Consider the following 67,279-nt stretch of genomic DNA (forward strand, 5'->3'; position numbering starts at 1 on the left):
TTTATGCCCCCCCTGGTAGTATTATGGATTTCTTTAAGAAGGTATTTAGCCTTGTGACCACAGAAGCAAGTGGCACATGTGCAGGTGATTTTAATTTCCTAAACCCAAAAATGGATACAACTAGCCGAGAGCAAAGAAGGACTCACTTGGAAAAGCAATTTAAAAAAATCTTGCAAGAATTGGGACTCACAGATATATGGAGATATTTCCATAAACATGATCATGAATTTACTTTTTACTCAACTAGGCATAACATACATACTAGAATGTATTATTTTTTATGGTCAATAAAGACCTTCACAGAGTGAAAGATTGTATAATAGGCATTTCTGATCTTAATACAAGCTTATTAAATAGTACTGCATTCAAAATGGAGATGGCAGAGGAGCGTAAAATATACTTAAAATCTGATGGTAATGGAACAGTTAGCCCTGCAATTCTACGGGATGCAGCTAAGGCATAAATTACAGGTAAAATAGTTGCAAAATGTGCTAATTTGAAGAAGATTAGAGCAAAAAAACAACAGACAAGCAGGAAAATTTAAAAAGATTGGAGCAGCTGCATTCGATTAACAAGAGCCCCTCCTTACTGGAACAAATGAGGCCTGTTAGGCAGGAGATTCACAAAATTTTAAGTGAGGAAATTAAAAAAAAAGGTATTATGAGGCAGGGCCTAAAGCTTCTAAGGTGCTTTCATGGAGGCTTAAGAAACAACTGGTGGAAAACAATCTATAAATTTCGGAACCCAAAGATAACTAATAAACTTGAAAATCAGAGATAATTTGAAGCATATTATGTAGCTTTGTACACACCTGGACAAATGGATAATTAAACAATTCAAAAATTTCTTAACTCCTTGGATCTTCCATCTATAAGAAAAAAAACAACAAAATGACAAGTTAATGGCAGAAATATCAGGTCAGGAAGTTGACGGTGGGATATCAAATCTTAAAACCAGCCAGTCACCGGGCTGTAATTGGTTCCCTCCTGAGTGGTATAAGGACACGAAGGAATCTGTTCTCCCACTATTAAAGGCCTCCTTCAACTACACCCTGTATATTTTAGGATTCATTTTAAAATTCTTATGTTTGTTTTTAAATCACTACATAATCTTGCCCTGGCTTACCTCTCTGAGCTTCTTCACCCATACATACCTTATCGGTCTCTCAGGTCCGCAGATCAGCTGCTTTTGGAGGTACCGAGATCAAGAAGGAAGCTCAGAGTGGACAGGGCTTTCTCTGTCATGGGCCCCAAATTATGGAACAACTTGCCTTTGCAGGTCAGAGAGGCCCCTTCACGGTCCACTTTTAAAGCTCGTTTTAAAACACATCTATTTTACTTGGCTTTCAACTCTAGCGGGATCTAGTTTTAAATTGTATGTTTTTGTTTTTAAACTGTAAGTTTTTATTTTATGTTTTTTTATTGTTATGTTGTGTTTTGATGTACAGCACTTTGTATCGGCTCTGGTTGTTTTAAAGTGCTTTATAAATAAAGTTGGTATGGTATGGTATGGTATGGTATGGTATGGTATGGTATGGGGGGTGCACTCCCCCACTATCATGGCGAGAGGCATTTATATCGTCATACTAATGGTGGGGAAGGACAAAACGGATCCTAAAGGGTATAGACCAGTTAGTGTATTAAATATAGACTATACAAACTATATCCTGCAATATCAGCTAAGAGATTAAGTACCCTTTTGCCTTCACTGATAGATGAGGACCAGACAAGTTTCATTGGTAATAGACAAACGCATAATAGTATAAGAAGGGCCGTTCATGTTATTGATCAAATAATTAAAGAAAAATCAAGTGCAGTCCTTCTCAGCTTAGATGCCGAGAAGGCCAATGATCCTGTAGGGTGAGAGTTTTTGTTTCAAGTAATGAAGAGATTTGGGTTCTGTGATAGATTTATTCAGTGTATAAAAACTATGTATTCCTCGCCAAAAGCAAGAATTAAAATCAATGGAAACCTCTCGAATGAAAAAACATTACAATGAGGATGTAGGCAGGGCTGCCCATTAAGCCCACTACTCTTTAATCTTTATATCAAAACACTGGCTCAGGTTATTAGAGAGGAGGCAATGGAAAACATTGTGGGAATGTTTTCCACATTCCCACAAGAGGGAATGTGGAAAACAAAATATGCTTGTATGCAGATGATATTTTAGTAGTAATAAAAACCCTGAATCAGGTATTCCATTGCTTATGAACATCCTAGAAATGTCTGGCAGACTCTCGGGTTATAAACTCAACATACAAACATCTCAAATTTTGACCTTCCATTTTGTCCTTCAAAAACAACCAATTAATAGTTATCGATTCAATTGGCATCAATTACAAATAGAGTATTTGGGTGTTATATTAAAAAATTTGGCTCAATTATATGAGGTTAATTACAAACCAATAAATAAGAAAATATATGAGGACCTGGACAAGTGGAGCCTTCTTCCCCTTGACCTCGGCAGCAGAATCTGAACAATAAAGATAAATGTTCTTGCAAGACTATTATACATACTTGCAGGACTCCCAGTAGAGGTTCTAGCAAAACAATTTAGGGAGTGGGATAAACATTTTTCAAGATTTACATGGAGCAATAAAAGGCCAAGAGTAAGATACTCGACCCTGCAGCTGCCTGGGGATCGGGGGAGTATGGGTCTGCCTTGCCTGGTGGATTATTACTTGTCTGCCCAGATTAGACCTCTGGTGTGCTGGTGTAACCCAACCTATGAGTCTAAATGGAAGGACATTGAGGTTTCTTTATTGGACGTCCCTATACAGTCTATTCTGGGATGCCTGGATGGGCTGCACCAGGTAAGGTAAGGTAAGGTAATTTTATTTATATAGCACATTTTCAGGAACAAAGCAATTCAAAGTGCTTTATATGAGTTAAAATGAAATACAAACAAAATAACAAACCACAGGAAAAAAGAAAAAAGATAAAAGAAAACTAATCTAATCTAAAGTATGTAAATTAAGTGCTCCTGTTCAGGGTTGCTAAGTATCTAATTCCATTTCTAAATAGTGAGTACTCTACAGTTTCTGATAAAATAAGCTAAAAAATGACTGATCTAATTCCTTTTCTCGGTTAAAAGTAATATAAACTAAGCAGTGACTGTTCCTGTTAAGTATTTCTGGATTCCAAGTTCGTAGTTATTCTAATTCTAATTCTGATTCCATTTCTGTACTGTATAACACTGATCTAAATAGTGCGTACTCCACAATTTCTGATATTACTAATAAACTAAAATAATCATTTTCTGGGTTAAATAGGGAGTACTCCACCTAAAACAAAAAAAGAGAAAAGGACACATTAGGGCAAATGGCAACATTCAGACAAAACAATGGGCAATACAAAGACGCAAGTGAAGGCGGTGACGTCAAAGGGCCATGAAGAAACGTTACTGAGCCTCCTGGCAGAGTCCAATAAAGGTGTTGTTTATCCGGGAAAGTCCTTAGGAGCATTCAGCTTTGCAAATCCATGGATACAGGAGGGGGTGAGGAGGGAAGAGTGTTGTGTTTACATATTTTGAAGGAGATTAGAAATATGCAGCCCTTCCAAGGCCACATGGGGAAAGCCAATTCAGAAACAGAATGTCTTAGAATGTCTTAGATCATTCTTCCCTAAAGTCTCGGAGAGACTTTAGGGAAGATTTAGGAAAGATTTAGGGAAGATGATTGGGAACATCTCAGTTCCCAATCATCCAAATTAGTTTGGTCATTCTACTGAACCGAAACTAGCAACTTCTCCAAGATCGATTCCATCCCTTTAGTGAGTTTTAGAGTCCTCGTCTCTGTTCACACCAACAGTCCGAGTGTTCGCTAGTTGGGCCAAATCCGTCACAAATTTGTCGATAATCCAGAAATCCACAAGCTCCAAACAGCAGAAATCCTGTTATCATGAATAAATCCAGGGTGAATCCCGCCGGGTGTGTCCTTGCAGGACAAGAGGGCTCTCCTGTGCCCAGTCTTCTCACTGAGAAAATTTGATCAATTGCATTGAGACACCGGTTGACCAGATCCATAATTTGTAGATTTGGATGATATGCAAAGAAAGGCTCCAAAATTATAGAAAAAGACGGGACAAAAACACAGCAAGCAGGGAGGGAGCAGAGGAAAAAAGTGTCTGCCTTCATCGAGAGCAAGAGAGAAAGTAGTATAACAATTACAAAATCTGTGTTTGAGTTTCTCTTTGAAAAGGTGGGCAGAGGTGGTTAAAAGTTTAATCTCCACAGTTTGTTTAATCATAAACAAATAAATCAGAGCACTCTGTGAACTACATCAATCTGGCTAAATATCCTGAAAGCTGAAGCAAAAAATAGAAAATAGGCTGAAAAAAGCATAGAGCACACAGGAAATGAGTAACTTCGACAGGATGGGAGAAAATAAAACGATTTGATCGGATACGTTTTTTTTGTTTCTTTTTTACTGACCCCACGAGGACAGCCAGTGCAGCAGTATTGCTTAGTTTAAGAATTTCATTTACAAGCTTACATTTTAATCACATAATCTGCATAAGGAAAACATAAGAAATATTTTTGTATGATTCAGACAATCTAAAGCCTTTAAGGTTGCTAGGACAAAACAACTGTCACAAAAGCGAATCACTGCTTTAGGCATTTACAATAATACCTGCAGGGTTTTTCACTCTGGGTTTTTCACTGGACTATTTCTTACTTTTCTGAAAGTCTTTAGCAGTTGGCTTCAAACACTTTTGCCATTTTCACCAGAAGCATTCAGCATTCACACTTGCATTTTCATAGGAAATGTTCCACTTTTCTGGTTGCTGCATAAATTTCACTGTGCTTCTTCTCCTGCATACTTTTATACTATTCAGCTTGCTCTCCTAATGCTATATCTCTTGGTATTCATAACCTTCATACTTTTTTATAATATTCATCTTTTTATGAATTTTTCACCCCATGGGGGATACCACTCTATCCTGTGGCAGAATTGAGAATTACAATGTAAAATGTCCGTTGTGTTTCACAGTGGATGGTTCAGATCCTGCCTATTAATGGCAATCAATCATCCAGGGCTGTCATGGAGGAAACAAGGCAGTGGCCATTTTGAAGTTGGGCAGTTTAACAGCTTTTATGCTGTTTAACACCTGAAAATAATTTGAGCTATTGACATTGCTTTTTTTGTACTGCATGTGGCATATTTTTTGTAGTCACAGTGCTAAACGATGCCTCCACAAATGTCGATATCTCAGGAACCATAAAAGGCATGGATTTCATTCACCCACTGTTTTTATCAGAAGGAACAGAGGAACAGGTTTTACATGATTTTAGCTAGTTTTGGCTTTTGCCTGGATTTTTCACACTGCATGAACTATTTCTTACCTTTCTGCAAGTCTTCAGCAGTTGGCTTCAAACGCTTTTGCCATTTTCACCGAAAGCATTCAGCATTGAGCATCCAGCATTCACACTTGCATTTTCATAGGAAATGCACACTTTCTAGTTTGCTAATTATGTCGCTATGGTTACTTGAAATGCCAATAGAAGTAATAGCCTGGATGCCGAGCCGCATGTTTTGGTAAATATACATTGTGGGTGGGCACGCAGCGGTTCGAGTCGCAGGTGAAAGGAAGTCGCAGTTATTTTGAAGTGAAGAATAATAGGTGTCGTCCATATATTGCATGGAGGCAGTGAACTGCCTTGCCTTGCATTGCTATGGCAGGCCCCACAGACATAATATAAGGACAGACGCCTCATGGACCGCTCTCGCCTATTGTCGCTGACGAGATTTAGGGCGGCCATCTTGGAGCGGTCCACCACTCCACTCAGCATTATGTGTTTCGCAGCACAATGACGTATCAGCGCATTTAATTGATCATAACACACTTTTTGATACTGGAAACCATATTCATGGTTTCCAGTATCCATGGCATTCAATGATCCAAGTGTGTGGCATTGAGTCATAGGCTTTCTTGTAATCAATCCAAGCGGTGCACAGGTTGGTGTGTCGGGTTTTGCAGTCTCGGGCGACTGTGTGGTCTACAAGGAATTGGTGTTTGGCTCCTCTGCTATTTATGCCGATGCTCTTCTGTGCCGTGCTCATGTATTTATCCATGTGCCCGCTTATCTTAGCTGCTATGATGCCTGATATGAGCTTCCATGTTGTAGAGAGACAGGTTATCGGCCGATAGTTGGATGGGACTGAACCCTTTGAGGGATCCTTCTGGATCAGGATTGTGCGCCCTTCAGTTAACCATTCAGGGTGAGTCCCATTCTGTAGCAGCTGGTTCAGTTGAGCTGCCAGTCGCTCATGGAGGGCAGTGAGTTTCTTTAGCCAGTAGGCATGGATCATGTCAGGCCCTGGTGCTGTCCAGTTTTTCATACCTGAGACTCTTTCTTGGACATCTGCCACAGTGATGGTTACCGGGGCTTGCTCAGGGAGGTATATATATATATATATGCTTATGTTTTTCAGCCGACGAATCCAAAATCCGATGTGAGATTCATCCGTGCTGCAGTGAATCCGTCTCTCTTTATAGATTTCTCCCTCTTCTTCCTCACATCGTTTCTTTAGGAAACTTTCAAAACAAAAACGGAAGATTTAGGATGTATCTTACTTTTGACAGAGTGAAAGAATATAAATAGTCTTTACCACCTGTGTAAACTTTGCCGGTGAATGTTATAACACATAATATAAGTTTTATAATATGTGTTATATTGTTTCATTTCTAATATAGGCTCTTGTGTCAGATAATCTAAGTCAATGTTAGAGAATAATTAATTTTTTTAGATGTACGGAATCTCAGTTAGCCTTCATAGCGGGACTGAACCCGTATTACACCAAGCACTGTAGCTAATATTAGCTGGTATCTCACCGGTGGACATAAATACAGTAAAGTAATATTCTAATCACAATATATACACAATAATATGTCCATCTTACTTGTGAAATGTTGTCTGTGGAGCCCTCACATCAATAATCCATATATCCGAGCAACAATATCCTTCAGTGCTGAGGCATCTTCTGCTGTCTACTCTTATATTATGTCTATGACAGCATAGACATAATATAAGCATAGACGCCTCATGGACCGCTCCGGCGCCGGAAATACGGCGGCCATCTTGGAGCGGTATACCCTCCTACTTTGCTCAATCAAAACAGCAGAAGATGCCTCAGCACTGAGGGATATTGTTGTTCTGGTCGATTATTATTAATTATTATTATTAATCTTTATTTATTAGTGTTTGTATAGTTATATAAAATATATATTGATATTACTAAATAATGTATTAAATAAATTATAAGCGGCTGTGTGCTTTGTAATATGCTCTTCATACATCGATATCAGAATATCCCATTCCTATTCTATTGTTATAGCCACTAAGCATATTTAAATATGATGAACTATGTATTAAAAACATACTTAAAAAATACAGTTATTTATAAATGTTGCTTTGATAGATGTTTGAATATGGTTTACAGTAACAAAAAAGTGTGTTATGATCGATTAAATCCGCTGATACGTCATTGTGCCTTCTAAACACGTAAGGCTGAGTGGAGTGGAGTACCGCTCCAAGATGGCCGCCCTAAATCTCGTCAGCGACAATAGGCGAGAGCGGTCCATGAGGCGTCTATCCTTATATTATGTCTATGTATGGCAGGCCCAATAACAATACGTCAATGTTAACTGGATGATGATTGGTCTACCAATACGATGCGTTTGATTGGCTGAAAGAACTAAGGAAAACCCTCCCTTTTGAGTGCGATGTAAATAAACACTCACTGAGCATGCGTCACGGGAATAATGGAGGACTGTCTGTGGTAACCGAAATAATCTGATCTGTTTGCACAACGTCTCTCGCGCTTTGAGGATAAATCTTCTTCTCTCCACCTCAGCGTGTGTAAGGTAAAGCCTGTCACCGGAAAACACACTTACTGATTGAAAGACAGAGTTTACTTCGAGTTTTGCGAAGAAGAAAGTGAGCGTCAGCAAACGAGCCATGTTTGCTACTTGTTTAGCTGAAAGTGGAGGAAGCTGTCAGATTCCCGAGAGACCGCTGCACACTGAGCTCCTTCACTACATCATTGACAGCGCAGATGTTTGCAGCTGGAATCATGTGGAAAATTGACGCAGTTAAAGCTACTTCTTGGTTAGCGTGTCAGTGGGCAGCAGTAAGGAACAGATGGCCATCCATCCACTTAGCTGAGACATTCCCTAGTTCTGCGGTTCGAGAGCATATCCTTTCCACATTGTTCACGCTTCATAGACTTTATGTCAGTGTGATCACTTCAGAATGTCTAGTAGCTATTACTTGTCTGGCTGCAAATGTTATTACTATTATTATTAGATAACCTTTGTTTGTAATGGCACAATAGCATTGGAAAATCTGAAAATGTGTCTTTATTGTGTATCAAACTGTCAACAGTTATTTACTTCTGAGCCTCTCAGACGACTCAGGATTTGTCACTGTCCTGTTGTGACTATAGTGATACACTAAAACGATATACTGTCCAAGAAACTGTGGAATATAAAATGATCAGAGATGGAATCCTCTCTTTTTTTTTTAAATGATAGGTGCGCTCACATTGCTTGGAAGTTTCCACTGATCAGGATTGGAAGTTGTGAGTGTTTTCCCTCCTGAGAGCAATCTTAGAGTGGTGGAATCCATATGACTGTGTGACTTTTCTCTGGCTGAGCTTAAGCTATTGCATCAGTCTGTGCTCTTGATACATACTTGAAGGTTTCAGAGCAACAAACTTTATGCCTTTAGGTGCTCACAGTTGCTGCTGATCAGGCAAAGAAAGCATTTGATTAACAGATCACTCTTCCTGTGTACATCTTACAGATGAATTTAGTTTTTTTCCTTACCCTGCTCTTGCACTTTCAGATCATTTTTTAGTTTTGTTTACACATATCCTGACAGGAATTAACATATTTTTTCCTATTCATTAATGCACCTGCACTGCTTGTTTTGTTTGATCACCAGAAAGTAGCAGAGCATTGACACAAATTGGAAATGGAAAGTGTTTTTGAGTAGATCTTTTAAAAAGAGTGGGTGGAGATCTATAATTTGTGCAACCAGTCAACAGCTCAGTGTGTCTGCATTTTCCATTAACAGTACATGTGTTACATGAAATGCCAAGATGACTACGGACACTCCAGACCAAACTCCTAATTTCAGGGTAATGACGTTCACCCCCTCCAAAGAAGAGTTCAAGGACTTTGTTCGGTATGTTGCCTTCATGGAGTCACAAGGAGCTCACAGAGCTGGAATTGCCAAAGTAAGAAGATAATTTTATTAATATGGATCTTTTTGTTTTTATGGTTCAGTATGAGATGGAATTTCAACCTTTGTTGTGTGTCATGGTGCTAAATGTATCATTTTGCTAATGTAACATTTTATGAGGAAATAATCTGTGTACTTTTTATGAGAAGAGCAACGTAGGAAGAATAAGAACTTGATTGAGTCACCTCTGAACAGATCAACTTTGTGCAGCTCAAGACTGAGACCTTTGAACTTGATGATGTCGTTAAGAACTTAAAGTTGTTTTTGTACTCAGCGGAGGCAAAATACTTCTCAGTAGCTGTATCTACACCTGGCAAATGACTCGTTAGTCTGATTTACGTTGTTTTTCTTTTGGCCGAAAAAAATCTTCCATTAGATGTGAAAATTGATCAATACACATAGTTTTCATGTAATCTCATAATAAAGTATTAAAAACTTTTCAAGTAGAATCTGAAATGTATCTTGAAATGTTTGTTGATATAATTATACAAAGCAATGTAACACAATCTTGGATCTGTATCTTCCTAGCAGACTCTAGTAGATTGTAAAAAGTTGTATCTGTGTTACTCTTCTCTGAAGTGTATCATCTCTGATTGCTTTACTTGCAGATCATTCCACCTAAAGGCTGGAAACCAAGAAATACATATGATGACATCGATGATCTGCTGATTCCTGCTCCAATACAGCAAGTGGTCACTGGCCAGTCGGGATTGTTCACGCAGTACAACATCCAGAAGAAACCAATGACTGTCCTTGAGTTTCAGAAGACCTCCAATTTGGCTAAGTCTGTTTGCGTAGTAGTTTACCTTTATTTACTTTTAACACTGATTATTAGATTCATTTTGGTGTTACGGATGATCTCCAAATATGTGAACCTTAGGTTTTGCAGTCCCAGATATGTTGATTTTGATGAACTGGAAAGGAAGTTTTGGAAGAACCTGACCTTTAACCCCCCACTGTACGGAGCTGATGTCAGTGGAACACTGTTTGATCCAGTGAGTGGGGACTAGAAAAAACACGCTGAGCCTCCATTAGCCATATCCATGATTGTTTTTTTGTTTGCTTTTTATGAGTCACGTATTTTTGTTGCTCACTGTTTCCTATGAATCCTTCTGTTGCAGGATGTGTCTGAATGGAACGTGGCCCATCTTAACACAATCCTGGACACTGTGGAGAGTGAGAGTGCAGTGAAGATAAAAGGAGTTACCACCCCATGCCTTTATTTTGGGATGTGGAAGAGTGCCTTTCCTTGGCACACAGAGGACATGAATCTTTACAGCATTTGCTACCTGCACTATGGCGAGCCCAAGTCATGGTAAATAGGAAGGCTTACCTTACCACATTCAATTTGTTTTATGAATGCAGCACCAATTCATAACAACTGTCATCTCAAGGCACTTTACAAAACAAAGTCAAATCAATCATACATGCATTCCATTTGATCCTAATTATCAATTGGAATCCATGTAAGCTTCCAGTTGATCATACATTCATTCCCTGAATGTTTCAGGGAAGTTTATTATTGCGCTAAATTAAAACAACATTATCCGTTTGCACAATGTCTGTCATCCACTATGAAATAGACTTGATGCTACTGTCTCTTCCTCTTTAATTTGTTAAAGAATGTGACCGTAAAACTGACATTGACTACATCTGCACATCCACACTAGGTATATTTGCTCTTGAACAATGTATTGAATGTTTTAACTTCTCACTAACTAGTTTATGAAGTTTTATGGGACTTTTTATTCTTATTTGAAAGAATGTGTTTAACCAGTCATATTAGTCATTTGCTTTCCACAGATTTTTACTTTGCTCTCCAAAATCATACTAATCATACTTTGAATAACTGTCTCAGTTTTGTTAATTTGCAGGTATGTTGTCCCACCAGAGCATGGCAGAAGACTGGAGCGGCTTGCTAAAGGTAAGAAGAAAGTCTGCATATTTGTTTTTATCCTTCAGGCTTTTTCATCGCATGACCTTCCACCATAGTGCAACTTCTCTCTGAATGAATGATTCTACTGTGACAGATCTGGTTGCTGCTGATCTAGTTTTAGTTTTTCTTATAAAAATACCAACAGGCATATTTTTCAAAATTTAAATTATGACGGGGAAAAATGTTCATCTGACCATTAGAGGCACCCTGCATGATTTTACCACTGATTGTTAGTTGTGAAAGTCTGCAAGTGCATAATGGAAACTGACCTGACCCGACCCGACCCGACCTGACCTCTGTATCAGTCAACAAAACATGGTTCAGTTTTTGGAGTCTGATCTGGAAGCATTCGGGTAGTGTGATGCTAACAGCCAATGAAAACGAGAGCTGAGACACAATGTCAGCCTGTTTTTTTTCCCACTTTATTTGTAAATATATTTACACATCATTCTGAATATAAACACAAAACAATAGACAATGCAAACTATTAACTAACTAATTACATTTATAAAGTGGACACACTTGAAAATGTGAGACTGAAATACAGAAACTAATGAAATAAACCACATATATCAGATTGAACGTAAAGGTAAAAATCATTTTACAGAACAAAAGTGTGTACTTTGGAAAATAAAATATTTTAGTTGGGGTTTAAGTGAAAGAACTGACATTACCATACAGGGGCGCAGCCAGGAATCTTGGGCCCCATGACAAAAAATTTAATTGCCTCCCCTGCCCTTCACAGCTGCTCTTACAATTTCTTGAGTTTATCTGATTCATCTAAAAGAGTCACAATTTTAAAGGCTTTTAAAATTGTGACACTTTCTTTGGTCCAACACTGATACAAGCACAATATTTACTGCTCTTGAATTTTACATGAAACAGTCCGCATACAGTATGCAAGTAGGTTGCTTAAATGTTTTTTATTAGTTTTAGCTTACTGAAATGTCTCTCCCCACTTGCTACAGTCACAATGTGCAAAATATACATAAAACAATCCAGACTTCTCAAAAAATGCTGTCGTTGCATTTTATTGAAGCTGCAGTATGTAACCTTAATAAAAAAATTGTTTTCTCCATATTTGTTAAAGCTGTCACCATGTCATGATAGTTTGTTATGAGACAGATAATCTGAAAAAAGATCAATCCCCTCCACCTCCTCCCTGAGCTGCTACTGCTGGCTAAAGTTATGCAACGTTCCGGCCAAAAACAACCAATCAGAACCAGGAGGAGGGTCTTGGTGTTGTCAGTCAACCTCATTCACTCACTGCTAAATGTGCTAACGGTGGAGAAACAACTTATCGTTACAGGAAAACTGTTTATCTGCCGTCATTGGTGGCTATGCTAACTAAACTGAGCATTCACCACAGGCTATGCTAGTTGCAGCTTAGCACAGAGCGAGCGGGGGGAGGCTGAGCAGCCACATGAGATTGTGACTGACAGCTCTAAAACCCTCCTCCTGCCTCTGATTGGTTGTTTCTAGTACTGGGAGAAAGCAGAGGAAATAATTTTTTCACAGATTACCTCTCATAACCATACTGTCAAAACATATATGACAGTTTTAATAAATATGTAAAAAAATACTTTTTATAAAAGTTACATACTGCAGGTTTAATTTCACTTAGGAGGGCACGGGTCAGGAAGGACGTGGGTTAGAACTGCTCCTGACTGACTCATCTGTTAAGTGGTAAAAGGTACAAAGGACAAGTTAAATATATGAATATGTTGGTAATTTTCTTGCTAGTGAAATGGAGGCAAACAGTATTCTGTAGCTAAGCTAACTATGCTAAATGGTTGATAATCTCACACAGTCTACTCACCTCTCTTGGAGAAAAACTGGGTTATAAATTGACACTCTTGTCTTTTTCTCTCTCTTATCTCTATTTTTTTTTTGAAAATCTGACTTTATTATTTTTTTTAGCAGCATGGTAACTGCCACAGTCGTTCTTGTCTTCTACTGACTGCTGCTGAATACTGATACAGTCAAATGCACCAAGCAGGAACGAACCATTTCATGCAGACCCAGGAAGGTTCAGGGCAAATATGGATGTGTGTTTTTTAGACTGGGAGTGGCAACATTTTATTTTTACTGCTAAAAACTATTTTAGAAAACACAATATGATTAATTTTGTAATTGACAGGGCCCCAATTTTTTTCTAATTTCTATGAAAGAAAAAAAAAATTGGTGGAGGGCCCCCTATCGGTCAGGGGCCCTTGGAATTGTCCTAACTATTCAGCGCCCCAGTTACCATATTAAATCATATTTTTAAATAGAATGTTTGCTTACTCATCAAATATCCTAAGATTTTATTTTAACAATTCAGTGTAAACTTTAACATAATTTCTGAACTGTGAGCCACTATTTTTTTCAGACGCTTTGAACACTGCAATGCGGCAAATATATTGGTTTTTACCAACGGGTTTGGAAAAGCTGGACTGCTGCTTGATGAAGAAGACGGCAGGAGCTGAAGCATGAATTTGCCTTGAGACGAAAGTGATGTTGAGATAGAGAGGAGGTTGTTCAATTCTGATACAGAAGTAGACGACTTTAAAACTAAATGAATCTATTTATCTGGTTATGTCAATTTTTGTAAATGGTACTGCTATCTTGCCAGGTCTCTCTTGAAAATAAATTGTAGATCTCAATGAGGTTATCACTCTCACCTCATGAGTTTAATCCATCCAGGTGTGTTTATTTGGCCTGATGGATCCAGGAGCTTGCTATCCCTCAACAAATCTAGCTGTTAATGATTTGACAATCTGTGATGACTGGGAAAGTCCCCAGGTTTTAGATGATGTTACAGTGCAAACAAGAGATAAATTTATTGTGGTGTTTTTTCTCTGGGTGTGATGATGTCAGCAGCAGCATTAATGAGATGACTGAACCAATGTCTAGTATGTAGCGGGTAAGGGTTGGATGTTCAGACATCTTGATAGCCGATGAAAACTGTCTGTGTGTGATGTTTAATTTAAGGAAATAGAATAGGATCACCCCGTATGAGCAGATGAATTGTAATGGGCACTGCTGTCAGTGTAGATGTAATATCACAGTATTTGAAAACTATAGGAGTCAATGAACTAACAAGCATGACTTTACGTATATAAAAAAAAAATCACTGCCTTAGCTTCAGCAGCACAGGATATTTCACCTGAGGAAGTTCCTCTTCAAACACAAGTATTCAAATGGATAGCTTTAGCTTTATTGAAATATCTAAGTTTTTTCTTTCTCTTCCAGGTTTCTTTCCTGGGAATGCTCAGAGCTGTGAAGCCTTCTTGCGGCACAAGATGACTTTAATTTCACCCTCAATCCTCAAAAAATATGGTATACCATATGAGAAGGTAATCCACATTATGAGAAGGTAATCCATGTTTTCATCTCCACTGAGATGATAACATGTTTGTTCACAAGTCATAAACTTTCAGCTTGCTGAATAAAAGGGGTGTGGCTTACATTAAGCGTGGCTTATATTATTTTAAATAAGATTTTACTGCTTTCGTTTTTAAACCACCATTTAAGTAAGCAGTATCTTCTCCTGCTTTTTAGCTTTTGCTTAACGTCTTTCAGCTCCATCTTGTCAGTTGTTGTAGCTGCAGGGTGAGTCAAGTACAAATCATGTGGGATTCAATTCAAAAATACTTTATTGATCCCAAAGGGAAATTAAATAGCCTTATAACTTGCTTAATTAAAGAGTTATTATCAATGCTGATGACTGTGGTCTCTGCGGTTTCTGTTACAACGAAGCCTCTGACTGAAGAGTAATAATCATGTTTTAGTTGACTATATAAGAAAAGTCAGGTGGAATATAAAAAGTATGCATCTTCTCTTTTTTCTGTTATGTTAGGTCACTCAGGAAGCTGGGCAGTTCATTGTGACTTTTCCATTTGCTTATCATGCTGGTTTCAACCACGGTTTCAATTGTGCTGAGTCCACCAACTTTGCTACACAGCGATGGATTGATTATGGAAAACAAGCTAAATTGGTATGTTATCTTCCACACAAGTAAAGCAGGTCAAAGTGAAATGTCTAATTTGCAAGTATTGAGGTCGTGGCACTGCCTAGAGATACAAAGGAGTAAATCAAAGGATCATACCAAAATGGCTAGGAAAAGACAAGTTAACCAGGTGTCATGAATATTGTTTATTAATCTTATATAGACCTGTCATGATAAACGATAAATCATTTAATCGCACAATAAATTAAACTTATCGACCTCATTTTAGTTATCGGCTTTATCGTCTCTTCCTGCCTTTTTTTCTTTCTGTTGATGACACTGAATGAAAAAAGGCTCAACTCCGGTGCTCTGCACTGACCCTCCCTTCCTCATTTCCTTAATGTAATGCCCAGCGCACACTACACACTACACGAGAGACCACACATTAGCCACACACAAGTTTCAAAACTTGAGAGACCACACATTAGCCGACAGAAATCCTAAGTATAACGGTTCGATCGGGTTCGTCGTGCCGTGTGGTGTCCAGCCACATATGCACAAAATAATGGGTACAAGTCCAGTTAACTAATTTTAAAATCAGGCATTAATCAATGCTTTACTAGAATCTACCTGTGATGCATGTGGCTAGAGTCAGCGTAAAGTCCTGACTGAATGAAAATCATTATAACCTATTTATGTCACGTTAACGAAGAACAGCTGAAAAGTTACCGGGTTTATGAACTGCGGTAGCAATTTGGCTCCAACTCCTCCTCTTGTCATTTCTATATTCTTTGCACGAAATGTTGAATAAATATTAATGTTGTTTCCACATATCATCTCCAATGTCCGCTGGATTTTGGGTTGCACCGTGTCAGCTGTTTGGGATTCCCCTCCGTAATTTCCCCTCAGAAAGCCTGGAGGAGAATCTGCTTTCTGATTGGCTACCTGTCATATTCAGCGTTAAGCTCCCAGTCAGGGAAAACCCCTGATTTAGATCAGAGCGGCCATGACGATTTTCCGTAACACAGCATACACTACATGATGATCGATTACGAAATCACCAGCGACAATCTTAGATCGGCCAACGTTCTAAGATTGTCGTAAGGGGAAAAAAGGGGCAAAAAATCGTGTAGTGTGAACTACTGCATTAGGGAGTCGGATGTGCCCATCTTCTCTATTTAAATCTAGTGATTACTGAAGGGCAATACAGTATACAGACTTCATAATCTGCACTCTTTTGGTTGAATCCAGTATTTATTTCCACTTTCGCTTTGTGTTGCTTAGTTTTTATTAAAGTACGTTTTTTGTTAATGGAGACTGAGAATCCATTTTATTTTTGTTTTGGGTTGTTTTGTTTATTTAGTTTATCAGTTCCAGTGTTGTGTGTTCTTTTGAAAATAAAGTGCATCTATCTATGGCAGGAAATCGCATGCATTATTAGTCATTTCCATTAAATCAGTGTCAAAAGGTCTTAAAACAATATTATAGTTTATTGCAATAATTTTTTAGACAATCGCTCAGCAAAATTTGTTATCGTAACAGGCCTAATCTTATATACAATAGGATTTAAATTAGACATTTATACATCTGAGCCTTTAAAGGACACAATAGCGTTGGGTATTCTGCTTTTAACATACTAGAAAACCTCAGTTAGAGGTGAATGTACCTTTGTTCACACAAGCCATCTTTTAACAAGCACCTTAGATCTGATAAAGCTCATTATTGTGTGTGTGTTTTTTTTATTTGCTGCTTAATAGTGTGTCGGGGCTATGAACAGTTCAGTCCACCAAACGTACAGTGTGTCTAAGAAGCCTATGCTAAGTAGTCATGCAAATGTCACATAACTAACTTAAAACTAACTTCAAAGCAGGCGTAAAACCACTATGGGAGTAAAATCAGACATTTGGAGCAAAAAAAAAAAAAGGATTATCCAATCAAAGCGGTTTGAGGATGGAGTCGGATGTCTGACTTGGCCTATCAGATCCCACTACAGCTAAGCCCATCTGTAATCTGAATGTTTTGTTACATTTGTCATTGACCAGTCAACTGAAAGAGACAAAACCCTGATCAAAATTTGTACTTGGAGGTTAAAACTCACACACAAGCGACGGAAATTGAGAATTTTATATGTAGATTTTTGCTTTGTGTTTGTGAAAAGACCTTAAAAATGTTTAACTTGTGTAATTTTTCAATATTTTTCACACACAAAGGTTCTTATCTATGATTGCACAAAGATAAAATTATCAGCCATTTCATGCTACAAGATTACAAAATTCCACTCACAACAAATTTGTGAGTGGAATTTGCGCCCATACCCCAAACCCACACCCTTGGCCACCAAGGTGGCAAGGCAAACACCCCTGCACCACTAAATTATATATGAGTGTGGAAACTTGGAAAAGATTTAATTTCAAGATCAAAATGACCAATTTCAGCAATACAGACTACTCTAAACCTCTTACTAAAGCACTAACCCTAACAAGAACCCGTCTTGTCTTCACAGTCTCACATTCGTGAGAACACACACTACATCTAACAATGGCAGAGACCTCAACTGGCTAGTTTTAGCTGTTGAAGCTACAAAATGTTTCATGTTGATTTCTGCAGTGTTCTTGCCGTCAAGATATGGTGAAGATATCTATGGATGCATTTGTGCACAAGTTTCAGCCTGACCGTTACAAACTGTGGAAAGCAGGGAAAGATGACACTCCCATTGACCACTTGAAACCAACTCCAGAGGCTGCTGAGTTTCTCAAAAGAGAAAAGACCAATCGATGTAAGAAGATTTCCAGTGAAGCGTCATCTGAGGAGCCAACGTCTCCTGCACAGAAGGACAAAAGGTCTTGATTTATTCTATTCTCTCTCTTCACTATTCTCTGACTATTTTATTACAGATGGGAATGTTAACAAGTCTTTTGTATTTGTTATGAAATATGAACAAGTTAATCTTTTTCAAAAGTTAAAAAATTGACACATCTGGTCATATCAGAAAACAATGAGCCACTTTTGAACAGTGGCCTCCACTTGTACGTCAAAAGGATGAACCTATGTTCAAATAATTCAAAATAGATGTTAATGTCATGTTTAAACAGGTTCTAAGTACCTGTCCACATGGGGACATATTTTTCTAAAATGGGAAAGTTTTTCATTGTTTGTGCCCTGCATCCACATGACAATGGTGTTTTAAGGGAGGCAAAATGTTAAAAAATAAACAAATAAATTGCTCTCAGGTATTCTTGTGGATAGCAAAAACACATATTTTGTGTAACTGCTGACCTACTAGCCAAACCTCTAGCTTATAAGTCCAAATGTATTAATGCCATGCACAACAAGAATGCTGGATTACATATTTATTGTGGCAATAGCACAAAGCCTCACATTATATTTCTCACTGTAGGCATCAACAGAAGACCTGAGGGGCCTATAGGGACTCTAAACTGAAGCCCATCTGATAAATAGAGATCATTAAGAATTCTGAATATCTGTTAAAGCTCCTTAAAATAAGAAAACAAAATGTGTAGGTAGCCAGTGCAGAAACTTTGAAATTGGTGTGATGTGTTCTTGCTGTCTGGTCCTCACCAGCAATGTTCCAGTTCAGTTCAGAAGAACCTGTAGTAGTAGCATAATCTCTTCTACAAGTTTATGAACTTGTTACCTTTATTGTGTGTCTTCCCCGTCTCTCACATCTGTCAATTCACTGTTGAATAAAGGCCATCAGGCCATCCCTCTGTCTGTCTTTAATTTAAAAAAAAAAATTTTCTCTATATTGTTGGCGCCTTCATACATATGACATGGACACTGGTGGAGCCATGCTGTATTACACAAAATAGATTTTTTCGCATGGATTTTTCTTTTTGACATCCCCTCTCTCTTTCTCTTACTCTTATCCGGGGTTGGGTCGTGGGGTAGCAGAGGCCCAGACTTCCCTCTCCCCAGCCACTTGTTCCAGCTCCTCTGGGCGAACCCCAAGGTGTTCCCAGGCCAGCAGAGAGACTAATGTCGTTTTCACACTGCAAGGAATGGGTTCAAAGTAGGGCCGACCGTGTTTCCATTAGAACTTCCGACCCGGTTCCACCCGGATCCTTGGTACCACAAGAGCTGTGGTTCCAATTGGGCCGGCCAAGCGGGGCTGCTTAGAATTCAGCAGCTGATTGGTTTCGAGTCAGCCGTTGGTTGTTTTGTTGATCGGGTCTAACTGGCTTTCACTAAACTGTTCTTACTGTATTTTGTAAAGAGTGCTCTTTTTAATATTTTTATTATCATTATTTTTAATTTACGACGAATTCCCCTCAATATTCTGCTGCTACCTGGTCCCATGATAAGGTAATGCTTTTCCTCCACTTACTCGCTGATGAACGAGTCCAGAACGAACTAGATAGGTCAACGAGGAAAGAGAAAGTTTTCTGCTGCATCTCTGAGGAAAAGGCTTCGGCCGCTACATCGAAACCATTGTTTAATTTCAAACATAATGGCGTCAGGTACAGCTTCGATGCCGCCCTCAGTTATATGCAAACACAACAGGGCTACAGTTCAGGTGGAACCGGACCGAAGCGTGCCATTCCGTTCCTTGCAGTGCGAAAACGGCTATAGTCCCTCCAGCGTGTCCTGGGTCTTCCCCGGGGCCTCCTCCAGGTGGGATGTGCCCGGCATCCTGACCAGGAGACATCTGGTCAGGAGGCATCCTGACCAGATGCCTGAGTCACTTGAATAAAGGCCACCAGAGCTAAATAAATGAATAAAAAGGTTTGTCAACCCCTAGACACTTTGTAAAAATCTCTGAGCATTTCTTTTGAATCTGTCTGTAATTCTTGATTTTGTTTTCTCAGCTGGCGTTGTCTTAAATCTTTTGTGAAATTAAAAACTGTCCTTAACATTTTTAAATGATTCAGCTCAGATCCTCAAAGTGGGAAAAAACATCCGCTTGAACCTGTCCAGACCTCTGAAGAAGACAGTTGTGACGTAAGAGTCAAGGAGGCGGTAGAGCCTGAGAGACCCAAGCTATCAATGAAGAGTTCTCCCAACAAAGTCCCAGCTGCCTCAGGTAAGGTGCCAAACTCTTGAATTTGCTCTTGCCTTTCTGCTACGTTTTTGCCTTAAGTCTAGCCTCTTTTCACCTGGTTGTCATAATCTTAGATAAAATCAAAAGAAAAATCTTCCACATTGTTTGGATCCTACATTCATTCTAATATGTATAATTAGAAATATTGACAGCACTGGGTGATATAAAAATATTTGCATGCTATCCTGCTATACTACTGCTTTATAGTAATACATTCTCTGAAGTTTAATTCATTCAAGTTTAGCATTCTTGTCCAAGACGCCTCAAAAGTAGTTCAGGATTTACTTCCCTGAACTTTCTTCCCGTTTTCCCCATAATAACCACAGGCTTCAGTGGCAGACCAACTCTAGCTGGTGCATCATCTACCACCATTAGTGTGTGAGTGTGTGTGAATGACTGAATGTAGTGTAAAGCACTTTGGGTTATACAAGTGCAAGTCATTTACTATTTACTATGTGCTGAGCTGCCACATAAAATCCCAGTGAAGGATGAGCATTTTTAAAATTTTTGTCCTTGATGTGAAGTTATTTCTAGAGACAATGAATCAAAATATGTAATGTATGTGTATTCTGAACTGCACCTTTATCATTAACTTATAATTTGGAAATCAGTTAACTAAATCAGTGTACAGAGTTGTAATAAAGTGTTTCCTTCTCAAAACAGCACAACCCAAGTCAGAACATCAGTTGGAGAAGCACATAATACCACCACCTAAATGGAGTTCTAAAGCCAACAAGAAAACTTCAAGCAGACAAAATTCTGCAAGAAAGGACAAGAACAGTGGACGGGCTGCAGACATGAGTCCTCTTCTGCCAGTAGAAGGAAATGCAGAGGCCAGTGTGGAGCCTCGGGTGGAAACCAGTAACATCCCTGTGCACAAGCTGTTTCAGAGAACACTCAGCCCTGCTGACGTCCTGCATGTTCATAGCTATGCCAAAGGAGACTATGGAGAAGAAATCCTGGTGCAGGAGGAAGAACAGGCTGTACGCAGTGATAAAAAAGAAGACACCAAACATGTGAGCAGAGAAGTGAGTAGTGTTGGCATCTGATTCTACCTCAATCCAGATAATTCAAGTATTTTAACCTGTTGTAGTGCCGTAGTTTCTGATAAATGTATTATCTTAATATACTTCTACATCAACAATATATAGCAACAATATTTGTTGTTAAAATACTCAGTTGGTATTGCCTGTATTGAGATGTGACCAAACACAAGTTAACATGGTTTTTAAGATGTGCAAAATTCATACCCTCTAAATCTGATGATTATCATTATGGACAGTTTTAATCATTTCTTTTCTGTGATCTTCTGGAACATACATGCTCATACTGTTTACCTTTTAGCAGAACATGTGACTTTTCATTCTAATTCTGCTGGTGTTCTCTGTACCTCCAGCAAGTGGCAGAAGTGTTGCCTCCTAATGCAGAGCTGGAAAGTAATCCAGACCAGCTGCCACGCCCCCCACACATTAAAGATAACAGCAGTGAAAAAGGTCTGTCCTGACATTAAGTTTTCCTTTAATCTTTCTTGTTCACATGTGTAGCTGATCCCCAAGACTTGAATTAGTCTTGGGGTCTAATTCAAGCAGTCTGGACGGGTGAGTTTGAAGGTTTTGTTTATTTTCTTTGATGCGGATCATCAGTCACCATGAAAACTAAAACATATACAAACATTAGAATACAAAACATAAACTTAAAACACAAACAACAAAATAAAACATACCTTGCTGCTTTCACTGGGGAACACTAAGCATTGATTTGTGCCAAACATCTTTTGACAGTCGTTCAAGTCATTCATTGGTACAATGATTTTGCCAGCTATTATAGGGCCTGCCCCCATTAGCTACGGCAGCCCGTGAGGTACATACAAAGAAACCCCAAACAAAGTGCAAAATAATACAAACAAAAATACAAACCACCCACAGAGCTAATCAAAACAGACAAACATCCATAAACAATCTGCATCATTCTTAATTTAGAAATTTCACTTTACATAGTTTACAATAAATAATCTACAAATTTAAATAATTTAGACAATTTATTTTAAATAGCTCACTATCCATAACAACATGTATATTGAAACTTAATGAATGCATTTGTTTTTCTGCCACAGATGCTTTGGAGGAGCTTCCCCCAGTGGAGGCAGGTACTGTCGAAGGGGACAGCTGGGCCAAACCTCTGACCCATTTGTGGCAGAGTAGCCCTCCCAATCTGAAGAAAGAGAGGGAGTACAACCAACGCATGGGCTCTAAGCCTCCATACTGCTCCATCTGTATGCTCTTCCAAACATATCAACAGGTATTCCTCTCAATCAGAGAGACCTGAACAGTGTTCAGGTGTTTTGTTCCAATTCTTTTGAAGCATTTCTTTTTCTCTCCATACCAAAATACACTGGAAAAAGTGTGGCCCAGCTTAAATTAAAAAAATTGATGTCCATTTGTTGCATCTAATATATTTGACTTCACAGAATCTAAATAAAGTGGTTTGGTACAACATGACTATTTAATATTGACTCAAACCATATTACTTTACTTGACCCAATATTAATTCTTCACCTTTATCCAAGTTAAATTATTTACATTTTAGTTTTTGAACCAAACTAATATATTTAACTTGAACCCATCAAATATATATACCTTGCATTAATTAATTCATTGGCACCATGAAAGTCTTTTTTTTTATATTTCATAAACTTGGTTTCAAACAATTTGCATCACTCACATCACACTTAACACACTCCAGCAACAGTTTTTTTCTAAGCCATTTATTCGTCAAGTAAAAAAGGACAAACAAAGTTGCATGTTCAGACAAACAAATATAAACATGTCATTGTTGCTCTACATCAGAGCAATGAAATAAAGACAATATGGCTTATCAAGCAAAATTAAATGGACAGAAAGCATTCACTGTTGTTGTACTGTTCAAACATCTGAACTTGAAGGAATGTTGCATCTCTAAACATCATCAAAGAACTAAAATTCCAACAAAAGCACTCCATGTATAACAAAGTGCTGTGAGGTGGTCTACCTCTTAAATAGATGCCAGTGGCAACTACATGCACACATTAAGCACACACAAATATACACTACTGTGCAGTTTTGAGTTCACCACTGAGTTTGCGAATCTTGGAAGTCATCTTGTTGGAACCAAGCTCCATCAGGATCTTCTGAAGGGCCTCAAAGGTGAACCTGAAACCCTGTGGATACTCCATGTTAAGAGCATAGCAAAGTCCAAAGAGCATTGCCACTCCAGCTGCAAGAGAAGGCAACTCATTGAGGACTTCCACACCATCAATGACAATCCCAACGTCTTGGGGCTGCTGTAGAAGGCTTGAATTCTCTCTGAAGACGAAGACTGCCATGATGGTCCTCTCCAGCTCCTGCTCGGCTTGATCTTTCTGGGAGACCTGAGGCAAAATATACGAAATATGCAACTGAACAACTGCAGTCTGGCACACCTCATTAATCACTATATACTGTATAATGGCATAGGTGGTCTCCCGTGATGAATAAAGTTGAATCATCATTGTGACAGAAAATATCTGGACATACCATGTATTCCTTTATAAGGTCCTCAACACGTTCTCCCAGGTAGATGATGAGAGCTTTGAGGATACACTCCCTTCTGAAATCTGCATCAGCACCCTTTAGGGACAATCAAAATGGTTATTATGCGATGTGTACACTAGTCTAGCAACTTAATTCCCAGCTCTACCATAAACAGTGCTTTTACAGTGTGTGCCTGGTCAATACTGAATCCATGGCAGACTAATTGAAAGCAGTGAAAATGTAAAGCCATTCTAGTACATCTGCCAGAGGTCACTAGTAGTCCCTCTTTAAATATGAAGACAGACTGGATGGCTCCTGTTTGGGTTCCTATAGTGACAGGTGCAGAAATTATTTTCTATGCGCTACTACACATTAATGTACTCATAGGTGGCACATGTTTTTCTGTTTTTAAATGGTTGATAGTGAATATGGTGCAAAACTTGGCACACAATAACAATGCCATGTACATCAATTGCACATCATCTGCACATCCTCTTCATGTAGAAGGATTGAGGGCTGTCGTTAGTGGCTAATTATATACTGCACATCATACCTGGTCAAGAAACTCAAGGATCGTGGCAGTTTTTGCTTTAGTGATCCCTCCTTTCTTTCTGAAGATCTTCAGCAGCTGCGGGGAGTGCTTGTCCAGGTGCGCCATAAATCTGGTCAGGAGGGGAACAGCAGTAACCCGCAGAAACTCTGCATCAACCTGCACACAAGAAAACATTGCGAAATACACTTAAAATTTAAGAATAATGTGAAATAAAGAAAAAAAAAAAAAAAAAAACATTTTCTCATCTATGGGCTTAAGTATACAAAAAGTTGTAAAAAGTGTACCTCTTCCATCTGAAATAAAGCTGGCCATCTTTCCATGAGGTTCTCGATGGTTGGCTTCTGATCCACAATCTCTTGCCTCCTGAACTGAAAAGTCCTGGCCATCTTCTCCCGTATGGTTCTCTCATTGTTTCTTATCTTTATTTCAGTCAGAAGAGATGCTCTTTCTTTCTCAAGGTTTTCTGGACTGTCTCCGCTGGGTTGAGGATAGTAATTGGTCTCACCTCTTCTCGCCTTTTTCACATTCTTTGCTGGGAAGGGAGTAGCATCTTCTCGTGATTTGGATTTCAGTGTGTTCACCATGAGCTCAGACGAAAGTCCATGTGACCTCAGCTGAGTGCGGTAGTTGCTCATCTTGCTCTTGAGCTTCAGTTTCCATCCATAACTCTCATTGAAGGAGTCTGGTTGTCTCAGGCAGGGATGTTTCCCTGTCAGAGCCTCTGCAACATCACTCAGGTCTGCATCAGTGGGGTACGCCTTGTAGGAAAAAATCTTCTCTGCCAATCTTTCCAGTATGTCGGACAGCATTTTTGATGAAGGTGTCAGTCTGGTTTGGTTCTGTGCATATTCTGAATTCCCTCGCCGAAGTTGACCTTCTGTTTCGAGGGAGAAAGGCGGGATGATGAATTCCTTTGGCCACGGCTCTTTTCTCAGTCCCTCACTGTCAGAGCTGTGGCTGAGTATGACCGTGTCATCTGTATCAGTGTTTCGTGAGGAAAGGCTTGTGTCCAAGTCACTCAGATCAGATGGGACACTTTCAATGAAACTCAGAACAATATCAGGAGCAGCTTGTATGATCTTGATTGTAGTAAGGTCTTTGATCATGGACGTTGCGCTCAAGTTAACAAATATTCCACCAAAGTCATCATCCTTGTACTGCAGCCTGATGTCTCCAGAAAGTTTGCATACATTTTTGACCTGTTCAATGAGCTCCTCAACTGTGTCCGGCACCCTTGATAATTCCATCCTCTCAGCGCTTTCGTCACCCAACAAGATGAGGAGTCGGACGGGAGTCGCCATATTGCAAAGTTGGATCTCGAGTTGTTGATGTAGATGCCCTGACAGTCAGTGATGTTCAGGAAGCTGGAGTCAAAACCTGGGTGGCAGGAGAATAAAACGAAAGACAGAAGGAAAGAGAAATTATTAATTCACATTCACAACCACCTTGTGTCAACATACAGATGAGATGAAAGCTTTGAGTTGTAATAAGTAAGGTGCATCAGTGCCCCTTTAAGTTAATCTAATATAAAACAATGCGTATGCACCCCTTTTATATCAGTACAAGTGCCCCTGTCTGTTAGTCCATTGTCACAGTATGTCAGCCCCTCAAGGTTAGTCTAGTCACACGGTTTATCCATGCCACATTAGAGGTAGGTCATGTAATTCTTTTAGAAGTTAATTTCCTTAATACATGCTGCCCATTCACAAATGTTACCTTTTTCACAAATAATTACCACCACCATGCCATTCTAAATATTCATTTCAAATTTCAAGTAGGCATTTTTGTCACCTAGTAAATACAAGGTTAATACTAAGTAAATATTCTGGAAAATATCCCATTAGAAATATTCAGCACAGTTGCAATGGGCTGCATAGTTGCAATACCCATTCTGCCCACCATGCATACTCTACCTTTAAGTTAGTACAGTGTCAGTTTAGTGCAGATTTTGAAAAGTGATAAGTAGAATGAATTACATTAAAATAGAATGATTTCATGAATATGCAGATCTTAAATGTTAAAAAAGAGAAAAATATTATGCATACCTTAAATTTGAATATATCTTTTCAGGGTAATGAAACGCACTCCTCCCACAGTGTAAGCTACCAGGGGATATGGATCAGTCAGTTCATCTGATTCCACAAGTATTATGTCATTGGTAGGGCTCACTTCAACTTCGAAGGCCCTGAAGTGTTCCCAGTGCCACACTCTCAGTTTCTTAACAATGAAAAAAAGTCTCTCCTTCAGAATAAACATGTGGATGATCTCAGTAAATTCTGGAATCCCTTCCAAAGACCCATGTGCAAGTATCATTCCATTTCTGTAGTTGAATCCATTGAAAGTGACACTTTTAGCCAGGCACACATTATCCATTGTTGGGTGCTTGAGCCGTATAGCTTGTGCAATATCTTCTTTTAACACATCAACAGAAAGAGTTGAGACAGTTGACACTTCCAGAAGAGGTTTTTGAGGGTCCATAAATATCTGCTGTGCCATATGAAATTGGTGTCGCTCCGCCAAAGACAGCAAAACATTCTTTAAAGATCTTGTATAACGAACAACTCTTTTAAAAAAACTGTGCTTGGCTTCATATCTCAAAGTCCAAAGACAGACTAATGGTCCAAATTTACGAATTAGCTGAGGATAATGTTCCAAAAGATGATGCTTAGGCAGTAGACGGTAGTCTGGGAAAACCTCTTGAAGTCGAACTCTGTGCTCTGATATCTTGAAATTCAAATACGCGATTGATTCCTCTGTATGGACAGGTGAGACAATAAGCTCCACTAGATCTTTTAAGTCACCCAATATTTTCCATGCTGGTTCATCCACAGGTACCTTTTGGCCGACAAGGAATGGGAAAAACCTTAAGAGACTCCAGTTTTCGTGAGAATTGCCTCCTATTGTCTTTCGAGATGCAAAGTTCAATGGCACTGGATGGGGACAATTAACTTTGTCTGTCCACTTAAAGGGGAAAGCTAGTATGGACTCATTTAAATATGCAAGAGTAAAGTACTTCTTGGATGTGAAAACAGAAAGACAAAGGGCGATCTCTGCCGGTACGATTCCTTCAAATAAATCATGGACAACATCTGGGGGGAAACCCGTGGTAACTTTGAAATGACTGAGTTTCTCAGAGAGGACACATCTCTTCTTGACACCACAGAAATTACTTAGAGAATCTTGTTCAAGGATTTTAAGGTGTTCTGAGTGAATCTGTTCTGTTCTTAATGTAAACACTCCACTATCTACAGTTTTAGTTTGAATTTCTGATCTAGATGCTGTACAAAATCGACACAGGTGACCACTTGAAAAGCTTTCAACAAACCCAGCAATACCATGTGCTCCAAGGTTATCGGCTATCACACACTGGATCGTTCCCCTAACACATTTCCCTAACTTCTGCAAAAAGACACCGTGCTCTTCTAATGAAATTAAATCACTTATGAGTGGCTCGAGTACAGTCTCATAGCCATACACTTTCAAATCATCACTTTTGACTAGAAGAGCCAAGTAAATTGATGACAGTGAAGACTGACAACCAGGGATCAGATTGCCTAAAGTCCAATAGAAGGCACAGATTTTATGTTTTCTCCGTGATGTCCCAATTGGGTTGCAGATTTCGTACTCGTCTACATAAAGATTTAGTGAAATGGCACAGTCTGCAGACAGAAGTGTGTTTTTCTGAAAAAAATCACCATCAAAAGGACAACTATATACTGTTTGATCACTCTCTGGTGACTGATATCTCTCTCTCAAATGCACAGTTTTTGCCAGAATTACATCTGAATTTAGAATTTGCTGCAATGTTTTCAGCACAGATACATACTGCAATGATTTTTGGTTTCTTTTATCAAGAATGTATTCCAAGGGAGACACTACACAGAATTCTCTTTTATAATATGACTTGCGCTTCCAACTAGTAGACAATGGCCCTTGTTTCCCTATTGCTTTATGAATTGGGTGTGAAGAACAAAGAAAAGTGGCCAATTGTTGAACAACAGATGCTTCCACATGACAATTATTATCTTCCAAATGCTGGTTAATTGCTGCTATACTACCCGGCACAGAGACATCTCCAATGAGATGTTCTAGCTCCTCAAGCAATTCATTTACAGCTGTAGCCGAGACTAAATATGTATGTTCTAATTTAAGTAAAAGTGAAGCTAATTTCAGTTCAACTTCCCTTTCCAAATCTCTTGACTCTTCAGTGGTTAGCTCTATTTCTTCATTCAAGTCATAGTCAGATGGATTGGAAATGAGTGACGTGACAACTATTCCACTTTTAAAGTCATTAATGGTGCATGACTGATGTTTTCTCCATTTATGGCTCCGGAAACTGCTGTATATGTTGGTTTTGTATGAGCAACCATCAAACATACATGGGACTACTTCATATTTTCTCAGATGTTCATAGATATGTTGGAAAAAAACGTGCTCAGTAGAAAGCTGATTGTTTCCACAAATGTAACACTTGAAAGAAGAGTGTCTTTGTTGGGACTCCAGAGAAGGATGATTTCTAGAGAGATGTTTCTGAAGACCATTCCATGTCTTGGACGAACAGGGACATTGTGCGTGGATGCATGGATAGGGACGCCGCCTACCGTGAAACCGATGGTCAATTCTCAAGTGTTTCAGTATCTCAGATCTTCTTGAAAAATGCTTGCTGCATTCTTTGCATTTCCACATCCAACCTAAAAAAAAGGAAAGCAGACCAGTAAATATTTAGAAAATGCAATGAACAGAAATCTTAGTTTGTTTAGTTTTAATGACAGTCTGGTAATCTATATATCTAAATACAATGTTGAGTCTAGCGGTAGTAAAGAACATTGAGCTGCATGTTTTGTATGAACTAAGATATACACAGAAATTCATTCATTCAACATCATTATAGCTACTACTGCGCTCTTACAATCAGAGCCACCCTAATGTAAAAATGACTGCAGGCAAATGCAACACTGTACTTGCCCCCCCTCCCCCTTTCATTAGAGATTTGCTTTAATAGAGTAAGCTTGGTTGAAGTTGGCATGTTCACTTTTTGAAGCACTCTGCCTGCCACACTGATCTTGCAGACCACTTCGACTGAAATAAAATAAATAAATTAATTAATTAAATCGTTTGGTCCACTTAATCTTGTCTCCACATTCATTAGGTTTTTCTGAACGTTGCAACCCAACAGTTTTACTGGCTCAACGATATTTTAACAATGAGCGCGTGCGAAATCACACTTCATAAGATACCTGCCAGCATGCCATGACATATCTCTGAAAACACAATGCATTCGGAAAATGAAGTTCTTAACCTACAGTAAATGGGGCAGTGTCGTGAACAAAATGCATGAAAACCAGTTGTAGAGCCGAACAAAAAGTTTAAGGCTTAACAAGGAGATTCGCTTACCGAGAGCATATCCTGTGAAACCGTTTTAACAGTTGGACAAACCAGCATGGCGAACACTGGGAAACATCACCGACCATACCATACAAGTATAATGCATGCACAAAACACCATTAATTTTCAACGGGCCTCGCTACCATTTACAAACTGGGACTTTACAATCATAGTGGTATAAACACACTAGACTAACTAATTGCTAACATGGCTTTACATGGGTTAAGCTAGTCAAGTTCACCGTGTAGCCGAGCTAACCGTGGTGGAAGCTATTGATTGGTAACGAATTATGCCTACCTTGATTAATTCCAGCTACAACCGAACAATGTACACATAGTTATATTTCTCGTGAAATACGTGTAAGTTCAGAAATTACACCACATTTAACCCAGCGAAAAATAAAGCGTTTACTGGGATACCCACATTTAGGCGGGACTTTCAGCTTGCTAACCAGGTGACATTAACTCGGTCTTTTGCATTAATACAATTGTAGGCTTGTTAAGACACGTTTACATCAGCTTAGTTTAGTACTTACTGCGGGTTTATTCTTTGATAACGTGCTCGGACGTTAATCATTCCTTCTTCCCCATGCCGAAACGGACGAAGCTCTCCAAGCACTTCTCCCCAACTTCTCACGTGACTCAGATTGAAAATATGACATCATTTCCTTTCAGCATGTTTTGAGAGGAACCAAAATATTTGCTTTCTTCCCTTCAGAAGTCTTATTAATTCAGTCTGAATCAAAATTGACACCTCAGAATGCAAAAAAATAGACTTTCACAACCAAGTCAATTATTTTACATTGTATTCAATGTAAATTATTAGCTTGAATGAACAACTCTGTGCTACACTTTTTCCAGTGTAAGAATGACAGACTTTATTTTTCTGATTGCTCTCAGCATGGCAATAACTGCATTAAGACATTTCTTTTGAAATGTTTTCAGTCTGGGGATATGAAATATTGTAATTTCCAGACTATTGACTGTACCTGAATATACTCTGCACCTTCTGCACAAGTGCAACCTGCATATATAGGCCACGCTTGTTTGCAGGGGTCTACGTTGTAATGAGAGATTTACACAGTTTTTTTTTTTTTTTACTCTTAAAGTAATGCATACCAGTAACATACACAAATGTGTATCATAAATGCTTTTCTATTTTCAGAACAGTTCCTGTAGCTTACCTGGCAGCTTAGCAGGCAGATATCGTGCTAGACTTTTTCATTGTTCTTCATTTTGACAGATGCGGTCAAAAAAATCACAGTCTATTTTTATCCATTTTTAAAATTATATTAATGTCATTCAATTGTATTTCATTTTCATTTGGTTTAAATATTCAACAAGCTGAATAGAGAATCAAATGTGTCATGGTTTTGATGTTTATCTGGAGGATGAATCCGCACTCTGCTACTGTGCTGTAGGCTAGAATTACAAGCGCCACTTCAGCCAAAGTTTGAAATTGGGGAAACTTTTCTCCAATTGAAGTAGTCAGAAGTTGGAAAGAAAAATGGCTGTCTTCCCTTCCTTTCTGTGTCTGCTTACAGGCAGAGTGTGCCAGCAGCGTGGACAGTCATGTCGCTGGTGCTGGTGGGAGGATGCAGACCAAGCCTCTTATCCCAGAAATGTGCTTCACCATCACCACAGAAGAAGACGCAGAAAGTGAAGAACAACCTGTTGCACATTATTTAGAGGAAGATGGAACCAGCCTTCTCATCTGCTGCTCACAGTGCAGTGTTTGGGTTCATACAAGTCAGTAAACCAGCACGCTGCACATCTACACAAAATAACTTCGTTTTATAGCTCTACATGCTCTAAACTTTTAAATGATTCAGCTATAGATGCTGTATAATCCCTACTTTCCTGTGTGGTTGCTGTGTGTTTGTGTGTGCATCCTTTAGGCTGCTACGGTGTGAACCCAGCCAGTGTGAGCAGCGAGTGGAAATGTGCACGATGTACAGCCAATGCTATGAATGAGGTTGGTATTAAAATGAGTTACAGTTGGTTCTTCCTGAGAGTAACCTTGTGAGAGGTGTTATAACACAAAAATAAATTCAGCATGGGAATGCCTCTTGGATTCTTTAGTTTTTTTGTGCTATGAGAAAGTATTGATTTCCTTACAATATCTTTAAGTTTTTGCCTTTTGTTACACTTAGGCATTTTAGGTCACCAAACAAATTTTAACATCAGACAAAGATACACTGTATTAATACAAAAATCTGTTTTTAATGATGACTTTTTTTTCATTACAGTAAATAGAATCTGTCTAACACGAAGGGGCCTGAAAGCAATTGCTTTTTAACAGTCAGATTTGGATAACTTTTTCCCTTTATTAAGGAAATCATCATAGATTTTTTAAACATTTTTATCTTATATCTAATTTTGTTTTGTCTTAATTATCTAAGTGACAAAACACAAACGGAAGAAATCTGTAAAATGAAGCGCTGTATATGTACAGTCTGAATAAAAAGTCGTAGTTTTTGAGCAATATAATTTTATTTCATTTTGTTCTTTATTTTATTCACTCAATAATAAATATGAATAGTTCATGTAACCCCTAAAAGAAGTCATGAATGAAAAGGATGAGAAAAATATAAACCTCTAACATCTCACCCTTATTCGCATAAAAAGAAAATTAGTCGGCACAGAATACTACTGCAGACATATTTCAACAAAAAAATACACACAAAAAATACACAACACAAAAAAACGCCATCATCATAATGGTTTTCAAATTTCTTTTAAATGCACAAAGAAATTTAGATTGTTTTATCTCACATCAAGATTGTCAAGATAACATATTAGTAGACCTTGTCTGTGCCATCTGAACATTTCTCTGAGTAAATAATACCTCAAAGTTTTCAGATCTAGAACGTGTTCTTAAAAATAATGCCAGCAGAGAACAAATAAGCTTACTGGTTCCAACCAAAAGTGACATTTTTTGACTGGACCCTTTTATGAGACTTGTTCTTTTTGCAGAGTTGCTGCCTGTGTTTGTTAAGAGGAGGAGCCCTACATAAAACCACCAATGACAAGTAAGTTCCAGGGTTATCTAGAACACAGTGCTTTTCAAAGTGTGGGGCGTGTCTCCCCTTGGGGACGCCAGAATTCTTCAGGGGAGGCACAACATGAGAGGGTGGAGGAAATAAACCAGAACATGTAAATGCCAACATTTAGCTAACTTCACCTAATCTGTGCCAGAGGCAAAATGAGTAGATTTTTAGCACCTAAAGCCACAGTGAGTTGGAATACAAAGTCTGGACCAGGCAAAGCAACAAATATGACCAAATTATTTCAAGTTGGGATTTTCATGGGTTGGATGTGAAGATATTCTACCACCACAGTATTGTCTTCAAAGCCCTGGCAGGACTTTTACACCAATGTTTCACACTCATGTTTCACATATGACCTGTGTATGGTGAGGCGTACCCAAGCTGTATGTAAAACATAGTCTGGAGTCTTCCCCAGGGTTACTGAAAGCTCTAAAAGGGCAGCCAAGAGCCATCTGGATCAGATACCTGAACCACCTAGAGAAGGTAAAAAGGATCGACTTTGTGGTGAGAATGCAGACACAGCTCTTACTTTGGGCATGGGATTGGATAGTCATTAAATCACCCAAATACCCCATACTCACCACTCATAACCCCACAAAGTTCTGTATACATAATACTGCCCTTTTATGTATGTTGGTAAATGCACCAGTTGGAATAAATAACATCACAAAGTGTGTGTCTTTTAGGTGGGTACATGTGCTGTGTGCTGTGGCAGTAATGGAGGCGCGCTTTGTCAACATTGCTGAAAGAAGTCCTGTGGATCTGAGTGGAATCCCTCTACAGAGATTTAAACTGGTGAGTTTACATGGTGTCATCAGAAGCTGCAAGTATTAAGTAAAGGGAACAACTTTGTATTAACCCCTTAACGCTCACCCCCAAAATCACCGAAAGCAACTGAAAAGGTATACCCAAATTAAATCAGCCGCTCTTCTTGAACAATTTGGAGTGCATGCAAAAGCTTGGTCTCTTTATGAAGATGACAAGCTACATTTTCTATTTTTGCAGTCAAAAATACTTTAACTGTCAGTAGTTTGTAGCTATTATGTTTGTAACACAAAATTTTTTGAAAAAGTTAGCTTCACCCAGACTTTTCATTTTTATTTCTTGTAAAATGTACGTTGAGTGTTGAATGTATGGACTGGAAAATACAATAAATCTGTAGAATAAAGTATTCTGCTCGTGGACTTCAAGACTGATAAAAATAGCACAAAAAAGAAATGTCATTTTGGACATGTTTATTTATGAGGATGTACAGGTGTTGTCCATGTGTGCCATTTGGAGTCTCCAAATGGCACACATGGACAACATCTGATATACAAACTTTAAATGACTGTAATTCCTCAGTGCTTCAACATACAGTCATCAGTGAGGCTCTAATGAAAGATAATGACCAGAGGAATCCTCTGGTAGACACATTACTGATAGTGGAAATTACTATATAGATCCAGATTATATAGATAAAATAGCATATCTGGAGGGCAGAGGGGGTTAGCGTACAGTCAGACCTCCCCCTCCTTCTTGCAATACGCTGTTCGTCCAGCCGCCCTCATCTGTCCGACTGTCCCGCTCCCCCCCCACCATCTCTTCTTCGACTCCCCCAACCCTCACCTTTCTAACGATACACTAACCCCCCCAAGCTAACAGGTGTGAAAAAACAATGAGCTTTAGTAGAGAGGATGTGTCATTCAGACATGCTTACAGCTCTGTGACTCAGAAAAGACAAACATTTGACAACTGGTAAAGACAGGATATTTCCTATTCTTTAGCTATTTTTAATGGCTTGCTGAGCCCAGGCTGCTGTGTTTCCATTTCACAGAAATGTTACTACTGCAAGAAACGCGTGAAAAAGGCATCTGGCTGCTGTGTGCAGTGCTCTCATGGCCGCTGTCCCACTGCATACCACCCTACGTGCGCCCAGGCTGCTGGGGTACTGATGCAGCCAGATGATTGGCCCTTTGTGGTCCATGTGACCTGTTGTCGGCACAAAGGTCCTGCTCAGATTGAGGTAAACTGCTGCACAGGATCTTTTCTCTCTTCAACATTAGTTTAGTTTTTATCTATCTATAGTTTAGAATGGATCCTACTCAGTATGATTATGCATTAATAATTCTATTTGTGGCTTTTTCTACTGCAGCGCAATAAGGCAGCAATGCATGAGCTTACTGTGGGTCAGAAAGTCATCTGTAAGCACAAGAATGGCCGTTACTATCAGTGTGATGTAGTTCAGCTCTCAAAAGAGACCTTTTATGAAGTCAACTTTGATGACGGCTCCTTCAGTGATAACCTCTTCCCGGAGGACATTGTGGTATGTTTTATTTGTCTTATTTGCATTAAAAACATCTAGTATAGTAAGCAGAAATGCAAAGGGCATTGTTCATTTTAGTCATCAAGATTGTCTTGAGCTTTAGAAACTAGAAACTAGACAGAACAGTTTTTTGGATTAGCCTAAATGTAGCTTCTTTATAAAAGCTAGAGGTATGCTGTAGAGGTCACTTGAAAGTGTTAAAGGTGACTGATCAGTTTGTGTGTGTGTTTCTTTGCGCAGAATCAAGACTGTGCTCAGCTTGGCCCTCCACCGCAGGGTGAAGCGGTTCAGGTGCGCTGGACAGATGGGCTGGTCTACGGGGCCAAGTTTGTGGCAGCTCATATTATTCAAATGTACTTGGTAAGTATTTTTCTCTTTCTTTGTGCAGTTTGTGTCAAAATAATTTTTGACTTTATGCTCTTACTAGTAAGAACTGCATAATTTATTATCTATTTAGGGAGATTGTTCAATATATAAGGGACACAGAAAGTAATTACTACTTTTGTTTTTAGATTTAGACTTAATTTTTAGAACAAAGAGTAAACAAAACTGATCACCTGAGAAATCTACATGGTTTGAATTTAACATATTGCTCTGAAATTATTAAGATTTGATTCCATTCAGTGGCTTAAAGACTAATAAGATTTTTAAATCTATCCTTTTCCAAACAGGAATCCAAAGTAATATGAGATTGAGAGATTATACTGATACTGAACAAAATTAGTTTGAAAACTGAGCCTTGAGGAACCCCAAAGAAGAACTTTTTCATTCAGATGAATAATTGCCAAATGTCACGTAGACATGAACTTATTATAGCATTATAGTTAAGGTTCAGTGGATGCTGAAATTATTAATTTGGAGTGTTTTGTGGTAAAGAAAAAAATCATCTTTGATTATTATTAGCCATATATGAGATTTTGGTTGATTAGCTAATTAATTATTTGCAGTTTGTGATAATTTATCATAAATAAAATGAATCAAAATGTCACAATTGTGAAAAAATAGATATTAATATGTGCTGTTGTTCCAAACCGCAGGTGGAATTTGAAGATGGCTCACAGCTAACAGCCAAGAGAGATGATGTCTACACTCTGGACGAAGAACTTCCCAAGAGAGTCAAATCCAGACTGGTGGGTTCAAATTCACCTTTATTTAACAAACCAATGTTGTGGCATATAATTACACAATGCTGTTATTAAATAGTCCATGTAACCCTTATTCTCTCGGCAGTCTAAGGCATCAGATATGAGGTTTGATGGAATTTTTGAAGACAATGAGATCATCCAAGAATCTAAGAGACAAAGAGTGATCAACTCCCGGTACAGGGGCGACTACATTGAGCCTGTGATTTACAGAGCCATCATGGAGTAGACCCTCACACCTGGTCAGCCCGTCTTACACACCAGCAGCACCGTTGGACTGAAGTGTTTTAAAGCACCTTAACTTTGCAGCTAGTTTCAGGCAATGTAGCAGCAGCTGGCTTCTTCAGGATCTGCATGGACTGCTGCCTGTTTCCACACTTTGTTCTCTTTGCTGGACTGTGAGGTCAAAAAATGTTTTGTTCTGATGACGTTTTTTGCATTGCAGAGGACTTCTTACAGTAATGTTAATGGGCCACAGGCTCTAGCATTGGATACATAACAAATAGCACTGAATAAAGTAAGATGTTTGAAAACTGGGTTAGTGCTGGAATGTAAAATCAGTGGTTATAGTCTGAAAAAAACAAAGCTTCATTAAACTGGCCCCAACTGAGCATTTTCCATCCAAGATCAACTTGTTCCTAATTTATTTCAGCTTTTGCTTTTAGTGGCTATTAAAATGTTTCAGAGAGGGAAACACACACATACCCCAAATATTATTCTAAACCTCTACTTCACATTCAGCCCTTTAGTTTTAATTCTGTTGAAAATGGTAGAAAACAGAGGAGAGCTGAATCCCTCAACATTTTTAACATTTAAAAAGTAATTTCTGTCCAATAACTTGTGAACAGTATGTGTAACTGCAAAAATTGTTAAACCTTGAAATAATCGGACTGAAATCCTGTCATTCTAAGCAAACTTTCTGTTTCCATGTCTAGTGTGTGACAATCAGTGAGGTTCAGACCTTTGGAGAAATAATTGGATATTTACCAGAAACTTGTGAAGCTTCTGGAGTTGCTGCTTTTCACAGAAAACAGACCAGAATCCCACACTCTGCCACATTAGCCACTCAAAATTGTTTCCCACCAACACCCACAGATCAGGTGACATTCCTGACTTCAGTGTTTTGCCCATGGACAGTTGGACATGTGAACTAGAAACCTCCTTTCTATAGAGGTGGATTTAAAAACCCAGATCCCAAATATCTGGCCACTAGTTTTTTTTTCTAAACATAAAACAATAAAAACAATATAAAAGTTTTTTTATTTCATATATTTTAAAAGATTCCAAATCTTTTAAAATCTTTAAAAGATTTTTAAAAGATTTCAAAACTAATATGACATTTATCAATTAAACAGATGATGCTCATTCTCTGTTTACTAGCCTCTGCTTGATGGGCAGAGCTTAGTGGACTTGTCTGTCTTCCTCCAGAGGAGGAGCTGTTACCCATTAATGACTTGGCCTTCATTACACCAGACTGCCTGTCTATTGAAAGTTCTACAGGATTGTGGAAATCTTTATTGTAAAAAAAAAAAACTAAAAACTTCCTTTCAAAGATTTTCTTCTAGTTCTTTGATTTTCAGTCCTGGTCCTCATGACCCGCTGTCCTCCATATTTTACATGAGTATTTACTCCAACACACATGGTTGCGTTTCCCTTTCAGCTACTGTCCAGTTTGTTAATCAGGCATTCATTCATGTACGCAGGGAAGCACCATGCAGAAGGAGGATTGAAAACCTCTGATCTATTGCATATTATCCTTTGAAAACAGAACGAAGACAGCTGCTTTAAAACGGTTATGGAGAAGACTGGCTTTACACTGACTGCAGACCAGGAGCTTAAAACATTTTTTATTTGTTCCAAATGGTTTGGAAACTTCCATTTGTAATATTTATGAGTTGTCTTAATCTTAACACTCTCACATCTTCAGTTTTGTGATAGAAATATTTTCATGGCATATATTGCATTTTAAAATGTATCAACATATTTCAGAATTAAGAAACATATAGGGACTCTTCTGGATAAATGAAGTAAGGCTTTATTAAAATAATAATGATAAAAAATATAACCAGCAATGAAAAAAGATATTTTAAAATCTCTGGGATATTTTTCTTGGATTTTGATTCAAGTTTTTAGGTTTCATGTAAGTATTGCAACAATCATTTTTTAGGCATGTACAATGCAGAAAAACTGTTCAGTTGGATGCTGTGGAGTAACAGGTTTTACTCTTTAAAGGTAGCACAGCCATTTGATCCCTAATATCCTGTTTTATTAACTACATTCCCTCCTTGGCTTAACTGTATCACTCTTTATTGCTCATTATGGTGTGCTGAGAAACTAGCATCTGCTTCATAAACAGTAATTCTGTTGAGTTTGTTCAATTATTTGACTTCTGCAGTATAAAGCTGCATTTAAATAAGTCTCTGCTGATTTTCATGTGTTTTTATTGCCTGCCTGTCCTACTCTCTTACTCTGTGCATTGGACTGCTGAGTTCAGTTTGTGGGGCATTTGAACATCAAGGTGCTACTGTTAGTTTATACAGAAAAAGATGGTGTTTGTTGTACATTTCTAAAAGTTTTGCTGGCTTGTTCGTGTCCGGCTCCACCCAACTCTTTGATCCCATTGCTTTGGGGAACAAGATGGCCGTCAGATTATCAAGCAGGTTTTCTAGCTGGTCATTGGCCATGTAGGGGTCATTTCATTTTCTCTTTAGACTAAGTTGTACACTGATCTTGTATTATATTTTACTGTCCTGTTTGTAAAACATTCACTGTATTTTTTCACAGAAGCCTGTGTAATGTAATGTCATGTCATGTAGTCTATTGTAAAATCTTATTGAGCCAGCAAAGAGAGCAGTTACTTTTCATATTGTTATGAAGACATTTTGTAACATTTGTTTAATTAAAGAAATGTACTCTCAGTTCATTAATTCAGTTCTCTTTGTGTCATGGAGGGTTCATTATTATGTCAAAACTAAAGAACCCTCCATTGTTGGAGCTCATACATTTTTGTCTCTGTGCTCCATCAGGTCCGTTTACCAGTTTCAGGACCCGACCAGAACCCCTGAGTGTAAATTACCTTGAGAAATAATGATATTTGATATATAAAGCAGGCTTTAATGCCGAAAAATGATCAAATGTTACAAGCCATACATTGTCATACAAATGGAACAGATACAGAGTTACATTCACCGTTCAGCGCTGGGGCCACACTTAGCTCACCGTCTGGATGGAACCAAGTGAGGCCAAGACTGTAGTGCATGTTTAGCTTTTTATTCTTTTCTACAATCTGTATCCTCCAAGGGTTATCTAATCAATTTGAGTCTGTTTATGTATGCCTGCCAGCAGTCATACATAAACATGGTTATTTATGTAAGCTGCAGCATGTGCGTAATAATCAAGTTAAAAGAGGCTAAAAGAGAGAGGAAAAGATAGAACCGACAACAATCCCCCTGATGGCATGGCCTCTATAAAATCGCTAAGTGTATGTGCATCCTAGCTATATATGGCAGGCCGCTCCTTCTGGAACCTAACCCCTCTCCCCCAAAAAGGTGGTGTAGGAACGCCGTATCTCTGGTATCTCCCCGCTCTAGTGTTGTCCACCCCTCTGTTCGGTCCTTCGAAGCTAAGCTAATGTGTATACTAAGAGTAAAAATAATTAAGTATTCAAAAATAAAAAGTAATAAAAAAAGGGAAATAAAATAAAGCAAAAAGAAAACAAAACAATAAGCAAAACCAGCTAAAGTGAGTAAATATTTCAATGTTAATTATGGCTTCAATAAAGGCTTGAGGTTTCCTTTTTTGTTTGTTTTTTCTCTTTTATTACTGTCTAAGAGAGAAAATAGAAAAAAAGGAGCGATGGTTAGTTATAAAGAGGAAACTCCTAGAAAGCAAAGCTTAAGCTAATTTTGTTTGTTCTGCCCCACCTCAAAGTGCCCCATGCAGTGGAGTTTCTATATTCTAAATCTTGTCCAGATTCATGTTGTCTTCTTTCTCCTGCACCTTGGGCTGGCTCGTCCTCTTTTTTTCTTTTTTTAATCTAATCAATCAGCAAGAACAGGTTGTCGATTAATAATAATAGCAAATAACAGCAAATGCGGTATTTTTCTATTCCCCACCCCCCCATTCAGTCCCACCTTGCTGCAAACAAAAGTAAGAAAATAAGATAAGAAAAATATAGTAGAAATAAACAAAATAAAATAAAAACACCAATAATAAGCCGCAGGCCCGGGCTAAAGGGACATACACAGCAGAATTATTTTTTGTGTGATTTTCAGGTTTGAAGAACATCCAGTCTCTAAGTCTCACATAAGATAGTCAAGGGCCTTGAGTTTTATAAAACTGGCTGGCTTCAAACGTGGCTGGTTCTCCTTAATCCGTCTCGGAGAACAGTGGTCTTGCCTCTCTCTCCCCCAGTCCAGCTCCCTCCTTTGCTCCAGGAAGGAGGAGAGAGTATGAGTTCCTCAGGTCAAGCCTCTGTCAGCTTGTCTGTCCAAGGAGAGATGGTCTCCCTCAGGGTCTATAGCTGCCAGTATTTTACCGTTTTTTGAAAGAACGGTAATCTACTGTTTTTCTGAAAGAACAGTAAAAAAATAAAAAATAAAATACTGGTGGCTACAGACACCTTTTTTTTTTACCGTTCTTTCAGAAAAACGGTTAAAAAAACTGGGATCTATAGATACCAGTATTTTACTGGACATTTACCTTTTCAATCCTGTAATTATCTTTTAAAGTGGTGTACTGTAAGTAAATACTGTAATGACGCCAACACACCACAGACTTAGTACCGCCAACAGGGTTTATTAGAAATAAGAGCGAGCAGCTGCGCCTCTAACAAACCGTTACACTCAACTGAATAGCTTCACTGCTAAAAACACACTGAACTCTCCGCTCTTCCGGTGTTCTGTCAGCATCGCTCCGGGTCCTCCCGCTCCCCTGATCCCTCGCCCAAATGACAGGTCCATCACATGTGAGTGGGAGTCAGCAGTCAGACAGGGGAACCCCACAACACTCTACACATAACAGTGAAAAGAATGCAACTTATAACAAATACACAACCACATGGAGCCCAGCAGAACTAAAACACAGAATCGTTAAAATACTACGGTGGCCGACAGGTGCAAATGCGCAGCAAACACGAGAAAAACAAATACAACAAAGAAAAGACGCAAACAAAAAAGAGATGCAAAAAAAGATAAAAATAAAAGCTGAAAACGGAAGTGTTCCAGTCCACTAGAGCTTTGTGTCCGAATGGGGTATATGCCACGGACTTCCGTTTTAGCACTTCCGCATTTTTTTTCCACATAGCCTGCTTCCGGTGCACAGGTCACTCTGTGTTAGAGATGGAGTTTTTCACTTGGTCCTTGCTGGATTTGCCCACAGTAACTGTTAGGTAAATTGTATCATTATCAACTATTTGTTATACTGTTTTATATGTTCTTAGTTTATGTACTCTTATTTGGTTTAGTCATATCTTTTAAGAAATATGTCTGTATTGTTAATTACTCTGGTTTGCTTTCTCAGAGGGCGTCTCTGAAGAAGAGCAGTGACATCAGCTCTTCACAGAACGCCCTGCTTTGACTTCTTAGATAGCTATAAAACCATCGCCGTGAAGATGTACAACTTGTCCTGTTTGATCCTGGGTCAGGAACTGGATAAGCTAGTGTTAGATGGATTGTGTTGTTAGTTAGTGATAATCTTGGGGCTGTGACTGTGTGATGAAGTGTTTCCCCCCTCCCTTTAGAGTTACAGCGCTCTCTGTGATTAGGGATCCTAAAGACAATAAAAAGAGAGGGGCAGGCAAATGTGCTTCAGAGCGGTAGGAGATTTGTAACTGAAAGCACATCTCTGTCTGTTCTCCTCGCGAGTATTAAGAATCTAACTTTCTCTTGTCTTTCCTGTGTTATTTGAATAGGTGTCAACTCTGACAGTAACCGTTAACCATTTTAAAAACAAAAAGCAGCAGGAGGATGTAACTTCATAACCTCATTTTCTAAGCAGAATCTCAGAGGGAAAAAAAGAGAAATTACTTTGTCTAACGCAAGAACAGATGATAGCAGCCAAGTGGAAAAAATCACTCTAACGTGGATAATAATGATGAAACAGCATATATTCGGGATTCGGGAAAGACGTGATTTGCACCATTTGTTCTGTGTGTTTTTTATGTGGGTCAGTGCCACTTAAGGTTTTGGACCTTAATCTGACTGACTTCTTGTGTGGTTTGGAGCATTGCTGCTCTCGGCTGTTTTTAAATTACCGTGCTCGGTATCGCTCAGACTGCATGTTAAATGTATTGTATATAATTGTCACATAAACAAAAACTAAGGAGTTGCCTAAAAATAATTTCATACTCCATATAACATAAACGCACATCAACACACACGTATTGACTTACCTTGTGCCGAATCGCTGCCTCTGTTCTCAGCCTGTTCCCGTAGCAGTGGATTTCCTCCGGCATTATTTTCCTCCAACAAATTATTCCACTAAACGAACCACATACAACTCCCTTTATATCCCCCATCTTCCCATTTCTGACGCTGGATCTTCAATATCCTCAAGCTTTGAAATAGCAGGCAGCTACAAACCGTGTGTTAGCTGTAGTGGCTAAGTTTTGGCTACAGTCCGCTGTTGCCTTGATATCAGCTGGAAAATGAAAAAACTAAGCACTGGATGGTACCGACTAATTACTGGACACAACGGCACACCACAAAACTCGATTGTTGCACCAGCAGCTCACAGATATTTTAAGTTTTGCGTCTTTTTCGTGGTACAGATCTTGCAGCTTCGGCCAAGAACAATAGGAGCAAGCAGGACCCGGAACCAACCTATGTGGAATAAATTCAAACGGAAATACGTCACCACCTCTCGTGGCATATACCCTATTCAGGGTCTTTCATCCTTTCAAGCTTATTCTTTCATGGACTTGAGAAACGATCCGGTCTACGGAAGTGGGGTCCTGCGAAGGCAGAGCATTGCAGAGAAGCTGTAGCCTTCAGCTAGCTGCCTAGCCTCCACCTCAGCGTTATGTTGCTTAGCAACCATGACACGACATGATTTAAACAATGTTTGTAGACGAGAATGTAGATGTATAAATCTCACATTTCTGCTCGGTTCATCAGCGCATCACCTAAGTGTAATATTGCTCCAACGTTTTCGGATATGTCTGCTCCCGCTGCATTAACAGCCAGCTCTTTGCATCTCTTCTTTGTTGCATTTATTTTTCTCGTGTTTGCTGAGTGTTTGTCGGCCACCGTAAAATACAGTGGCGAAATTAAATATACTTTCAAATACTGGCATCTGTAGGTTCCAGTATTTTTACTGTAAATGTAGTTTTACAATTGTATTCACTGAGTAAGCTGCTGCAAGGAAAACTCTAATGCTACTTTTTAAAGTACAGTCAATAGAATACCTAACCTGAATGAGATCCCACTCAAAGTCCATCAGGTTGTTGATGAGCGTGGAAACCTGCACATTCACGGTCTGCTTTTTCTTTTGAATGGTCTTTCCTGTCTTTTTGGATACCATCTTCCCATGACCGGCTTTTGTGCCCCTTTCTGGGTTAATCCCAATTGTTGTGGATAGGGATAATGTGAGATCACGTGGTGTTAGTGATTGTAGATCACCTGTTGCTCACCTGGTGACTTCAGTGAGTGGGTGATGGGGAAGGTCTACTTTTTGCTGACCGCTATGTTTTGTCTTTGATCACTGTTTAATTCTACGGATCCGTTTTTATGCTGCTTTTGAACACTGTTTGCCTTTGGATATTGACAATAAAATTATTGCAACTGCAGCTTGGACTTACGTTTTGATCAGCTTGCGCGTCAACAACCACTCCCCTACTCAGCCGCTCAGCGACTTTGTTAGATAGTCGCTAATCCCAATGAAGCGACTAAAAAACATAATCAAAATGAGAAAATTCTTGAGAATATAAATAGTGTGGCATTCTGAAGACAGCTGATACAATATATAAAGCTGTTTTTAATTATGTAAAGAGAAAACATCACCAACTTGTCAAATGTTAATCATAACTTGCTTTAAAACCATGTCATTGTATTTTGCTCATTGTAAAAAAATTATAGGAATGGTTTTACCGTTGAATGAACTCCAGAGTCTTGGCTGCCTCATGTTGATACTGGAGGTTGAAGATGTAGAAGATGGAAAACACTGTCCTGTCTGGAATGTGGGCTGGACCCTCTCAAAGACAATATGGCCTTCAATGCTGACCATGCAGAAAACTGCTTGCCATAGGGCACATGAGTCAAACTCAAGGCCCGCGGGCCACATATGGCCCGCCATGTCATTTTATGTGCCCCCCCCCCCCCCTCCAGCGTTTTATAGGCCGATGATTGACTTAAAATAGGTTTTGAGCACGAATTGACTACAAACTACATCTCCCATAATGCATTCCGATTGTTACCAACCAACATTACTGCTTTTCGCCACTAGAGAGCAGCAGAGTCACCTCAAGCTGCTTATTGATTTTCCCAGCGAATAAAACTGAGACATCGACAAGCTAACATCAAAACGTCCAAGAAAAGAAAAATCGATTTACAAGTAAGACTGTGAATGAAGATGTGTGAGTTGGTGTCAGGGCGGCAGGTCGCGCTAGACTGTTTTTGTTATCCGTTATCTTGACCGACAACATAAAAAAAATCGGTCATGTACTATTTTTATCCGTGAAATTATAATCATATTAACATCGGCTATTTAACCGCATTTTATGCGGTTTAGTTAATATTCACCGTGAATCCAGATCCCATCACAAATTAAACAGATAAATGCATCTACATTTTTCTCGTAGTGACAAAAACCACTGACTGAGGCCCCAATAACTTTTAATAAATTAAATTAAGCGACTTCACTTAAATTAGCATCACTTCACCCGCTGGGGTCTGAACGCACTTCCTCCTGGTTCCCATCTGCAGAAAAATCTGCGCTAATTCATCAGTCAGTTGGATCTGTCTGATCCAAACAGATCAACTGAACTCTGAGTTTTACCCTGTGCGGTCCGGTGTGCGCTTTAAGGATTTTTTTTTTTTTTTTTTGCGTGGTTTTGCTTCTTCCAAACGGACAGATGTTTCGTCTGCAGCTCCTCCAGAGCGCCGCTCTCCTGGGTAACATGCACCCAGAAGGCTCCATTTGTTAAATCTGCTGGATGAGTTACTTCCAGCGGTTTCTAATTCTTCGCAGCGGCGGAGCCTCGTCCGCAGTGGTTGAGCAGCGGACTGCGCAAGTTACAGTTTAATTAACTTTTGGATCGTCATTTATTTCCTCAAGATAAACTACCGGCTCCTCAAATGGATTAACACAAAGTTGCATTCTCCTGACTTTTCTCTGGTCTGTAATGGAGACTTTAATTTAACGCGCCATTTCAAACAAAGGTTTTGAATGCGCTTCCTAACCAGAAGCTCCAAAGAGTTATTTAACAAACAATATGAGGTGTTCAATTTATTTTTAACATTGTATTTTCATACATTTTATGCTAGGGGTGCCCAAGTCTAGTTTTCCAGAGCTACCATCTGCAACTTTAGATGCGTTCCTTCTCTAACACACCTGGATCATTTACTCATTATAAGGCTCTACAGAACTGAATTGCTGCTATTGAGGGAAGTCAACCTTTTTTTCTGGGATGTGTTTTAGCACAATGATAAGAAGACAAATAATAAAAATTATTAAATATATTTAGCAGCACAGCTACATTCAGACAGCAAACAAAGCCAATGACAAAGTGTTTCTACAAAGAAGTAGGATCATTAGAATAATATACAGGTCCTTCTCAAAAATTAGCATATTGTGATAAAATTCATTATTTTCCATAATGTAATTGTAAAGCAGTGCACAAGTGTCCCAAAAGAGGGTGCTGTTGGTACCACCGCAATCCTGGCATGTTTGTCCTGCCGGAGACACCGTAGTGCGGGGGATTTTTGTGCGCGAACTGCTGTATTCCTTACCATAGACATAATGTAACACTGCATAGGGATATCTAAATCTGTGTCACCATAAAATAAGAGGTCGTGGGTAGAGAAAGAGCAGACACTGAGCGGGAATAGCGTAGCTTTGCAGACTTTTATTCAACCGTCTAACCGAACAGCCTAACGTCTCCGCCCCTCATCAGAAAGAGCCCCCAACGAAGAGAGAGAAAAAAAACCCTCGAAGAAGAAAGAAATATATCCTCTGGAAGGCACAGCGCCCCCACTCATCCATGCAACATCCCCAGCAAATAACCAATCTCACATAAAACCATATTAATTGAAAAGGAAAAATAAATCATCTTACATACTTCCCCCTCTTTAAATGAAATGTCCTCATTTCAAAATGAAGTTGTTACATAAAAATAAATCATTTCACCAAAGCACAATCCTTCCAGACTGTCACATATCACCTGGGGGGGTTACAAAACCAAGGACACAAACTCACAATAAGACCTTTATAAAGAACAACGGTCAACATGTTTGGGTTTAACTGCACCAGTTTTTTTTTTTTTTAACCCCCTAATAAGAACAACAACTGTAGATCATTTATCTCATAACAGCAGTCGTTGTGGCTTCCGCACAGTACGCCCATGCCTGGTAATAACTTCACCCCCAGAAGGCGGCAAGCTGGGGGGTGGTTGTGTAGGCTGATGGGAAATGAGTCCAGTTGGGTTCCTTGGTGAAGATGGCAACGACCTAGCGGTTCCTGATGTCTGGGCTGCCGCTGTTTGGCCAAAAAGCCAGGGCAATGAACCAGACAAAGCGGTATACCTCGGCAGTGTGTCCCTGTTTGGAGGAAATACAGACTGGGAGACATCTGTGGGTAACGTGTCTGTGGAGCTACGATAAGGTTTTAAACGATCATAGTGAATGACTCTGGTCGCAGCCTGAGGATATTTTACATCCACCAGCTTGTAAAGGAGCCCCTTTTCATCCACAGACACAACCTTAAATGGACCAGTCCAGTTTGGGGAAAGCTTTTGTCGTTGTGTGGTGGGGTCATCTATCCATACCAGATCACCACAAGCATAAGGCCTAAACCGTGTGTCCTTGTTGTAATAGTACTCTCGTTTTTGTTTTTGTTCTTCGCGATGGAGAAGAACAGTCTCAAAAGCAGCGTCCATCCGTGTAGCCAGTTCTGAACCATAGTTTTGTGGGCAATCAGAAACCTTTGGCGATGAAATATGGACATTAGCAGGTAGTCGGGGTTCTCGTCCATGAGCAAGGAAATATGGTGAGTACCCTGTGCTCGAGTGAGGAGTAGAGTTGAAAGAAAGTACCACAGCAGGGAGGTAGTGGTCCCACTCGCCTCCGTAGTCCTGAATGAGTCGGGCCAACTGCTCTTTCAGAGTCCGATTAAACCGTTCTACCATACCATTCCCTCTTGGGTGATATGGAGAGGTCCTTTTCTTTGTCATTTGTAGTCTCTGACAAATTGTGTGAATAATTTCAGATTCATATTGTCGTCCCTGATCTGACAACAGTTCCTCAGGTACACCATGTTCAGGTATATACCGTTCACACAGTAACTGTGCTACTGTGGCAGCTTTTTGGTCAGACATAGCATAGGCGTTTACATACTTGGTAAAATGGTCCTGTACCACAAGCACATATCTATTACCAAGAGAGGTAACCGGAAGTTCAGTAATGTCCGTACAGACCAACTGAAATGGTCTGTCAGTCTGAATAGATTGCAAAGGGGCTCTGTGCTTTGGTACAGCTTTTTGGAAAGCTTCACATGTCTTACACAGATTACAGAAGTTTTCAATATCAGATCTCATTCCTGGCCAATAACACACTGTCAATGCCTTCTTAAATGTACGCTCAGCACTGTAATGACCAGAACAAGGATTACCATGCAGAAAATGCATTGTTTCTGTAACAAGTGCAGGTGGAATTAACACTTGATAGACCTCGGGTTTCCCCGGTGCACTCTGACCTTTGCGACAAAGCAAATCATTACATAGTAATAACTTAGGAAACTGCCACCAAAGTTTTCTCTGAACTCTACCTTTTACCTGTCTGAGGTAGGGACGTTTCTTGTTTTTCACCCAGGTATACACTTCAAAGAAAACAGGATCAGAGAGTTGTGCACATACAATGTCCATGTTTTGATTGGATAATGTCTGTTGTAATGTGGCAAACCCCATATTGACATGTGTTCTATCATTGTCCACACAACACACTTGTGGTACAACATTGGTCATCTCTGAACGTTCAGGGCCTGAACATGGCAACTCAGCCGGCGAAACAGATTTTTCTGTATCACAAGGAGAAGAGTGACCATCAGGCAGTGCTGAAACTGTCACCTCAGTTGAATCCTGCTCCAATGGTATACGTGACATGGCATCGGCATTTGTGTGTTTCTTGCCATCTTTGTGAGTGATTTTCCATTGATACGGGTCCAACTCCAATGCCCAACGACCCCTGCGTCCGGTAGGGTCATGCGTGACGTCCATCTTCCTTAAGCTGAGTAAAGGACGATGATCAGTGATGATTGTGAAAGGATTGCAACTCAGATAATGTTTATAGTGTCTAATTGACCACACAATGGCATACAGTTCTTTGTCATATGTAGACCACTTTCTCTCTGTTTTTGAAAGTACATGACTTGCAAAGGATACAACCCTTTCTTGTCCCTGTTGTGTCTGAGACAGTACAGCACCAACTGCAAAATTAGATGCATCTGTACTCAAAATGAATGGTTGGTCAAAGTTGGGAAATGCCATTATTGGAGGAGAAGTCAGTGCATCCTTAAGTGCTTGAAAAGCAGCAGAACAGTCATCTGTCCATTCAAACACCACTTGTTTTTGGGTAAGCCTATGCAGAGGCTGAGCAATAAAGGCATATTTATGTACAAAACGTCTGTAATATGAACACAGTCCCAAAAAGGCACGTACCTCTGTTGGAGAGCGTGGAACAGGCCAGTTTCTGATGCGTTCACTATTTACAGGGTCCAATGCCAGTCCATCCCGAGACACAATGTGCCCCATGTACTTCACAGCAGGTTTGCAAAAGTCACATTTCTTTGGGTTTAGCTTTAAACCAGCTTGTCGAAAACGAGTGAGAATGTCTGTGAGATTGTCTAGGTGATCTTCAAAGGTTTTTCCCATGCAAATGATGTCATCCAAATAAATGACACAAGTCGTCCAGTGCAGTCCTCTCAGAACCAGCTCCATGAGCCTTTGGAAGGTCGGAGGTGAGTTTTTAAGCCCCATTGGCATGACCTTAAATTGGTACAAGCCGTCACCTGTCGTAAACGCAGTCTTCTGTCTGTCTGCTGGATCCATTTGTACTTGCCAGTACCCACTAGACATGTCCATGGTAGAAAAGTACTGCGAACCAGAAAGCGCATCTAGACTGTCATCAACTCTCGGTAAGGGGTGAGCGTCAGTAATGGTGACAGAGTTCAGTTTACGAAAATCTACACAAAACCTGTAAGAGCCATCCTTCTTTTTCACCATAACTACTGGGCTGGCCCAGGGGCTTGAACTGTCCTCTATCAAATCATGTGATTTAAGGGTTTCAACTTGGCGGCGAATTTCTGCCTTCATGGCCGGAGAGGTGCGGTAGGCTCTTTGTGAGATTGGGGTGTCACAGTTCGTAGTAATTTTGTGTGTCACTATGTCAGTCCTGCCAAAGTCATGTGGGTGTTGACTAAAAACATCTGCAAAAGAAGTCAAAGTCTCTGTCAGTTGTTTTTTCTGCAGAGGTGTCAGATCTGAGTCTGTACTATCTGTAAGAGGGATTATTCTGGGACCGTCAGGTGTCTGAGTATTAATGTTACAGATAGAACTGTCCATAATGGTGAATTCACTCTGGCCCTCTGCTAAGACAGCATGAAAGTGGCCCACCTGTGTACCACTATGTAACATGACATCACTATGTGAAACATTAGCTACTTTAACACAAATAGAACCTTGTTCTACCCTGGCCACAGTCCATGCAATACCCGCAGCAGACTGGTCGGTATAATGTGGTTCAAACACACCAATGTAGCCACTAGGTAACAACCCTTTCTGGGGTGCATCCAGAGTAGCAGTGATGACCCTCTCAGACATAGCAGGAATGCTAACGGTGGATGATACTGAAACAGCAGTCAGGCAGGGAACATACAGATGTGGACTAACTAGTGGCAGAGCTGTACCTGCTACCTTGCAAGTCATGTTTCGAGTGTCAACTGTAATGCCATTTGCTACCATAAAATCCCAACCTAAAATGACTGGCTTTGTACAGTTTCTGACAACTTGAAGTGTGTGTGTCATGAGCTTATCTGCAATAGTTAGGTTCACATAAATGGAGCCTACAGAGTCAAGGGGGTCACCTGTGACACCAGTGAGAGGAATAAACCGTTTTACAATGGGCTTCCTGTGAAGAGCAGGTGTAGCCATTCTAAAGTCCTCACTAATGACTGAAACGTCCGCTCCAGTGTCAAGAAAAGCATGCACTACAGTGTCCTCAATAACAACTGACACATATCTCTTCTCTACATCAGCCAAACCTGTAACGTCACTAATAACGGTGTCATGGTAGGTGTCATTGTATGTCTGGGCTAGGGCGAAGTCAGTAGCTGGCAATTTGCCCTCATTGTCAGCTACTCCTAGTTTACCTGATCATGGTTCAAATGTGAAGGAGACCGGAAACGTACTCGCCCTGGGCTGGGAGAGTGATTACGTCGGCCCCTTTCATAGCGGTCAGGAGAGCGGCCACGACTAGCGTAGCCTCTGTTTGAAGAGCTGTAGCCCTGCGTGTAGCGTTCAGATGATCCAGATAGGGTACGTGGACCCCGCTGGTTGTGTCCATCCTTCACATATGAACTGGAACTGTGGCAAGGTGTGTTTCGGTCATTTGATGAGTCTCTACGTCGTGGAGGAGATCCATAGTAGCCATCTGATGAATATCGGTCACCCCGGCGTTCACCTGGAGTGGGGCTCCGATGACGAAATCCATAGTCTCGCCTGTCCTGGTGATGTGTGTTCTCGCGCTGGTGGTCAACTGCCAGCTGCAGCTGTTGAACCCTGTCCGACAGTGTTTCAATAGTCTTTGCCATCATCTTTAAATCATCTGCAGTAGCTGAGTGGACTCCTAGAGGTGTGGGTGAAGGAACCTGAGTAGACCACACAGGTGACACAGTAGGGTAAACTGATGATGTAGACAAAGACTGCACAGGAGGTGTGGTAGTGAACACTCTACTAGCTTGGTGAGCAGTTTCAATCTGCATAGCAAACTTTAGAGCAGTCTCCAGTGTATCAACACCCTGCTCGTGACATCGCAGCTGAAGGTATGGGTCAAGACCAGCAATAAAGCGTCGAAATTTTTCGCCCTGTTTAGCATTATCACCGTAAGTCGGAAAAGCTTCTTCAACCAAACGGCAAATCTCAGCAGCAAACACAGGAAGGGCTTCACCAGGAAGGCGACTGCGTGCATTAATGTAGCTCTGGAAAGTCGACAAATAAGCAGTTTGTCCAAAAACGCTCTTCAGCTTCTCCTTTGTGGCGGAATAGTCAGCTTTTACTGCATCAGACAGGCTATCCCAGTAACTAAAAGCAGCACCTCCTAAACATGTAGGTAGCAGCTTCACCAAACTGTCCTCAGTGGTATCAGGATCAGCAGCAACAGTCACTTCAAAACGTCTGCACCATTTTGAAAAATCCTCTTTTCCATCCCCCATGAAAATGTGGCTGTAGTGAGGCCTGGTGCGGCTACTTGTAGAATGAAAAGGTAATTGATCCCAAAAAGTACTCGCCATAGCTGTGTATTCGTCTCCGTAACCGGCAGTAGGATGAGAGACAGGGCAAAAAAAAAGTCCGTCTTCAGCAGCCGCTATATACGCTGCTCAGCACGTGCAGCATGAGCTATCTGTGGTTAGCATGCGTAGCATGTGCTCACCTCTTCAATCGCTGAAAGCGTCCACAACCCGCTGCCACCAGTGTAACACTGCATAGGGATATCTAAATCTGTGTCACCATAAAATAAGAGGTCGTGGGTAGAGAAAGAGCAGACACTGAGCGGGAATAGCGTAGCTTTGCAGACTTTTATTCAACCGTCTAACCGAACAGCCTAACGTCTCCGCCCCTCATCAGAAAGAGCCCCCAACGAAGAGAGAGAAAAAAAACCCTCGAAGAAGAAAGAAATATATCCTCTGGAAGGCACAGCGCCCCCACTCATCCATGCAACATCCCCAGCAAATAACCAAAAGAGGGTGCTGTTGGTACCACCGCAATCCTGGCATGTTTGTCCTGCCGGAGACACCGTAGTGCGGGGGATTTTTGTGCGCGAACTGCTGTATTCCTTACCATAGACATAATATAAGGATAGACGCCTCATGCCCCGCTGTCGCCTATTGTCGCTGACGAGATTTAGGGCGGCCATCTTGGAGCGGTATACCACTCCACTCGGTACTATGTGTTTAACAGGCACAGTGACGGATCAGCGCATTTAATCGATCATAACACGCTTTTTTGTTACTGGAAACCTTATTCAAACATCTATCAAAGCTACATTTATAAACAATTGTATTATTTAAGTATGTTATTTAAGTATTTAAATATGCTTAGTGGCTAAAACAATAGAATAGGAATGGAATATTCTGATATTGATGTATAAAGAGCATATTACAAAGCACACAGCCGTTCATAATTTATTTAATAAATTATTTAGTAATATCAATACATATTTAAATAACTATACAACACAAATAAAGATTCATAATGGCACAAATAAATAATTAATACTGAATTATATATATATATATATATATATATATATATATATTTTTTTTTTTTTTTTTTTTTTTTTTTTTTTGCCGACTTCTAGCTTCAGAGATTCAGCAGCTGAGATTAAGTCCAAAATCTGATGAGATCCATCCTGCTGCAGTGAATTCGTCTCTCTTTATAAATTTCTCCCTCTTCTTCCTCACATCGTGTCTTTATGAAACTTTCAAAACAAAAACGGAAGATTTGGGATGTATCTTACTAGTGAAAGAATTACATATAAATAATAGTCTTTACCACCTGTGTAAACTTTGCTGGTGAATGTTATAACATAAGTTTTATAATATGTGTTATATTGTTTCATTTCTAATGCTCTTGTGTCATATAATCTAAGTCAATGTTAGAGAACAATTAATATTTTTAGATGTACAGAATCTCAGTTAGTCTTCATAGCGGGGCTGAACCCGTATTACACCGGGTTCAGATACCAGCTAGGCGAGATACCAGCTAATATTAGCTGGTATCTCGCCGGTGGACATAAATACAGTAAAGTAATATTCTAATATATAATATAATCACAATATATACACAATAATATGTCCATCTTACTTGTGAAATGCTGTCTGTGGAGCCCTCACATCAATAATCCATAGATCCGAACAATAATATCCCTCAGAGCTGAGGCATCGTCTATTGTTTTGATTGAGGAAAGTAGGAGTTTATACCGCTCTAAGATGGCCGCCGTATTTCCTGCGCCGGAGCAGCCAATGCGGCGTCTACCCTTATATTATGTCTATGTTCCTTACAGTGTGTTTACTGCCTGTAAGGCAGGGGTGTCAAACTCAATTTCACCGAGGGCCACTTCAGCATATTGGCCCCCCTCAACGGGCCACATTGACGGTACAAATCAGGAGTGCATCCCTGCTAAAACACCCCAGACAAAAGGTTGACTTCCCTCATTCAGTTCTGTAGAGGCTTATCAATGGTCCAGGTGTGTTAGAGAAGGAACCATCTAAAGTTGCAGATGGTAGCTCTGGAAAACTAGACTTGGGCAGCCCTAGCATAAATGTATAAAAATACAATGTTAAAAATAAATTAAACACCTCATATTGTTAAATAACTGATTTAATGTATTGAAGTTTTAAATATTACATTTGAGTTTCCATGGATGTAAAATTACTGCTCAGTTTAAAGATTACAATATTTAAATCAGCGTTTAAAGGTAAGCAAACAAATAATAAAAAACAAGTCACATGGGCAGACATTATAGACTTTACGCAAAGATTTAGTATCAGAGGCAACTGAAATCAAATAATTTAAAAAATCCTTTCTGAATATCATTTCATGGTCTCTGAACTAAATGCGTCTTTCTGACCGGGAGCTGCAACGTGTTGAAGAGTTATGGACCGGACGCTTTGGAGCGTCTGGTTAGGAAGCGCATTACAAACAATTGGTTTAAAATGGCGTGTTAAGTTCAAGTCTCCGTTACAGACCAGAGAAAACTAAAGAGAATGCAACGTTGTGTTAATCCATTTGAGGAGCCGGTAGTTTATCTTGAGGAAATAAATGACGATGCAAAAGTTAATTGTAACATGCGCAGTGCGCTGCTCAACCACTGCGGATGCGGCTCCGCCGCTGCGAAGACTGAGAAACCGCTGGGAGTTTCTAACATCCAGCGGATTTAACAAATGGAGCCTTCTGGGTTCACGTTACCCAGGAGAGCGGCGGTCTGGAGGAGCTGCAGACGTAACATCTGCGAAACCAGCAAAAAAAAAAAAAAAAAAAATCCTGGTAAAAGCGCACACCGGACCGCACAGGGTAAAACACTCTCAGAGTTCAGTTGATCTGTTTGGATCAGACAGATCCAACTGACTGATGAATTAGCGCAGATTTTTCTGCAGATGGGAACCAGGAGGAAGTGCGTTCAGACCCCAGCGGGTGAAGTGATGCTAATTTAAGTGAAGTCGCTTAATTTAATTTATTAAAAGTTATTGGGGCCTCAGTCAGTTGTTTTTGTCACTACGGAGAAAAAATGTAGATACATTTATCTGCTTAATTTGTGATGGGATCTGGATTCACGGTGAATATTAACTAAACCGTATAAAATGCGACTAAACAGCCGATGTTAATATTATTGTAATTTCACGGATAAAAATAGTATATGATCGATTTTTTTTTAATGTTGTTGGTCAAGATAACGGATAACAAAAAAAGTCTAGCGCGACCTGCCGCCCTGACACCAACTCACACACATCTTCATTCACAGTCTTACTTGTAGATCGATTTTTCTTTTCTTGGACGTTTTGATGTTAGCTTGTCGATGTCTCAGTTTTATTCGCTGGGAAAATCAATAAGCAGCTTGAGGTGACTCTGCTGCTCTCTAGTGGCGAGAAACAGTATTGTTGGCTGGTAACAATCGAAATGCATTGTGGGAGATGTAGTTTGTAGTCAATTCGTGCTCAAAACCTATTTTAAGTCAATCATCGGCCTATAAAATGCTGGGGCGGGCCACATAAAATGACATGGGGGGCCACATCTGGCCCGAGGGCCTTGAGTTTGACACATGTGCTGTAAGGTAAGCAGCAGCTCCGCTGGCCCGGTGTAAAAATGAACATTATATATATTTCTATTGGTTCAGATTTCCAGTTAGGCACAGATTACATTTTCTTTCTGGTGATTGATTGGTTTGTGACGTTTGATCGTTTTGTGATGCTTGATTGTTTTGTAAAACAGAAAAAAAGCGGTTGAATGCTGACAGTGTGTTTACTGCCTGTAAGGTGGACGAAATAAACGCGCCAACGTCTCCCCACAACCACGATCGCTGTGTCCGATTCCTCTTTTCTGCACGGATCACATCCCACCTTCACGCACAAGTAAAACACAACGCAGAGTCCATAGGGTGTCTTCCGCCAGCGGCAGATCCAAAGAGGGAAAGCCTGGGTCACATCTTGGTGCCGTGACCCGGATAGTGGTTCTTGGAGACCAACAGGTTGGAGGGAATTTTTTTTTTTGGAAAAAAAAAAAAAAAAAAGAGAAGAAGACTTCACTCCCGTTGATTGTGCCTGCTGTTTAAACGTGGGATTCCTGTGTATTCTGTAAAGATTTGAGTAAAATGTTGTGGTGTTAATTTGTTTTGTGATAGTAATGTAAAAAAAAAAAAAGCTGTCCAGCTAGCCATTCGAAGAGGTCGTTGTGACTCGATATTGAATATTCATAACAGTTGTGACGCTTTCATTTTTTATTTTTTATTTTAAATGTCTATAAAATGTGCTAAGAAGTGTGTTGAATGTATTTGCTACAAAGAACACTATAGTAAGCTTCCTCAGACATAGACACATGATCTGTTGTGCTCATAATTCTACATAACAGTAAAAAGTAATAAAGAGAGAAAGAACGTGTAAATATGTGGCATAATTACTCAGCTGAGCCTCTGAGTCCAGGATCTCTGACAGGGTCCCAGCAAAATAATCTCAGTGCCATTCCAGGTCACACACAACTGCAGCCATGGGCAAGTGAAGGGCAGCTTACTCCTCCTCCTCCTCATTTATCCTTCTATAGTGACCAGAATCCTGTCCCCCTGCAACCGTCTCTTCTTCCTCTTCCTACTGCCCCAGCTGCACCAGCCCACCTTGGTCATCAAAACTATCCCAATGCATTCCAAAATGCATCTCGGTTGGTACAGCAGCCCAGCACACAACCTCAAGGGGTTGATAACCAGACAGGGCAGCTTTTGGGACGTAGCACCCACACCTATCTAGACCACCCACATTCCACCCCGCACTCCCAGCCTATCCAGGTGGGCTTTCAAATACCTCCAATGGCCAGCTGTGCAGCTACTCTGCTCCCCCCAGTAACAGGCAGCCATTACCCAATTACCCAGACCTCTGCACCAACTGTCAGGGCCCCAGCAGCTGTGAATGTCAGTAATCCTGTTCCTGCTGCACAGTCCATGGCAGGCTCCCAGCCCAGACCCACATTCCAGCCCTCTCGATCTGTTGCACCTATTTATCAGGGTTGCACCCAGGGGGAACCACAAACACAAAATACACCCGCTGCAAACACCGGGGCCCCCAATTCAGCTCTAATTAGTTCCCAGTTTGCCTCATATGGAGCCTCCAACTACATTGGTCCCGAGCAGGCCGGTGTACCACAGCACATGCAGCCGCATGCATTGGGGTGTAACACATATGACCGCTCAGGAGCTGCCTCATACATCCCTCGACCCCCACCTGCTGCCATCGCCTCGTATGCATACCATCCTGATCCTCAGTTAGATGACTCTGGGAGGACTACCATCAATCATGCAATATATGGTGGTTTCCTGCAGACTCACCAGGTAAAGAATGTGCAAGTCTTTACTGGTAATGCAGACAGTAAGATGCTGGTGGAAGACTGGATCCGTGATATGCAATACCTGTTGGATGCCATTGACCTCCCTGTACATCTTCGCTTCTCCACAGTGGTTCGACACCTCAATGGAGAGGCCAGGAAGCTGGTTCTCAACCTCCCACCCAGTGACCAGACCCCCGAGAAGGCATTCACCGAACTGAGAGCAGAGTACAGTGATACTCAGGGCTCGTTAGACCCTTTAGCTGACTTTTATGAGCGTAGCCAGAGGTCATGCGAGTCCGCCTGCTCGTATGCCATAGCGCTGGAGGCAATCTTGCGGGCTGTGGAAGAAAACCAGAGGGGTGGTAGGCCCTTTCCAGATCGGGATAGTAAACTGACTCGTCAGTTTTTAAGAGGGCTGATAGATGAGCAGGTATTTGCACGAATAGCTCCCATGAAGCCCATGTTACTGAGTTTTAGAGAACTGCAGTCTGAGTTACGAAATATGGCCAGAGAAACAAAGAAGTTCCAGCCACAAAATAAAATAAAGAAGACATTTACTCAGGTGCAGATGACCTCAGAAAGCTCAGCTGTGAAGGTGGAAGGAAAGCAGTGCACTTCTGAGCTCTCTGAACTGACCGAGATTGTCAGAAAATTAGCTCTTAACCAAGAAGAGCAAATGGCCAAGCTGTCCAAACTGGAATCGAGTATAAAATCCTCCCAGTTTCCCTCAAACACATCTCCCTCATCAGCAAATTCCACAAGCCACAGTTCAAGTGTTACATGCCATCGCTGTGGAAACCGAGGGCACATAGCTAGATTCTGTCGAGCAGTACTTCCTGATCCCACCTCCACCAGGACTCGCCCCGCTCAGTTGTCAACCTCAGCAGAGGAAATCAACATGCCCCCAGCTCAGGGTTTAAACGCTTAAAGCCCATGGTAGCAGGGGCAACCATGGGCAAGCAGAAAGCCCCATCCCCAGATGATAAAGGCAATGCTAATAGAGCAGAGGGCACTCCTCTGGTGGGCCCAAGAAATGAGGGAGAAGTGGAGATAAATGGCATTAAATGCAGGGCTCTTATTGACTCTGGATCTCAAATCACAAGCATCACCCATAGCTTCTGGCACAACCACCCAGACCTTCAAAAACAGAATCTGCAGGCATCCAAAATTACTATAGAAGGTGCTGCAGCTCAAAATGTGCCTTATTATGGTGTCTTGCAGATCAAACTTAAGGTCTTTGGAGAGGACTGTATGACTGTCCCCACATTTGTTGTCCCTGATTCTGAATATCGCTCCACAGTGCCTCTGCTCATAGGAACCAATGTCATCCGTGCATCTAAAAGTCACCTACAAGCAGTTTATGGTGTCGAATTCCTCCACAAAATAAAAGAGAGCCATCCAGAATGGCATTCTGCTGTGATGGAGGTGGAAAACACAGAAGATCAGATGCACGGCATGGTTGGCCCTGCTGTCTTCACTGGCCGGGCTATCTGCATCCCTAGTGGTAAAGAGGTGGATGTGAAATGTAGGATTAAGGCAGGCCCTCAGAGAAAAATTTATACTGCACTGATTGAAAGCACTTCTCCACTCCAGCTCCCCCAAGACCTACTGGTGGCTAAAGTTCTCACAGATGTAAAGAGGGGATATGCTCCAGTCAGAGTCATGAATGTGTCCCAGAAAAACATCACTATTAAGCCCAACACTCAGCTTGCCACAGCCTTCTTGGTGGACAAAGTGGTTGAATCCTCTGACACAAAAGGAGACAAACATCAAGGTGAAATGGAAGAAGAGCTCTGTCTGAGCCTGGGTCAAGTGGTGGCAAGTTTTGAAGTGGACTTAGTTGGAGCAGCAGTGGAAAATGAAGACCAGCGTGCTCTCCTCAGGAAACTAGTGGAGAAAAATGGGGATGTCTTCTCCCAGAATTCTATGGATTACGGCCATACAAAGACTGTGCGGCATGAGATCCCTCTGGTAGACTCAAAGCCGTTTCGACTTCCATATCGTAAGATCCCCCCTTCTCAGTGGCAAGAGGTGAGGAACCTTCTGACAGAGATGGAAGCTGCAGGAGTTATCCGGCCAAGTAAGAGCCCATATGCATCACCAGTGGTGATTGTTACTAAAAAAGATGGGTCATTAAGGCTTTGTATTGATTACAGAAAACTGAATTCCTGCAGCACACGTGATGCATTTCCTCTGCCTAGCATTGAGGAAGCATTGGAGGCACTGGGGCAAGCTAAATACTTCTCCACACTGGATCTCACGTCAGGCTATTGGCAAGTTGAAGTGGCAGAACATGATAAACACAAAACTGCATTCAGCACACCCATGGGGCTTTTTGAGGCCAACAGAATGCCATTCGGGCTCCAGAATGCCCCTTCAACGTTTCAGAGGCTCATGACATGCTGTTTTGGGGATCTGAATTTCACTCACCTGCTCATTTACCTTGATGACCTCATAATATTTTCCAAAACATTTGAGGAGCATCTGGAACGCCTCCAGCTGGTTTTTGATCGACTGAAAGAACATGGTTTGAAGTTAAAACCCTCAAAGTGTCAGTTGGTGAAAAAGGAGGTGCAGTATCTGGGCCACATAGTGTCTGCGGAGGGAATCAAGACAGATCCAGAGAAGATCAGCAAGGTTAAGAACTGGAAAACGCCCACTAACCGTAAAGCGGTCCTGCAGTTTTTGGGCTTTGCAGGGTACTACAGACGCTATGTGAAAGGTTATTCCACGCTGGCTGCTCCCTTGTACCGTCTCACCTCCGGTGACCCCAGAAAGAAAAAGAGAAAGACACATAAACACACTGATTCTGAGCGACCCTATCTATGGACTGATGAGTGCGAAGAGGCTTTTCAGCGTTTAAAGGGTAGACTGGTAACAGCGCCAATACTAGGCTATCCAGACTACAACCTACCTTTCATGCTGCAGACTGATGCTTCTGGGGAGGGACTGGGTGCTGTGTTGGCTCAAGTTCAGAATGGGGTCGAGAGGGTCATAGCTTATGCCAGCAGAGGCTTAAGCCCACCTGAAACCAGATATCCAGCACACAAGCTGGAATTTCTGGCCCTAAAATGGGCTGTCACAGACAAGTTCTATGACCATCTTTATGGACGTTGTTTCTCTGTCTTGACTGATAATAACCCCCTCAAATATGTTATGACAACAGCCAAGCTTGATGCCACAGGGCAGAGATGGGTGTCCCAGCTGTCGTCGTTTGAGTTTGACATTCAGTACAGAAGGGGACAGAACAATGCAAATGCTGATGCTCTTTCACGCATGTCCAACCAAGAAGTCACACAGATCTTACAGTCATGCCCTCATCATGTCAGGGTAACTGAATCAAAGCCTCCAGAGCCCCTGCATACAGTCGACAACACTGCTGTTTCAAAGATCCCAGATAGCTGTGTTTTCCCAACAGTGAATCAGCTGTATTTGGATGTGGGAACGGATGCACTTCCAGCAATGACAATTCAACAAATCCGTGCAGAACAGAAAGATGATCCCATTATTCCCCAAGTTCTGTATTTCAAAAATAATAACAAAAAACCACCTCGAAGCGTGAGGATCAGCCTGGGAAGACATGGGAGCCTTCTCTTAAAAGAGTGGAGGAGGTTGGTGGTCAGAGATGGCATCCTATACAGATGCATCACGGATGGACAAAGAGGACGCATTGAGCAGCTCATCTTGCCAGAGAAGCTGCGGGTGGTGGCTAAAACTGCTCTGCATGATGATTCGGGTCATTTAGGCTTTGAGAGAACTCTACAGCTGATAAGAGAGCGATTCTACTGGCCAAATATGTCCCTGGATGTCAGATCGTGGTGTGAGCAGTGTGAAAGATGTTGTCTTAGGAAAACCCCCACAGGCACTATTGGAGCTCCTCTTGTCAGCATCCACAGCAAAACCCCCATGGAGCTTGTGTGTGTAGACTTTCTCTGCCTGGAAAAGTCAAAGGGGGGCATTGAAAACGTACTTGTTGTAACGGATCACTTTTCCCGTTATGCTCAAGCCTACCCCACCAAAGACCAAAAAGCACGCACAGTAGCCAAGGTTCTGTGGAAGAACTTCTTCTGCCGGTTTGGTTTTCCAGCAAAGCTCCATGCAGACCAAGGACGCAATTTTGAGAGTGCAATTGTAAAAGAATTATGCAAGATCACTGGTATCACTAAGACTCACACCACTCCATATCACCCACAGGGCAATGGGACCACTGAAAGGTTCAACCGGACCCTAATGAATATGCTGGGAACTCTGCCACCTCACCTAAAGCCCAGGTGGCATGAATATGTGGATGCCATGACCCATGCTTACAACTGCACGAGACATGACTCAACTGGATATACTCCATACTATTTAATGTTTGGGAGACATCCCAGACTTCCAGTGGATCTGGTGTTTGGGACCTCAACCTCTAACAGCCAAGCGAGCTACAGTGACTATGTGCAGACACTCCATGACTGCCTGCTGGAGGCTTATGCGCAGGCTAATCACAGTTCTAGGACTGCCAAGGAACAACAAAAGAAATACTATGATCAAAAAGCATCAAAAAGCATCAGCCCAGGTCCCCTGGGCTGAATACTTCAGCCCAGGGGACCGGGTGCTGGTCAAAATATGTCATGTGGAAGGACGGCAGAAGCTCGGAGACAAGTGGGAGCCATGTCCTTATATTGTGGTGAAGAAACAGCCTGAAATACCAGTGTATGTGGTACAACCCGAGAATGGTGGCCCAGAAAGGGTGGTTCACAGAAATCTTCTCACCCAGTGCATGTTTATCCCTGTAGAGGAGGTGAGCAAACGTACATCCGAGGAGGAGGAATCAGATTTGGATCTGAATGAGACAAGTTCAGAGGCAGACCTGCAACAGAATGCAGATGCAGTCAGCAAGGAGGAAACTGGACCCCCTCTGCAGCTTGGAGAAACTAAACAAAAAGACAAACAAGCTAGCCAAGAGGAAGGGGATAAAGCAGGAGAAAATGCACCCCATGGAATGCCAGATTCACTGCAGAGCAGTTTGATTTCAAGAAAAAACCCACCCAGGACCAGACATCCTCCCAAAAAGCTGTCGTATGAAGCACAGGTCACAAAAACAGAAGAGGAGCAGCAGAAGATAGAAAGAGGATGGAAGCTGTGGCAGAGGGAAAGGGCAAAGAGAGCTCACAGACACACATAAAACACTCGACACAAAAATACATATCGTACAAGATAAATCTGAGCAATACATTTTATTGTTGATGTTAAGACTGTTAAGGGTTCTCCCAGTTAACTCTTTTTCGATGTTTTGTTTAGTTTTATGGCAGAGACGCCATCAAATAAAGAAGGGGTAGATGTAAAGCAGTGCACAAGTGTCCCAAAAGAGGGTGCTGTTGGTACCACCGCAATCCTGGCATGTTTGTCCTGCCGGAGACACCGTAGTGCGGGGGATTTTTGTGCGCGAACTGCTGTATTCCTTACAGTGTGTTTACTGCCTGTAAGGTAAGCAGCAGCTCCGCTGGCCCGGTGTAAAAATGAACATTATATATATTTCTATTGGTTCAGATTGCCAGTTAGGCACAGATTACATTTTCTTTCTGGTGATTGATTGGTTTGTGACGTTTGATCGTTTTGTGATGCTTGATTGTTTTGTAAAACAGAAAAAAAGCGGTTGAATGCTGACAGTGTGTTTACTGCCTGTAAGGTGGACGAAATAAACGCGCCAACGTCTCCCCACAACCACGATCGCTGTGTCCGATTCCTCTTTTCTGCACGGATCACATCCCACCTTCACGCACAAGTAAAACACAACGCAGAGTCCATAGGGTGTCTTCCGCCAGCGGCAGATCCAAAGAGGGAAAGCCTGGGTTACATAATGATAAAAATTAAACTGTCATATATTTTACATTCATTGCACACCAACTGATATATTTCTGGTCTTTTATTGTTTTAATATTGATGATTTTGGCAAACAGCTCATGAAAACCCAAAATCCCTGTCTCAAAAAAATAGCATATTTCATCTGACCAATAAAAGAAATGTGTTTTAATACCAAAAAAGTCAACTTTCACATAAAGTGAAAGTTGACTTTCACTTTATGCATTCAATACTTGGTCGGGAATCCTTTTGCAGAAATAATTGCTTCAATGTGGCGTGGCATGGAGGCAATCAGCCTGTGGCACTGCTGAGGTGTTATGGAGGCCCAGGATGCTCCGATAGCAGCTTTAAGCTCATCCAGAGTGTTGGGTCTTGCATCTCTCAACTTTCTCTTCACAATATCCCACAGATTCTCTATGGCGGGGGTCCCCAAGCTACGGCCCGCGGGCCGCATCCGGCCCGCCACGTCATTTGGTCCGGCCCCCTGAACAATGCCGGATCCGGCCCGCCTCCTCATACCAGAGAGCATTCAGTGTTTTTTTTCATATATTGTATTTTCTGGTTTATATGTGGATTTTTCTTCAACCACCAGGGGGCTCTTGAGCAGATGTGAAACTGACTTTCCCTCAATGGAATATATACTAGTCAGTCCCAGTCACCGTTTCACTCACGGTTTTTTCCATTTGCATTCTGGGTAAAAATCTATCTAAAAGCACGAATGTGTCGTCGCCCCAACCTCCCCCCCCCCGACAGTTTCAAAGACAGAACAGCCCCCCCCACCTCCCACCGTCGACAAGAATTTTCTAAGGTTTCTTTCTCCAAAAACTAAGACTGGCCCCCGACCAGAGAAAGGAACAGCTATGTGGCCCTCGCAGGAAAAAGTTTGGGGACCGCTGCTCTATGGGGTTCAGGTCAGGAGAGTTGGCAGGCCAACAGTAACACCATGGTCAGTGGTTTTGGCTCTGTGAGCAGGTGCCAGGTGGTGCTGAAAAATGAAATCTTCATCTCCATAAAGCTTTCCAGCAGATGGAAGCATGAAGTGCTCCAAAATCTTCTGATAGCTGCTGCATTGATCCTGCCCTTGATAAAACCCAGTGGACCAACACCAGCAGCTGACATGGCACCCAGACCATCACTGACTGTGGGTACTTGACACTGGACTTCTGGCATTTTGGCATTTCCTTCTCCCCAGTCTTCCTCCAGAGTCTGGCACTTTGATTTCCGAATGACATGCAAAGTTTGCTTTCATCCGAAAAAAGTACTTTGGACCACTGAACAACAGTGGTCCAAAGTGCTGCTTCTCTGTAGCCCAGGTCAGGCGCTTCTGCCGCTGTTTCTGGTTCAAAAGTGGCTTGACCTTTGACCTGGGGAATGCGGCACCTGTAGCCCATTTCCTGCACACGCCTGTGCACAGTGGCTCTGGATGTTTCTACTCCAGACTCAGTCCACTGCTTCCCCCAAGGTCTGGAATCGGCCCTTCTCCACAATCTTCCTCAGGGTCCGGTCACCTCTTCTCGTTGTGCAGCGTTTTCTGCCACACTTTTTCCTTCCTACTGACTTCCCACTGAGGTGCCTTGATATAACACTCTGCAAACAGCCGATTCGTTCAGAAATTTCTTTGTTTCTCACCCTCTTGCTTGAGGATGTCAGTGATGGCCTTCTGGACAGCAGTCAGGTCAGCAGTCTGACCCATGATTGCGGTTTTGAGTAATGAACCAGGCTGGGAGTTTTTAAAGGCCTCAGGAATCTTTTTCAGGTGTTTAGAGTTACTTTGTTGATTCAGATGATTATTTTTATTGCTCGTTCAGAGAACCTTTTCATAATATTCTAATTTTTTGAGACAGGGATTTTGGGTTTTCATGAGCTGTTTGCCAAAATCATCAAAATTAAAACAATAAAAGACCAGAAATATTTCAGTTGGTGTGCAATGAATCTAAAATATATGACAGTTTAATTTTTATCATTGCATTATGGAAAATAATGAACTTTATCACAATATGTTAATTTTTGAGAAGGACCTGTACCTGCACATATCTGACAACATGGTCCACAGCTTGACATGAGCTGTTTCGGATTCTGCCACACACCTGAATTGTATCTCTGGGTGATTAACAAGCTTCTGCAGCACTTGATGGTCATGCAATCATTTGAATCAGCTGTTCTGGAATAGAGGCACATCTAAAACATGCAGAGCAGGGGGTCGGTGAGGACCAGGATGGAGAAACACTGACATAAAACATAAAAATGTCTGAAATAATTGCCATGAACACAACTCAGACATTAGGCATAATATAAATTTTTCAGCTTATAGAAACATTCTGGACAGTATTTCTTCTGCCAACCTGTCAGAAGAAATGTGTTGAAATCATCATAACAGGCTTCAGTCACCAACATGAAGTACTAATGAAGAAAAAAAGGGAGGCAGCCAATATGTCATTGTTTATTGTATGTATGAAGACAAAAACATTTTGGTTTGGCTTTGATCGCATATTATGCCGACTAAAGCCGAAAACTTCAAGAAAATGACTCCACAGCTAAATAATGTTAACTGAAATGGCCTTCAGATTAGAGATGTGCCGATCAGGTTTTTTCCTGCCGATACCGATACCGATCACCCATGAGGGCCGATCACCGATACCGATCACCGATACCGATCACATAATTTTTATTTATTCTTTTATCATAAACACTACCGGTTACATTATGTGGAAAAAGGAACCATGAATTCACCTTAATTTAGACAAAAACTTGTTTTTAATAACTTTTTCCAAGAAGAAAACTAAACAAAACAGGCTTTGGGCAAATTGTACTGCTATTCACAATACTATCTTTAACAGACTGAAAACATATGAAGGCTCTGAAGAGGCTAAATAACGCAGAGAGCCAAATTAAAACCTCTCACTATTCCCAAAAAAATTAAAGTATAAAACATTCAAAGGCAAATACAGGATCCATTCCAATAAACAATCCAGAGTTACTGAATAAAAACTTCCTGATAGCATGGCGGCTAGCTGATTAGTGCTAGCTCTGATTGGCTGTTTCTGACTGAGCGGAGTAATTATGCAGAACTTTTGACACCAAGTATCTCTGCTGCAAGATAACTGATTGTTCCCTCCAGCCTTGAGAGAAATCACTCCCACAGGAAAGAACTAGATGACCTGTGTGTAGACAAAGCTTGCCTTCTGTCTCTTCTGTTTATCTCTTCCTTCTCTGAAAATAAAAGACCAGCTCTAACTGGAAATTATCAGAACGTGCAGTGGGCCGCTCGCTGGAGCGGTCCGCTGCGCCTTCTCCTTTCATGAAAGCTTGGTAAAAACTCACATAAGTTCTCTGTAGTTCCTTTTACGTAGGTTGTCGAAAAATACCTATCAGGGCATCTCTTACATTCAGATTCAGCTTTATACAATATAGTGACATGACAACAAGATTACAATGGTGGGCACATAGATATTGACACTGATCATTATCAATTAAGGTTGATAAATTAAGATTAAGTCAATCTTAATTAACTTAATCTTAATTAATTTGACTGAGAAATGCAGAGAGAATAATACAATCTGTGTGTGTGTGGGTCCAGGGGATATTTATGGTTTAGCACGTGTTATCTGCCCAGTGACTATGCTGTTTTTGTGGTCGACTTTGAAGTACTCCACTGAACGACATGTAAAACCTCAAAGATGTCTAAATTATATTGACCAAACCCGCTCCTCCACTCAAGAATGGAAAAAAACAAACATTTCTTTATTCTATTTTGGCCACAAAATTTGAAAACAACTCAGATTTGAATTTCACATGTTGTATCGTAAAACAAAGATCAAATGACTACTGGGTCTTTAATTCCAGTTTTAAATGAGAACACTCATGTACCAGAAGTTGCACAAATGAAAAAAACTGATCCGTGTAGACACTGCAAACCTTACTTCTGTAAAATCACAAATAATACTTTAATGTAATATTATATGGTGCCATCATTTTGAAAGAGATGGATGGAAACTTAGGTGAACATTTTAAAAAAATTCTATTTTTCACTAGAAAACATTGAACAATCATGTGAAAGAATTAATTTTCTGTTTTTTTTATTAGAAATCTTTGTTAATTAAAGGTAGAACAAGAAATAGAATACAGAATGTGTAACAATGTTTGCTAAGGGGGTTAGCTTCTACAGTTCAGAACAAAAACACAAAAAGTGGACATTATGTTCAATTCAGATGTGATTAAAGCTTTTTATTTATCCTCTCACAAATAGCAAAGAAATGCAGTTTGATTTC

General features: G+C 40.5%; 2 protein-coding genes across 3 annotated transcripts; one reads left to right on the forward strand and one right to left on the reverse strand.

Annotated features, from left to right (window-relative positions):
- Positions 1–7,729: 7,729 nt before the first annotated feature.
- Positions 7,730–42,032, forward strand: kdm4aa (lysine (K)-specific demethylase 4A, genome duplicate a). Of its 2 annotated transcripts, XM_088005199.1 has the most exons (23): positions 7,730–7,865; positions 8,535–8,581; positions 9,079–9,241; positions 9,855–10,030; positions 10,127–10,241; positions 10,368–10,561; positions 11,121–11,170; positions 14,417–14,520; positions 15,024–15,161; positions 17,721–17,953; positions 20,003–20,154; positions 20,836–21,200; positions 21,569–21,665; positions 22,286–22,470; positions 31,202–31,406; positions 31,556–31,632; positions 32,634–32,689; positions 33,394–33,502; positions 34,524–34,712; positions 34,842–35,012; positions 35,253–35,372; positions 36,050–36,142; positions 36,243–39,072. In XM_088005199.1, the coding sequence occupies exons 3-23, from the start codon at positions 9,104–9,106 to the stop codon at positions 36,381–36,383; spliced, it is 3,108 nt and encodes a 1,035-aa protein (XP_087861325.1). In that variant the 5' UTR covers positions 7,730–7,865; positions 8,535–8,581; positions 9,079–9,103; the 3' UTR covers positions 36,384–39,072. The 2 variants fall into 2 exon arrangements, with proteins under 2 accessions (XP_087861325.1, XP_014831661.2); XM_014976175.2 differs by lacking the exon at positions 8,535–8,581 and having other exon boundaries at positions 36,243–42,032.
- On the reverse strand, positions 22,921–25,646 carry LOC148160040 (uncharacterized). Its single transcript, XM_088005200.1, has 4 exons — positions 24,558–25,646; positions 24,274–24,429; positions 23,724–23,816; positions 22,921–23,578 (listed from the first exon to the last, which is right to left on the reverse strand). The coding sequence occupies exons 1-4, from the start codon at positions 25,572–25,574 to the stop codon at positions 23,258–23,260; spliced, it is 1,587 nt and encodes a 528-aa protein (XP_087861326.1). The 5' UTR covers positions 25,575–25,646; the 3' UTR covers positions 22,921–23,257.
- Positions 42,033–67,279: the final 25,247 nt, after the last annotated feature.

The sequence above is a fragment of the Poecilia mexicana genome, unplaced genomic scaffold, assembly GCF_051168715.1.
Source record: "Poecilia mexicana isolate PSO_F unplaced genomic scaffold, ASM5116871v1 scaffold_4, whole genome shotgun sequence".
Classification (NCBI taxonomy): Eukaryota; Metazoa; Chordata; class Actinopteri; order Cyprinodontiformes; family Poeciliidae; genus Poecilia; species Poecilia mexicana.

What these genes read in the sequence shown, in the direction of transcription:
- LOC148160040 (XM_088005200.1), bottom strand. Translation starts at nt 25,574, where the DNA reads ATGGCGACTCCCGTCCGACTCCTCATCTTGTTGGGTGACGAAAGCGCT. An exon ending in CTTTATTTCAGATGGAAGAG is followed by an intron (nt 24,430 to 24,557) that starts GTACACTTTTTA and finishes TCTTGTGTGCAG; the next exon opens with GTTGATGCAGAGTTTCTGCG. An exon ending in ACCTTATAAAGGAATACATG is followed by an intron (nt 23,579 to 23,723) that starts GTATGTCCAGAT and finishes ATTTTGCCTCAG; the next exon opens with GTCTCCCAGAAAGATCAAGC.
- kdm4aa (XM_014976175.2), top strand. Translation starts at nt 9,104, where the DNA reads ATGACTACGGACACTCCAGACCAAACTCCTAATTTCAGGGTAATGACG. An exon ending in ACTGGAGCGGCTTGCTAAAG is followed by an intron (nt 11,171 to 14,416) that starts GTAAGAAGAAAG and finishes TTTCTCTTCCAG; the next exon opens with GTTTCTTTCCTGGGAATGCT. An exon ending in CATAAAACCACCAATGACAA is followed by an intron (nt 32,690 to 33,393) that starts GTAAGTTCCAGG and finishes TGTGTCTTTTAG; the next exon opens with GTGGGTACATGTGCTGTGTG.